The sequence below is a fragment of the Phacochoerus africanus genome, chromosome 9, assembly GCF_016906955.1.
Source record: "Phacochoerus africanus isolate WHEZ1 chromosome 9, ROS_Pafr_v1, whole genome shotgun sequence".
Classification (NCBI taxonomy): domain Eukaryota; kingdom Metazoa; phylum Chordata; class Mammalia; order Artiodactyla; family Suidae; genus Phacochoerus; species Phacochoerus africanus.
The window spans coordinates 77,470,748-77,536,390 of NC_062552.1; the positions used below are offsets into that span (position 1 = coordinate 77,470,748).

Consider the following 65,643-nt stretch of genomic DNA (forward strand, 5'->3'; position numbering starts at 1 on the left):
GAATTATGTATACTGTCAATAATACATCATTTAATGTACAGCCTCTTTAAATGTAATGCACTGTCTCAAAAATCTTTTATAACTGTGCTTTGACTTCCATTGGGTGGAATAGTTCTCAGAGCTTTCTGAGATGCTCTTCCCAAGTTATAATCCTCAAATTTGGTTCTAATAAAATTTTATATTTCTTAGATTGACTGATTAATTTTTTTGACACAGGCAATCCTCTAAAGAGACTGCAAAGATGGAAGAAATCTCACCCTTTTATAAGACCTTATACAATGAGTGGCATACATTTTGTCAAGATAAATAACTAATCCTTGAATAAGAGGACTTGACTATATATACCATTTGTCATGTGTAGTTCATCCTAACTTCACTTGGTATTGGAGGTCACCATCTGTTAGCTAACTGGCTTTATCTCATATCTTTGGGACAGAAGGTAGTTTGGGAGGGAGGCATGCATCAAATTGGGTTTCTGCCCTCATGAAGAAGTTGAGAGAGAGGGGTGTTCTCTTCCTTGATTCCACTTCAAAGAGATGGTTCCCAGGTCCTTAAGAAGGACAAACCGGGAGGGTCACAAAGCTGGCCAGAGGCCGATTTAGATTTTTTTTTTCTTTTTTGGCCGTACCCTCAGCACTTGGAAATTCCTGGGCCAAGGACTGAACCCGTGCCACAGCACTCACCTGAGCTGCTGCAGTGGCAAAGCTGGATCCTTCACGTGCTGAGCCACTAAATCTGTGGCTCAGTTTTAAATTTGAACTCTTGATTTAGATTTTTAAATCTAATGGTTATATACATTTAAGATTTATATACATTTATATACATATCATGAGCCTTAAGATTTATATACTTTTCAAGGAGCAGACACAGAACTTCCAAGTTTTCTAAAGTAAATGTCTAAGAAAAAGGAGAAGGGAGGGGATTCTCCCTTATTTTCCACAGTGAGAGTTAAGCTCTTGCTTTATTTGCATTTGTCCTGATACAGTCCTCTGGGAACCCACTCCTGCAATGCCTTTTGCTTCCACAAGTTTGTCGACTACAGGTAAATGTTTGCACTGGACCATGTATGAAGCAAGGTGAGCACACCTTGACTCCTGTCTGAGGGAGCTCACCCTGATACTGACAGAAACTACCAGCCAATTCTACTCTGCAGCAGCAAACACTGTTTGTATTTTTTTTTTAAGGGTCACACCCTCGGCATATGGAAATTCCTGGGCCAGGGAATGTATCCCAGCCGCAGCTGTGACCTATACCACAGCTGTGGCAACACCAGATCCTTTAACTTTCTGTGCTGGGCCAGGGGTCGAACCTGAGCCTCAGCAGTCAGATTCTTAACCCACTGCACCATAGCAGGAACTCCAAACATTGTTAATTAAACAGTTTATACTTATAGAACATACACATTTTTATTCATCTACATGTAACTTTCGTTTTACAAAAATGGGATGGATGGACTTATGTGAATAGTCTGCAACTTAATATTTTAAAATATCTTTCTATTTAATACCTATAAAAAAAATTTTTTTTAGGACCACACCCATGGCATATGAAGGTTTCCAGGCTAGGGGTCGAATCTGAGCTACATTTGCTGGCCTATACCACAGCCACAGCAACATAGGATCTGAGCCACGTCTGCAACCTACACCACAGCTCACGGCGATGCAGGATCCTTAACCCACTGATTGAGGCCAGGGATTGAACCTGTGTCCTCATGGATGCTAGTCAGATTGGTTAACCACTGAGCCACGACAGGAACGTCTATAAAACTTTTTAGATGTCGCTTTTATAACCAGTGGACACTGAGATTTCTAGCATTTTGTTAATGCTACTAAAACTTATTGGCATATATTCAAATTAATACCCATGGCTTATAGTGTTTGTCCATTTTAGATTTCAGCAGATTATTTTGGTAGATTCTGTTAAATTGTCTATAAAAAAGTAGTAACCGGTGTTGCCACAACCTGCAGCATAGGTCACAGATATGGCTTGGATTCAGTGTTGCTGTGGCTCTGGCGTAGGCTGGCAGCTGCAGCTCCAATTCATCCTCTAGGCTGGTAACTTCCATGTGCCACAGGTGAGGCTGTAAAAAAGAAAACAAACAAATAAAAAAGAATATTAATATACATTCAGTCCTCCAAGGGTTCTGCATCCACGATTGAGTATTTGGGAAAAAAATTACAGAAATTTCCAAAAAGCAAAACTTGAATTTGCTGTGTGTAGGCAACTATTTATATAGGATTTGCATTGTACTAGGTCTTACAAGTAATCTAGAGAGGATTTATTATTTTTTTATTTTTTATTTTTTTTGTCTTTTGTCTTTTATTATTGTTGTTGTTGTTGTTGTTGTTGCTATTTCTTGGGCCGCTCCCGAGGCATATGGAGGTTCCCCGGCTAAGGGTCGAATCGGAGCTGTAGCCACCGGCCTACGCCAGAGCCACAGCAGCGTGGGATCCGAGCCACATCTGCAACCTACACCACAGCTCACGGCGACACCGGATCGTTAACCCACTGAGCAAGGGCAGGGACCGAACCCGCAACCTCATGGTTCCTAGTCGGATTCGTTAACCACTGCACCACGACGGGAACTCCAAGAGAGGATTTAAAGTATAAAGGAGGGTGTGTAGGCTATACAAATATGACACCATTTCATACAAGGAACTTGAGCATCCTCAGATCTGGGTATCTGTGGGGGGTCCAGTATCCCCCACAGATACTGAGGGATGATTGTATTTTTTAGATTCTATATTTATTGATATAGACAGAATACACATATACATACACATATATTCAAAATATTTAACATGGTTATTTCTGGGTAGTGTAGTTTTGGATGATTTTTAAAAGTCCCTTTTCTTCTTATTTTTCTACAACAAAAACATTTGTTCACGAAAAATTAAGGAAAATATGCTCAGAATTGAACTTCTGCTCAGATCAGCATTCAGTGGAACCACTATGTTTACCTAGGAATGCAAGGAATGGGACCTAACACTGTGTTCGTTTTATTTTGGCAGCTTCATCCTTTGCTGCTCAAATAGCTTCCTGTCTTCTAAAACCTTTATATTGGTTTAACACTGTCACATGAACTGCCCTTGCTTTACTTGTTTGGTTCTTTTTTTTTTTTTTTGTCTTTTTAGGGCCGTACCCACAACATGTGGAGGTTCCCAGGCTAGGGGTCCAATCAGAGCTACAGCTGCTGGCCTACACCGCAGCCACAGCAATGTGGGATCCGAGTGGCGTTTGGGACCTACGCCACAGCTCACCGCATTGCCAGATCTTTAAGCCACTGAGCAAGGCCAGGGATCCACTCCACATCCTCATGCATACTAGTCGGATTCATAACCTGCTGAGCCATAACTTGAACTTCCTGTTTCATTTTTTTAATATAAGAGATTTGACATTTGTCCCTGTCCCTAGTTTGATTGTATCAGAAGACAACTAGTGCAGCTATTTTCTGATTGGTAAAGGAGCTTTTCTTCCTCAGCATTTTGGAGGAAAAAAAAAAACAACAAAAAACTGTTGGATCTTCACATTGGAGAACTCGTTGTCCCTTTTGAGCCCCTTAGGTAAATTTTCTTTGGAACATTTTGAAATCTGCCTTCCTGAAATCTGTAAAAGTCTATCTGACCATCTTTCTTCAACATCCAGAAAGAGGAGTTCCCGCCGTGGCGCAGTGGTTAACGAATCCGACTAGGAACCATGAGGTTGCGGGTTCGGTCCCTGCCCTCGCTCAGTGGGTTAACGATCCGGCGTTGCTGTGAGCTGTGGTGTAGGTTGCAGACGCGGCTCGGATCCCGAGTTGCTGTGGCTCTGGCGTAGGCCAGTGGCTACAGCTCCGATTCAACCCCTAGCCTGAGAATCTCCACATGCCGTGGGAGCGGCCCAAGAAATAGCAACAACATCATCAACAACAACAACAAAAAAGACAAAAGACAAAAAAATAAAAATAAACTTAAAAAAAAAAAATCCAGAAAGAGACAATAAAACAGAAACAGACTCGTAGAGAACTGTTTCCAGAAGGGACAGAGGTGGAGGAACGGGCAAAATGAGTGAAGGGAATTAAGAGGTACAAATTTCCAGTTATAAAATAAATAAGTCGTGGAGTTCCTGTTGTGGTGCAACATAAACAAATCTGACTAGTATCCATGAGGATTCGGGTTTGATCCCTGGCATCCCTCAGTGGGTTAAAGACCTGGCATTGTTGTGAACTGTGGTGTAGGTTGCAAACAAGGCTTCATTCCCCAGTTGCTGTGGCTGTGGTGTGGGCCAGGGGCTATGGCTTTGATTTGACCCCTAGCCTGGGAACTTCCATATGCCGCGGGTGTGGCCCTAAAAAATTTTTTTAAATAAAAATTAAATTAAATTAAATTAAAATGTCCTGAGGATGGAACATACAGCAAAGGGACTATAGTCAATAACACTGGAATAAGTGTGTATGGTGACAGATGATTACTAGGCTTGTCATGGTGGTCATTACATAATGTATAAAAATATGTCATTACTTTGTACACCTGAAAGTGATAAAGATTGTGTGTCAATTATAATTCAGTTTTTTTAAAAAAAACTTTCTAGTAAGTGAAACTGTCAGTAGGGCAAGAATTTCCTAGATGCTCTGCTTCCAGCAGAGGGAGACCTGGACTTGATGCCTGGATGCTGGGACCTCTGGCACGACCGTCTCCTGCCTTGGGACAGTTTCACAATCTGAACTTACAAAGCATCACCTGTGTCCTCCTTTTATCTTAACACCTATTCTGTAACTCCTACCAGAGCTTTCTTTTTTCTTCTTTTTGCTTTTTTGCTTTTTAGAGCCACACCCTCGGCATATGGAGGTTCCCAGGCTAAGGGTTGAATCAGAGCTGCAGCTGCCAGCCTATGTCACAGCCACAGCAAGACAGGATCGGAGCTGCATCTGCGACCTACACCACAGACCAGGGTAACGCCGGATCCTTAACCCACTGAGCGAGGCCAGGGATGGAAGTCTCATGGTTCCTGGTTGGATTCATTTCCGCTGTGCCATGACGGGAACTGCCAGATTTTAGGATTTTATTAAAATTAACTACAGAGAAAAATCCCTGAAATTGATGTGTTTGGCAGAGAGGAAATGACATTCCCTCCTACCCCAAACAGTCTTAGAATGTCAACATCTCCTTGTAAAAGAACACAGTTTAACCTTGATAGGGTTAACAAAGGACAATTTCAGAATTAAAAAACATTTGAAAAATGCTATTTCATTGCAGACGAGAAATCCTTTGGGATGGATCAGCTCCAGCCTAGAGATCTGTGTAGGAAACCACCGCTGTGATACATGGTTTAGCATGTATCACATATATTACATTAATCGGACACTTTTCCTTTTCCGGGAAGTATATGACGCCTATTTTTTTACTTAGTTACTTTATAATTTATCAGAGGTCCATAACTTTTTGAGCTAAGTCACTCCGATACTACATCCATTGTCAGGTATCAGCCTCGTGCCCTTTCTTTTCCAAAGTCAGACTCTTCGCTCTGAGGAGATGAAAATATCACCCATCACCCCATGTCCTCCAGAGTCTTCTTTATCCCATGTTTCTTCTGGTTATGTAACTTGTTCCCACGTGTATCAACTGAAATATGGGACTCCCTAATCATAACAGATTCTCCATTAGGCTTCAGAACACACTGGAGGAAGGAGCCCCATTAGCAAGGCCAGGTCTGCAGTGGCTCCTCCCACCCCTTTACAGAGTCAGCAACCAAGAGAATGGGGTCTTGTCTTCCTGGGTTGGGGGAGGGCTCTGTGCATCTGTTGACATCAGTGACTCCTCCTTAGTATTCTGAATAGGAATTCATTATTCTTACAAGTGTCAAGCTGAGATTGTCTTTCTTCCTCAACCCTAGGGAAGAGTGATGTTTGGTAGGATAAAGGCAAAGTCTTTTCTAGTGTAATGATGCTGAACTTATGCTATGAAAAATGGTCAACATGAACAAGTGAAGAAATGGTTTGTTTTGAGCTATTTCACCTGGATGGGGTTGGAATTGAACCTCAAAATCTCAAGTGTTGGAGTTCCCACTGTGGCTCAGTGGTAAAGAACCCGACTAGTATCCATGAGAACACGGGTTCAATCCTGGGCCCTGCTCAGTAGGTTAACGATCCGGCATTGCTGTGAGCTGTGGTATAGGTCACAGACATGGCTCAGATGCTTCGTTGCTGTGGCTGTGGTGTAGGCCGACAGCTACAGCTGTGATTCAACCCCTAGCCTGGGAACTTCCACGTGCAGCAGGTGCGGCCCTAAAAAGAAAAAAAAATTCTCAAGTGTCTCACTTGCTTCTGCCAGAGAGCCCAGGACGCTGGGGGAGGGGAGAAGAGGGCAAGCAAAGAAAAAGGACACTCCAGAGCCCATCTAAGGAGGACTCAGTGTGAACTGACAGGTCACATGAGAAAAGCAATGTCTTGTACCACTGTACCGTTCACTGGACTCTGTCATCAGCCAATAGAGTTATTTTCTATCTGGTCACAACCTGTACCTGCAGCTGTGGGCTCACAGTGTGACATGCCAGAATGGAGAGAGGTATGAAGATTTCATCACCCTTTGGCAATGACATCAGAGTGCATTTTTAGCACACATCTTTTGGTGTCTATCCCCAAGGAGGAAGTTATATTTAGCACATTTCCTGCTAGCCGCTGAACCGTGTAAGACCTTCTGGGTCTTGAGTTAGTCACAGCCCTTTATGTCTATCTGTGGAATCTCTCCTTGAAAACTGCTAGGTCTTTGAGGAGCCTGAGTTTACAGCGTGAACTGTTACCATAAATCTTTAGAACTCAGCAGGAAAGATGCTGATTGGGTGGTATGTTCACAGTGATTTCTTAGTCCCAGCCCTGGGATTGTTAGGAATACCCGAGTCAGATGGTGTGTGTGTGTGTGTGTGTGTGTGTGTGTGTGTGTGTGTGTGTGTGTGCGTGTGCGCGCGCGCGCGCACGCGCAAATACCATGGTTAGACTTCACCCAGATATACTGAATGGACTGGGTCTAAGGTTAGATGCTGCACTAAACGGGAGGGGGAGTGGCCTGCGAGCGGGTACCTCTCAGGGTCCCCTCCTGTGAGTTGGGTGTCATGGGAGCTGTTGTGAATTCAGCACCATCTTCAGCACTCTTGTCTGAGCAATATTAAATGTCACCACCACTGGCACTTTTGACTCATTTCTTTATTAATATAGAAAAGGAGCCCAAGGCAGCTGGACCAGTAGTACAAAGCACCAGGAGTTAATACTATTCTGGTGAAAGGGTTGGCTTTACAAAAGGGAAGGAGAAGGCAGGAGCTGCCCTGGTTCTGAGGCCAGGCCCAGCCTACTGCCCAGAACCTCAGAGCAGCACCTGGATCCAGCCCCTGGGAAAGAGTGACAGGTAGGTCGAGGGTGGGATGAGCTGGAGACCAGGGGGACAGGTGGCAGGGATGGAGGGCCAGGCAGTGAGGACGATCCTGTGGCTGAGGAGGACAGGGAACTGCTGGCTGGAGGCTCCCCACTGGACCCTGGGCAGAGGCTCTCGTGGGCCTCAGTTCCAGGGGCAGGTAGAAAAACCCAGCGAATATTAGAGAGGATGGGATCCAGATATGCCCAGACGTGAAGGGCCTTTCCCTTCTCTCCACCAGGGGCCACCTTTCTCAGTACTAGGGGTGGGGCTTCAGGGCCCAAGGCACAGAGGGTGGCCCAGAGGCCTCCCAGTGGGAGGAAGAGGGGGCAGGGAAGGAAGCACTTGAGTGTCCCCAGCTTAGGCAGCCAGGCCTGAGGCACAGGGCAGGAATACAGCATCCCTGTACAATGAGGCTGGAATGTGGGGCAGGGTTGGGCTTAGCCTTGGCCAGGACTGGGACCAGCCCCTTGGCAATGGTGCCTGTCTCAAACCTTAGCTAACAGGCTCTCCTGGAACAGAGCTGTCTCACCATGGACCAGCCATGCCCTGCCCTGCCCTGCTCTGTGCCTCTGTGGTTACCGAGGGCTTTGGATATGATCTCTTAGGTCATGGGAGGGAAGTCTGCAGGTCAAGTCTCTGGATGGAGCTGGCATGGGATGGGGGTCACGGGGTGATGGAGGTGGAAGATGTTCCAGCATGAAGCTTCTCCTCCTGCACACCGTAGAACTGGGGAAGGCCGCTGAGATGCAGGAGCAGCGTCCCCCTCCCTTTGGCAGGGGAGGAAGGGGGGGCAGTGGCTTGGGACGATCCCTTCATGACCACCACCTGGGTAACACTTGGCTTGGAGAGAATGGGGTGGCGCTCTGCAACCCTTTATGTTCTTCCCAGGGTGGGGAGCTCAAGGCCTCTTGTGGCTTTTGCCTCCAGCCCTGTCCCTGGGGTCAGGAGTGCTTTTCTTCTGTGGCCCTGCCCTGGGGACAGCCCAAGACTCTGCCTGGCTGGCACGTGTTAGTGGGTGAGGAAAGGACAGAGGGGTGAGTAAGGAGACAGGGAGGGGAGAGCGACTCGCTGACTTTCTCCTCGGCCTGTAGGGAGAGCAGCTCAATCAACCGAGTCGCAGATCTCCTCTACCACCGCGTTGAAGATGTGAGGCTGGTCCGCGTACACATGGTGCGAGGCACCCTCGATCTCCTGCGGGGAGAGGACCCCGCGGGGGCGGGATGGTCCTTTACTCCAGGCACTGGAAAGCTGTCACACCATTTCCTTCCCCCTTAAACTTGCTTCCTGTCGCCCTCCAGCACCTTTTTTTTAAAAACCGTTTTCTTTTTTCAGCCACACATGCAGCATATGGAAGTTCCCAGGCTAGGGGTTGAATCTGTGCTGCCGCTGGCATATGCCACAGCTACACAGGATCCAAGTGGCATCTGCGACCCATGCTGTAGCTTGTGTCAATGCTGGATCCATAACCCACTGAGTGAAGCCAGGGATTGCACCTGCATGCTCACAGAGACAACATTGGGTCCTTAACCAGCTGAGCCACAGTGGGAACTCCTGAGCACTTATTTTATTTGAGACACAGACCACCTTTCTCCCTGATCTTGGCACTTCCCTGTGGAGCCAGTGAATCCTGCTATTTCATCCTACTTCCCCTCCGGCCCCTGACTGTATCTTTCCTTCCACACCAGTCCTGCCGCAGACCTGCTCAGGTCATCCACAAGCCTGGAAGACCAGGGTCCATGGGCACCAGCCTAATTAAGCACATTGATGAGCAAAGGAGGGTACAAGGGGTAAGAAAAAGGGAGGGGCAGGAGTGTGGCAGGAAGGCCTTATGCAGCCTTTAGTGCTCCCACCTCTGGTTTTAGGTGGCACTTGTAGGGGGTAGAGGGACAGCCAGATGTCTGTGCCTGACAGACAAGATTTACCTGTCTTTTAGCTGAACTGGGCTATAAAGAAATAAGGACCCCTCCTGCAGTTATGATATTACAGAGAGCCAGCCCTTTCAAACCCACTGCTGTATCTCAACCTTCCCCCCGCCCGACTCCCCCATCACCTTTCACTACCCCAACTCTCAGTCATGCTGAGTCAGTCAACACATGCTGACCCAGTGCAGAGTGTTGCCACCTCAGACTTGATCCTCGGACGGCCAACTTACCAGGTCTCGGACATAGGAATCTGGCCGCTGCAGCTTCACCTTTTTTCCCGTGCTAGTGTCTATCCAGGTGTTGGCCCCATAGATCATGGTGATGGGCACATCTTTTCGAATCAAGTGAATTCGCTCTAACATGGGGCGCCGGGCCCAGCCGAAGGACTCCATCATGGCTTTGAATGCTGTCTCCCCACTGAAGAAACAAAAAAGGGTGAAGCAATGAACAGAGTAAATGTTGAAGCATAAAATGTCACCTTATCGGGGGAAGAGTTCCCGTTGTGGTGCAGCGGAAGCGAGTCTGACTAGTATCCATGAAGACTTGGGTGTGAACCCTGACCCCGCTCAGTGGGTTAAGGATCTGGTGTTGTGGTGAGCTGTGGTGTAGGTCACAGATGTAGCCTCAGATCCAGCGTTGCTGTGGCTGTGGTGTAGGCTGGCAGCTGCAGCTCTGATTCCACACCTAGTCTGGGAACCTCCAGACTTCTAGTCTGGTGTGGCCCCAAAAAGAAAAAAAAAAAATGTTGCCCTGTCCATCTCTTTCAGAGGCCGGGGCAGTATCTCCATCATCTTTGTGTTCCTCTCAGAGCGCAACACTGGGCTCATTAAATACTGGAAAGATTAGGAGACAGGACTGAATCTCCAGAGGCTCCTGTCACAGAAGATTTAGGAGTCACACACTTGTAAAAACCCCATGGCACCAAGAACTGTCCAAGAGTGTAACAGGCTACTATATACTCAACAAGTATTTCTGTGTCATCCCTGACTTGTGGTGACATATGAACAAGACAGTGCCTGCCCTCCTGGAGCTCACATTTTCCACATTAAATAATGAACTATATGATTAGCTATTTAACTTCAAATTTCCCACAAAGTTCTAGGAGAACACAGGCGAGGCACTTGGCCTGCTGGGGCTGGAGGAGGCGGTCGAGGGGCTCACTTGAGGTGGACTCTGAAGAGCAAACAATGCAGGCGCACAAAGGGCTCGATGAGGAGACTGGAGTGAAATGTTTTTTCTTTTTCTTTTTGTCTTTTAGGGCCACACCTGTGGCATATGGAGCTTCCCAGGCCAGGGGTTGAATCAGAGCTGTAGCTGCTGGCCTATGCCACAGCCACAGCAATTCTGGATTTGAGTGGCATCTGTGATCTAGACCATAGCTCATGGCAACACTGGATCCTTAACCCACTGTGCGAGGCCAGGGATCAAATCTGCGTCCTCATGGGTGATAATCAGATTCATTTCTGCTGAGCCACTAAGGGAACTCTGAAAGGTCAGTCTTGTAGGATCCTCAGGGAGGGGAGGGGAGCAGCAGTTTGTGAGTTTGTGAGAAGCAATAATGGCTGATCTAATCTATTTTGTTCCCTGGCCATTTCCTTAGGGAAAGCTAACTGAGGCCATACCCTGAGGGGTCTGCAAGACTGAGGTGGAAGCTGTTGTCCAGGCTGCTCTGCAGTTTTTGCAGGGAGCAGGAGAGGCTGGGGAGATTGCCGCCTAGCAGGCTCAGTCTGTTCAAGCCATTATATCCCTAGTGTCCTCTGCACCCCTGAGATGAAGAGGAGCCCAAGTTTGCACAGGTCACCAGAAAGACAATTCTTCCTTTTTTTTTCTTTTTGGCCATGCCCATGGCATGTGGAAGTTCTTGGGCTGGGGATCAAACCTGCACTACAGCAGTGACCCAAGCCATAGCAGTGACAATGCCAGATCCCTAACCTGCTGAGCCACCAGGGAACTCCAGAATTCTTCCTTAAGACATTGTAGCACAGTAGAAAAATCATGGACTCTGGTGTCAGAGAGACATGAATTCAAATCCTGGTTACACTTTCCTAGCAAGTCGGGAAACCAGAACACACCTTAATTTTCTCATCTACAGACTGGAGAATTATACCCACATTATTATGAAAAATGAAAATATGTACAAAGCCCCTAAGTTTAGGTACCCCACCCCCCAAATATTTTTCTTTGGCTGAATTATACATTTTCCAAGGGAATAATAAGAGTTACTGTGAGCTCTCATCAGGGTGAACACCTTGGATACACCCAGGGGCATATCAACTTGAGTGGTGGTGTTTGGAGGGATGGGACCGGTTATCACTGATGTCATTTCTGCTTCCTCCAGGACCCAGAGGAGTAGCGTGAAGTTATATTCTTTTTTGCTTGTCTTTTTAGGGCCATACCCACGGCATATGGAAGTTCCCAGGCTAGGGGTCGAATTGGAGCTGTAGCTACTGGCCTAAGCCAGAGTCACAGCACGTGGGATCCAAGCCGCATCTGTGACCTACACCATAGCTCAAAGCAACACCAGATCCTTAACCATTGAGCGAGGCCAGGGATGGAACACATCCTCATGGATACTAGTTGGGCTCATTATCTGCTCAGCCACTAAGGGAATTCCTCATGACTGTATATTCTGTGGCTTAGACTGGGAGGTCATTCATTATACAGAACTAGGTCTGGGACCAGGGAACGCTTAGAGGAAAGGGCTAGGGTTGGGCCTGCGGGGCCTCAGAGGGTGTGCGACTGGCACTGAGCCCAGTGGGGGCTGAGAGGGGTTGAGAGCAGGAAGCAGGGGCTACCTGATTTGACTGTTGAGCTGAGTTTCATACTGCTGCTAAAGCAGAGCCCTTCAATCAGCTGAGCTCCTGAGGAATGTTGGATGGACAGTTCCCACACTGCCTGAAAGCTGTCTGGCTTTTTTCTCCCCCATCCCTCATTTTTTTGGCCACAGCATGAGGAGTTCCTGGGCCAGAAATATGCTGCAGCTGTGGCAATGCCAGATCCTTAACCCATAGTGCCAGGCCGGGGATCAAACCAGTGTCCCAGTGCTCCAGAGACACTGCCAATCCCATTGGGCCACAATGGGAATTCCAGCTGTCTGGCCTTGAGGCTAATGCTCAGACAGCACTGCTAGAATGCAAAACCCCAGCTGCTGTACAGCTTTGGGCTGAACAGGTCTGAAATGAGGCAGGGCAGTGCTCTGCTCCTGATGATGCCTCCCAGAAGCTTGGGTGAGGCCCCCACAGAGGTGGTGCCTCATGGTATCAGCCACTTACATGGCACTGCCCAAGGGAACCATTACCTCCCTGACTGTGCCCTGGATGCCAGTTATCAAGACTTGTGGGGCAGATCAGCAGGCTTGTGGGGCCTACTGCCTGAGTTGTCATAGATAAAAACTTCTTGACATTTTAGTGACACCCTCCCAAATCTCCAAAAGACAGGGGAGGCATTCCTGTCCAATGGTATTTCAAGATCCACAAAATTAAATTTTAAAGTGCGTACTCTTCCCATAAGCAATTCTATGTTTAAGAATGTAATCTTGGGAGTTCCCGTCGTGGCGCAGTGGTTAACGAATCCGACTAGGAACCATGAGGTTGCGGGTTCGGTCCCTGCCCTTGCTCAGTGGGGTAACGATCCGGTGTTGCTGTGAGCTGTGGTGTAGGTCGCAGATGTGGCTCGGATCCCGCGTTGCTGTGGCTCTGGCGTAGGCCGGTGGCTGCAACTCCGATTCAACCCCTAGCCTGGGAACCTCCATATGCCGCGGGAGCGGCCCAAGAAATAGCAACAACAACAACAACAAAAAAGACAGAAAAAAAAAAAAGAAAAAAAGAATGTAATCTTGGAGTTCCTGTTGTGGCTCAGTGGTTAACGAATCCAACTAGGAACCATGAGGTTATGGGTTCCATCCCTGGCCTCGCTTAGTGGGTTAAGGATCCGGCATTGCCTTGAGCTGCGGTGTAGGTGGCAGATGTGGCTCAGATCCCGTGTTGCTGTGGCTGTGGTGGAGGCCAGCAGCTACAGCGCCGATTAGACCCCTAGCCTGAGAACCTCCATATGCCACAAGCCCTAAAAAGACAAAAAACAAAAACAAAAAAAGAATGTAGTCCAGAGGGAGTTTTTGTTGTGGCACAGCAGAAATGAATCCGACTAGTATCCATGAGGATGTGGGTTTGATCCCTGGCCTTGCTCAGTGGGTTAAGGATCCAGCGATGCCATGAGCTGTGGTGCAGGTCGAAGACGCAGCTTGGATCCCACATTGCTGTGGCTGTAGTGAAGGCCAGCAGCTATAGCTCTGATTTGATCCCTAGCCTTGGAACATTTCCATATGTTGAAGGTGCAGTCCTAAAAAGCAAAAGCAAAAAAAAAAAAAAAAAAAAGCAGTCTAGTCTAGGAGTTCCCGTCGTGGCGCAGTGGTTAACGAATCCGACTAGGAACCATGAGGTTGCGGGTTCAACCCCTGCCCTTGCTCAGTGGGTTAACAATCCAGCATTGCCGTGAGCTGTGGTGTAGGTTGCAGATGTGGCTCGGATCCCGCGTTGCTGTGGCTCTGGTGTAGGCCAGCGGCTACAGCTCCAATTCGACCCCTAGCCTGGGAACCTCCATATGCCTCGGGAGCGGCCCAATGAAATAGCAAAAAGACAAAAAAAAAAAAAAGAATGCAGTCTAGAGATACAGTCACATGTGTGCCAAGGAAGATATTCAAGAAGGGTCACATGATAGCTCATACAGAAACAAGAACATTTGGGAATAAGTGGTCTGAGACAGGAGAAGACTTTCTTCCTTCCTCCCTCCCTCTCTTCCTTCCTTCCTACCTTTCCTCCTTCCCTCCCTCTTTCTTTCTCCCCTTTTCTCTCCCTCTCTCTCTCTTCCTAAAAATACCATGTTCAGGAGTTCCCATTGTGGTTCATCAGAAATGAACCTGACCAGTATCCATGAAGATGCAGGTTTGATCCCTGGCTTCGCTCAGTGGGTTAAAGATCCGGCATTGCCATGAGCTGTGGTGTAGGTCACAGATGTGGCTCAGATCTGGTGTTGTTGCTGTGGCTGTGGCATCCGGGAACTTCCATGTGCTGCAGGTGCTGCCCTTTAAAAAACAAAAAACAAAACAGCAACAAAAAACCATGTTCATATCACTTTTTCAGTTGAAAAAAAAAATCTTTGCATATGTTTCCAGACACTTGCCTGTCAGGCTAACTGCCTATCCCCAGGAAAGAGCAAGGGTCTTTGTCTAGAAATGGGCGGCATGTTTAATTCATCTATTATCTTCTTCATCCCTTTGTGCCTATTCCTGGGGAAGTCTCTTGAAATAATCAAGCCTCCTAATGCCTATGTGGCCCCAACTGGATGAGAGAGAGGAAATACATACAGCACAGAATGATGGTGGGACAGTTCTGGAGTCTGCCAGCAACTAGAGTTTTAGCTCCAAACCCATGGACCCCGAGCTGGCTCCAGGAGCTGCCTCACCTGGGATTCTGTGCATTGCAGTGGTAGATATACTCCGATATAGTATCATCTTCAAAGAAGTCTGCAAACTTGCGCTTGAAGTCCGGTCGGAATCGCTGGACCAGGCCGGGCCCTGGGAGGGGACAGAACCGGGAGGGGCCGGGCTGGTGGGGAGGAAAGACTCCCACCTGTGCACGTGTGAACAACTTTAACCAAACATTATTTCTCCTGAGGTTTGTTTGCTTTGTATACTTAACATCATAGTGGCAGAAAGAGTCTGGGGAAGTTCCAGGTGGCTACAAATGAGAGTCAGTTGGTTACCAAAGAATTGAGACCGTCTAATGTCACTGAGGGACCAGATTATTTTCAGGTCAGTGAAGTCCCAAGTTCTCTTTCTCCAAGGATCACGAGCCTCATAAGAGTCCATGGTTGAGATGCTTTGCTTTTATGTCTGGGCTATGTTCTCTTTCTCCCTGAGACCCTTCGTGGCCTTTTCTTCTTCTGAGACCACCTCCCCCAAACCCTCTCATTCAGGCCTGTAATGGAATATGAGTGAAGGGGTAAACCTAACACTGGCATCTCAGACTCTGGGCACAGTTTTAGAGCAATCTGTTCCCTTCATTGTTCTTTCTACAGTATACGTACAAGCGGTAGGGCACTTGAAACAGACTATAAAAATTGGGCCTACTGGTCAACTCTTGACCTGTTCCTCTCTCTGGACTGGTGTGCTCTCTCTTTGTGAGAAGCAAGGGGTAAGAGGGAGGCACAGCCAGGATGCCCTGGGCCCTGGCCCTCCTCCATGGCTGCCAGCCAACAGTCCCCGCCATACTAGCTCTGATGTTCACTCATTTCTGGACTTTCTAGAGTGGTAACGGCAGGGCCTCTCCTTTGAAAAGGATTACAGAAGGCCTGCTGGAGTCCACAGTGCTGGGAACCCTAAGAAGGTCAGCCCTCTGTCCTTTGGTCTCTTGTCTTCGGGTCTCTTGCTTTCCTTCCTTTCTTCCCAAACTCCTACCTTCTGCTCAAATGCTCCTTTTTCTCTTTTATCCAGAGCCATTCTGTTTCTCTTGAAGGCCTAGAGACAACTCTTATTCATCCATTGGCAATTAATTCATAAAATTGGCTATCACTACACATACATAAGCCATCAGTACACGACAGAGGGTCACAGATCTTTTCCGTAGCAGAAATATGCTTTTCACTTTCTCAGACTAAAAAGCTCCCCCGAAAGGAAGGGTGCTGGCAGTGTGAGGTCAGAAGGCTGGGGCTCTGTTGGAGGCTCTGGCTCTGACTCTGACCTTTCCTGGCTGCAGGTGTTGGGTGAGCTGCAGAGATGGGATCCAGTGGTGGTTACCAGGCTGAAACCAATAGGCTGCCATAAACTCACACATGGAGCATAAAAACCCAGCAAAGGGAGAGCCACCTCACGGTCCCTTTCTCCCTCTCTCTCTCTCCCCGGGTCTAGCCAAGGCACAGAGCAGAAGTTCTGCTACATCTATCCCTTGCACAGGAAAGCTTTTTCCATGCAGATAAAGGAAAAAAATGAACCTTCTGAAACTGCAAAGACATCTGGTCCAGAGTAACAGTTTTAAGTAACAGTGCTAGGCCTATTCCCATTTTGCATGAATAAGTAGGGATGGTAAGAGTCCATATGAGTGGGGCTTCTAGAACAGGACAGTTTAGAGGAGATAGTTTTGTTAGGGGACCATTGACCCAAACTGCTCCACCTTGGCCAAGGGCAATAGCCACTTGCAAGAGCTGTTTCACAGCACGAGGCCCTGATAAGGAACATGGTGCTGCCCTGATGACTAATGGGGAGAATTTGGGAGGGGCCGATAGGAGGGAGGATACAGCCAACCTCCCAGGATCCTTGGCGCTGGACTCCATCTTGGCTGAGAGGTGCAGGTGCCACCAAGAAGGACCCTGAGCCAGACCAAGCACAGGCTGAGTAGGACGATTGGCTGGAGACAACCAGGAAACTGAGCCCATTCCCATAAAACCTGAGACAGTGAGCCACACAGAAGAGCAGTTCTCCTGGGTCCCCTTACCCTGCTGCTCTCTGCCCAGGTGCCCCTTCCCAATAAAGTCTCTTGCTTTGTCAGCACGTGTGTCTCCTTGGACAATTCCTTTCCAAGTGTTAGAGAAGAGCCCATTCTCGAGCCCTGGAAGGGGGTCCCTTCTTCCTGCAACAGTTTCTCCATCTGCAGGGTACTCACCCCAGGGCCCAGCTACTCGAAGAACAGCCAGTGGATTGGAACGCCCTAGGACAGAGGCCACAGCCTTGACCCAAGTTGGGGGTGCACGGATCTCGCTGGGGTCAGTTGGTCGGAGGGGAAAGCCCCACGGGTCCACCAGGATGAGGTGTTTAACTCTGAAGGAGGAAAAAGGAGCAGACAAGTTGTCTTTGCTGTAAGGTTCCATAGCCCTCAAATCGCCCAGGAAGAGGAGAACTATTAGAAACAAAACCTGGAAGTTCCCAGTAAGGCACAAGTTTGGGTTGTGAAGGAGGTGGGTGGCTCCTTACCTGTCAGGGTACTTGATTGAGTAGGAGGTGGCCAGGAATCCTCCCAGGCTGTGCCCCAGGAGGATCATACTGGGGATCCCCATGGTCTCCCGCCATGTCTCTATTGAAGTCACAAACTCGTCCTCGGCTCCCTCTGGGTCCCTCGGGAACGTTGGCCTCGAGCTTCGCCCGAAGCCCAGCAGATCGAAGGTGTGCAGCGTGCGGCGGGCACTCAGTGAATCCATGTTGAGGATCCAGAGGCCCACACCGCCCCCGAAGCCGTGCACCATCACCAGCGGGGTGCGGTCCCTGAGCTCGGGGCTCACTGTCACCGTCCAGATCTTGTTCTGGTTTGGGAGGGACACATATCGGGCCAGGAACTGTTCTGCAGGCCTGGAGAGAGGGGGTCCAGGGCAGAGTGATAAGACTGAGTACTGACAGTATCATTCTTCTGCCTGGACTCTCTTCTCTTTGGCTCTCCCTCAGCCCCAAGCCCTTCCTGACCTCCCTTTTCTTGCCTCTTACAACTCAGACCATATAGCCTAAGAGTTCAACTCCAAGTACAATTTGTAGACAGTCTCGTCTGTAGGTGTTGAGAAGGGCCATCTTGGAGTTCCCGTCGTGGCTCAGCAGAAATGAATCTGACTAGCATCCAAGAGGACGCAGATTCCATCCCTGGCCTCACTAAGTGGGTTAAGGCTGAGGCATTGCTGTGGCTGTGGTGTAGGCCAGTAGCTACAGCTCTGATCTGACCCCTAGCCTGTGAATCTCCATATGCCACAGGTCTAGCCCTAAAAAGACAGAAAAAAGAGGGGCCAGAGCTCCTGTTGTGGCTCAACGGAAATGAATCTGACTAGGAATCATGAGGTTGCGGGTTTGATCCCTGGCCTCGCTCAGATCTGGTGTAGCTATGAGCTGTGGTGTAGCTTGCAGATGTGGCTTGGATCTGGCAGCTGTAGCTGTAGCTCTGATTTGACCCCTAGCCTGGGAACCTCCATATGCCGCAAATGTGGCCCTAAAAAGCAAAAAAGAAAAGAAAAGAAAAGAAAAACAAAAACAAAAAAAACGACAAAAAAAAAAAGAGTGGCCATCTTATTCCCTGAGGCTGTTTGCCTGGCTCCCTTTGTGCCCAGGGTGGCAGGGACCCCACTTTCCTCACAGAGCTCCAGAATCCATCACTCTTGTACTTGTAGGTATTTGGAGCTGACTGATGGGCAGAAGTGTCCTCATGGGGGTGAGGTGGGGGGATTGAGACAGGTGGAAGGGTTAATGGACTGAACCACAGGCTTATGCCTCTTAGGGACAGACTGAGGTGGGCAGGGCTTGCTCTGCTGGGGTCAAGGCAGTCACATGAGTGTGGGACAGGGAAGACTGTCTGAGAAATACTGGGAGATGGGGCTCAAGGGTCTTGTGTGAGTCAGTGGCTGCTGATACTCCTGGGATGCCCAGCCCCAGAGCTGGTCTATCAGAATCCCCAACTCCTCTGTTAACTGGCTAAGTGAGGGGGCTAATGGGGTCGAACACAAGGAATATTAAGAGAATAGAAGACTGTTGGTCCCTCGTAGGAAGGTGGTAAGTCTAAGAAGTGCTTGCCTTCTTGATGAGAGAGGGAGAAACAGAAAAGGAGAATAGGAGAAGGAAGATGCAAAAGAGAGGACGTGCATGTGTGTATGTGTTGTGTGATAATAGTTGGTACAGGGTTTGCGGTGAAGTTGTGGGATGTGGCAGAAACGAACATGGGGGATGTCAAAGAGCCAAGACCATGGAATATGTGCCCTCTGGGCAAATCTCTTCCCTCCAATCATTGACATCCTTTCCTCCCACCCCGGGCACGATTCATCAAGAATGAGTGTGCCAGGTTCTGGGAAGATCCTGTATCCTGGGCCTCCAGAGGGAGGTGGGAGAAGCTGTTGCTTCTACTTACACTGGAGGATCCTGGCTTCCACATTCTTCAGCTGAGACATGGAAGTGGGGCGCCAAGTGGGCAGCCAGCTGCTCAGCCAGCCTTGAGGCCTGGGGCAAGGAGACACAGAGACACTCACTGTTTGCAGTGGAAACACTGATGCTCTCAGCCTTGCTGGCTGTTACAAAAGAGTTATCAGGATGCAGGGTGTTCCCCAGGCTCAGAAGACCTGCCACTAAGGCAGTCAGCAATCCCCTGGCTGCCTGATAGGCTGTTACTCTTCTCTGGTAAATGATTATTAACAATAACATGTGCTTTGTTTCTATAGCTACTCAGAACACCGTGTGCACAACACTTTACAGTTTACAAAGCCCTTTCACATTTTTAAAATCTCATTTGAACTTTATAACTCCCCTTTGTTACTAGTTATTATAATGTTCAAGGAGGCGGGCGGGGGGGCAAGGGAGCCAACTTTTAACTAATGTTTCTGTTATCCTTTGCTACCCCTAGGACTGTATGTTCCTCTAGAGCAGGACAAATTCCCAAGCCACCTGTCCTTCTGGCAGGGCACCAGGGCTTGTGTATGCCCTCTTTCAAGCCCCTGGTATACAGAGCACTGTGTCAGTGCCCAGTTGGGGTCTCAAGCAATCAATCAGTACAGAATTGAACAATGTGATGGGACTTGACAGGGAGCAGGAGGAGGGAAACCTGGGTTCAAGTTCAGCTGTGATTCCCTAACAGGATACAGGTTGCCTTTGGCCTTGTTTCCAGATTATAAGTAGAAAGCTCACCCATGTCCTCACCTCCAATGGCATGCACTAAAACAGATAAGATAACCTATGTTGCTTTCTACTTTACTCCCAAGGGACTTTAAGTCATTGTAGGGTAAAGGTTGGGAGTGTCAGTTTTAGAATAATTTTTTTTTTTAAAAAAGTGGATCTGGAGAGTTCCCTTCGTGGCTCCAAGGAAACGAATCTGACTAGTAACCATGAGGACGCAGGTTCGATACCTGGCCTCTCTCAGTGGGTTAAGGATCTGGCATTGCCGAGTGAGCTGTGGTGTAGGTTGCAGATAAGGCTTGGAACCCACTTTGCTGTGGTTGTGGTGTAGGCCGGCAGCTGTGGCTCTGATTCAACCCCTAGCCTGGGAACCTCCATATGCTGCAAGTGCAGCCCTAAAAAGACAAAAAAAAAAAAAAGTGGATCTTTCGTCACACTAATATCATTTATAAGCAGAATGGCTTTGGCCTGTTAAATAACCTTTGAGCATCTAGAAAGGTAAGGGGACCTCATAAGCTGCCGAGGACAAAACAGACGCTCAGTGAACGAACTTTTATTTTTCTTTTTCCTCTTTTTTTTTTTTTTTTTTCTTTTTTAGGGCTGAACCCTCATCATATGGAAGTTCCCTGGCTATGGGTGGAATTGGAGCTATAGCTGCTGGCCTACACCACAGCAATGTGGGATCCAAGCCACATCTTCGACCTACACCACAGCTCACAGCAATGCCAAATCCCTACTGAGCAAGGCCAGGGATCGAACCCACATTCTCATGGTTATTAGTTGGGTTTATTACTGCTGAGCTACAACAGGAACTCCAGTTTCCTCATCTTTAAAAAGGAGGTAATAATAGTATCTATCTCATAGGGTTTTATAAAGCTCAAATGAATTAATGCACAGAATAACGCCTAGCACAAGATAAACTCCCAACAAATGTTCTTTTCCTCCAGCTAAATCAGAAGCTGTCTATATTTCCAGTGTTTTTGTAAGTAGCAAATATCAATGACTGAGGTATGAAATATTGAGGTTGCAGCTGAAACTGGTCCATCAATGGTTGTACCCAGATGAGCGCTGTCAGTCTCAATCATTCAGATCCTGCAGAGACACAGAACTCTTTGAATAACCCACTGGAATTCCTTGTAGGCTTGAAGCATAGGCACCGAGGCCACAGAATGTTGCCAGTCTTAAGAGACAAACTCTCCATCCCACAGAGACTGTGGCAGGTCAGAGCATGTCATCTGGACCCCACATTGCCTTGTAACTGCTCAAAGCAGTACTCAGGAGATGCTGTCCCAAGGAATACACTTCAGGGAGAGGTCTACCTCTCTTCTTCAAAAATGCTACAGGTAAAGCACTAGAAATAGTGCCTAGCACACCATCTGCTCAATATCACTGGGGAGATGAGGGCTGCGGTGGGGAATTGAGGCAAGGATCAGAGCAGCCACTTAGCCATGAACTTGGTCTGGCTGGGGTGGTCTCTTCCCTCTAGAGTGCTTTTACCCTGAACATGGGTGAGGCAGAAGAGCTTCTACGCTGAGTGAGAAGTCTGTTCTGGACCTCTATGAACTTGAGGCCTCCTAACTTCTTTGGGCTGGATTCTTCATTTGTAAAATGGAGCTGAACTACCTGCATTTCCCTAAGTCACCGCAGCTGCTGCAAATTTCCTCTTGGAAGCATCATTTTAGAAAGGACCACTCTTCTGGGCAGTTCCTTCAAGCCCAGGAAGCTATTATTGTCATAAAGTTAGTTTTGCAAGCAGCTCTGAAAAGGGGGAACAGTAGGATCCAGGAAAGGCCCAGTTTCAACCACGGCTTGGCTGGAAGCTGAGTCATTCTCCAAACAACTTTTCCTTGCTCCCATCAGATTGAATTACTAGTCACACCACCTACAGGTGGCATCCCAAACTTGATGTCCTTGAGACAGTGGTAACACATTCCAAAAGCTCTAATTCTGAAACCGCAGCATGAAGGATATTGTTATGAGGATTTAAAACTATCTACTAAGGATTATCAGTGGCTAAGTGTCTCGTTGGGCGAGGGCTGAAACTTGACTTGAAAGCCCACTACCCAGACCAGTCACAGCGCGGTGGAGCGCTCTCTCTCTGCTTCCCACGCCTTCTCCGTGCCGGGCTAAGCGAGGCTCTTCCCACACTCCCAACTCCCGACCGGGAGCAAATCCAGACGAGCAGACCTGGCTGCTACCCCCCGCACCCGCGTCCAACACGCTTGTTTCGGAGGAGTGGAGACATCACCACTAAATCTAATCTCAGGGTGCAGCGACTAGTGGGGAGCGAGGAATAATCGCGAAGACCAAAGTGGAAAGTCAAAACCGCTGGGCTGCAGGCAAGCTTATTTTCCATTGCTCCCCTGGCTCTGCCGCCGCCTCTTCTGGGCAAAAGCAAAGCAAGCAAACGCAACGCCCGGCCCTCCCCTGAAGCCGACCTGAAAACGGAAAGGCGGGAAGGTGTCTAAAACTGTTCCTCAGCCACAAACAGTCCCAGGATCATGGCCCAGAGAGAGAGAGAAATAAAGAAAGAGACAGGTTTAACTCACTGCTGCTCCAGATCATCAGCCATAGTAAACAAGCCCTGCCGGGTCGAGCCGAGCCAGCCCATCCCTCCACCTGACGCCAGCACCAGCTGACCCAGAAAAGGGTCGGATAACAAAGTGGGGCGTGGCCAGCGCCCTGAGCGGGGAGGCGGGGCCCCAGGACTGGCTGGACTGCCGGGCACAAGACACGTGAGGTGTCTCTGAGACCCTCACAAAATGAGACAGTTATCCTGGTCGCATATTTGGGGGCAGTGAGAGTAGTACCGAAACTACCGAGTCCTTCACAGGAAAGCCATCCTCTGATAATTAAAGTGACAGAACTACCCCTGTAAGCTTCCGCATACTTTTTGGGCTTCCCTAGTTTAGTCGTCCCAGCCCCTCTAGTATTCCCCTTATTTTTTTTTCTTTTTTCCTTTTTAGGGGCCTCACCTGTGGCATATGAAGTTCCCAGCCTAGAGGTTGAATTGGAGCTGCAGCTGCCCTCCTGTTACAGCAAGTCTGGATCCCTGACCCACTCACCGAGGCAGGGAATCAAACCTGCATCCTCATGATTACTAGTTGGATTCATTTCCTCTGAGCCACAATGGGAACTCTCTATTTTGTTTTGTTTTAGCCTTCCTGCTGGACTCAGGAGATTCTGAGATTTCTTCTTTCCTTACAGTGTGAAACTGATTTGATTATAAGGGCTTGAGGTTTAAGAGAATGGGCATTTAAAGAGTTTAAGGGTCTAGAAATTTGCAAGGTGAGGGGTAAAGTAGTACAAATAACAGACGACCTGTCTCTTATTCATTCTTACAACAATGAATGGTCCTAGGGGTTTCCTGGTGGCCTAGTGGGTTAAGGATCTGGCAGTGTCACTACTGTGGCTCAGGTTGCTGCTGTGACACAGGTTCAATCTCCGGCCCGGAAACTTCTGCATGCCGTGGACCCAGTCAAAAAAAAAGCAGAGTGGTCCTAAACTTCAGGGTGCATAGCAATCATCTAGAGAGCTTCTTAAAAATTCAGCTTTCCAAATCTCGGCCTCTGAGATTTTAAATCATTTGGTTTGGCTTGATGCTAAAAGCTGCATTTTTAGGAAGCACTTCAGATGGTAGAGTTCAATGAGACTCCTTGGAAATTAAAAACATAATTTCTGGGTTCAGAAATCTGGGTGAAGTTCAATTTATCTTTGCCACTTATCCACTGCATGCTCGTGGGTAAGTTATTAGTGTCTCTTAATTTTATTCCTCTGTCTTGTGTCTTATAGTAAGGATTGACAAAGATAATTCAGTTATACATTTAGTACATTTGTTTATGCTAAAAATTATTACTGGAGTTCCCACTGTGGCACAGTGGGTTAATGGTCCAGCTTGTCTCTCTAGAGGTATCAGTTTGATTGCCAGCCTGGCACAGAGGGTTTAGGATCCGGTGTTGCTGCAGCTGTGGTGTTGGTTGAGGCTTCAGCTTAGATTTGATCCCTAGTCCAGGAACTTCCATATGTCTAAGGGGCAGTTGGAAAAAAAAAAGAGTTACTATTGTATACCTATTCAAGCCAAGCATTATGTTAGGCACTAAGAATGCCATTATCAAAAAAAGGAAAGAAACAGGCTGATCTAGTGGTAACACAGGCTTTCTATCTGCTGCCACCCTAGTCTGTTTGTCCCTTTGCAGAGCTGGCAACTTTGTGTTCAGAGCTCAGCTCATCCTCCTCTCTTGTGAGGCCTTTCCTGACCACAGGCTCTAAAAGGGACCCCCACCCATCCAGCCACTCTATCACATTTATTTTCTTCTTAATATGTATCACCATCTTAAATTATTGTGCATATCTATGGACTCATTTATTACGTTTTCTGCCACTAGAGCTGAAATTTCCCAGAGGACCTTGTTTGTTTTGTTCTCAACTTTTGCTGCCAGCCTCTAGGACAGAGTGTGGCAGCGTACACAATCAGACTTACTGGATAAAGAAATGAATGAAATGTCTAGTGAGGAAGTATATGTGTGAACAGTTACTCATAAAACAATGTGCTAAGTGTTATGGAAAGGGAATGTTGCCTGCCATTCCAGTGAACAAAGAATAGGAACTGCCATCAAGCCGCCACTGCAGCCACTGGTTCCCCCACTCCCCTACCCCACCATGGTGTGTGCCCTGAGGGGAATTCAGGATGGAGAAAAACAGGAAACATTCTGTGCTCTGGATACTGGTCCTAGAAAGTTAAGATGCATATCTAAGGAATAATTTCAATGAGCCCCAGACTTTTGCATCTTCACATACATAGAAAAACACTGAGGTCATTAGAGATGTCTGTTTTTTGTAATTAGTAGTGATTTAAAAAAATTTTTTTTGATTGTGCTGCAGCATGTGGACGTTGCCAGGCCAGGAATAAAATCTGAGACACAGGAGTTCCCGTCGTGGCACAGTGGTTAACGAATCCGACTAGGAACCATGAGGTTGCGGGTTCGGTCCCTGCCCTTGCTCAGTGGGTTAACGATCCGGCGTTGCCGTGAGCTGTGGTGTAGGTTGCAGACGCGGCTCGGATCCCGAGTTGCTGTGGCTCTGGTGTAGGCCAGTGGCTACAGCTCCGATTCGACCCCTAGCCTGGGAACCTCCATATGCCGCGGAAGCGGCCCAAAAGAAATAGCAAAAAAAGACACACACACACACAAAATCTGAGACACAGCTCTAACCAGAGCCACAAGCAGTGATAACACTGGATCCTTAACCTGCTGAGCCACTAGGAAACTTCAGCAGTAATCTTTTGATGTTTGACTACATGTTTTCTTGATTCTTTTTTTTTAGGCAAAAACTCCTATATATCCTGGCTCCTCCCTTACTCTAAGGAGCAGTTCGTCAGACCTTTCTAAGAGGCTATAGTCCTCAGTGAGTCCCCAAATAAAACTTAACTCTCGACTTTCAGGTTGTGCATTTTCCCCTGACCTACAGTGTCAGGGGTTTTGGAAGCTGTACCATACAGGAAATCCCAGGCTGTGTTACTGTAAGATAAAGCAACAAAATCTCCCACTTTTCTGAAAACCTGTAAGATGCAGAACTTTTTGAGACAAGGATGACCTGCTGGAATGGGTATTAGATCTTGCTAGACCTCATCTCCTGAGGCAGTGCAGAGAAGCACTGTATTTTTTTTTTTTTTTTTCCTAAACCAGCTCTATAGGACATGGTGGTTAGAAGAAGGAAAGCTGAACATATGGAAAATGCCTTTTATAACCAAAGTTAATAGATCCCTAAGGTGTCCCTGCTGATGATGTAGACTTGCCTGCTGCATAGCAAAACTAATTTACTGACACTAGGCTGTGGCGAAGGAAGTTATAGTGGTTATTGCAGGGCCCAGACAGGAATACAGGTGGCTTGTGCTTGAAAGACCCAAACTCCCTGATGGCATTCAGGAAGGGCTTTTATTTTTTACTTTTATTTGCTTTTTAGGGCCGCACTCATGGCATATGGAAGCTCCCAGGCTAGGGGTTGGTTGAATTGGGGCTACAGCTGCCGGCCTACACCACAGCCACAGCAACACAGGATCCAAGTGGTGATTTCGACCTACACCACAGCTCATGGCAATGTCGGATCCTTAAGCCTCTGAGTGAGGCCAGGGATCAAACACGCATCCTCATGGATCCTGGTTGGATTTGTTTCTGTGGCGCCACAATAGGAACTCTCAGGGAAGGGCTTTTAAAGGCTACATTTGAGGTGACAGTGGCCAGGGGCATGCCTTTCTTCTGATTGGTTGGTGGTGAGGTAACAGGGTGATGTTTCAGGGATCTTAATCATCAACCTTCTAGGGTCTTTGTGCTTCTGCTCAGCAGGTAGCCACCATCTTCCACCTGAGTGGCAGGTGTTAATTTCTGTAGAGCCACTCAAAGATATGCATCAGATCATCATGTATATCCCTTGAGGGGGAACCAGGGCTGTTTTATCACTGAAGTATTGTTTCTTGCTGGCTTCTCCTTTGTTTCTGTGTTCCCTCATCTCCCTAATTAGTAACTGATTGAGTCTGCTCTATGGAAGTCAGGGAAGGCCTTGAAGACCAAAGCCTTTTTCTACCAACAAGAAAGTGCAGACACACAGGGGCTTTTGTACCAGGGAGGTTTCTTGCAGGGTCCTGCTTGGTTTCATCCCCAGAGCTGGGCTAACTCAGAATTAGGCTGAATCTGTTAGAATTACAGCGTGGAGAAGACTCTCAGAGTCTGCTCGAGGCAGGTCTCTGGGGAGAAATGTTAGGTACTTGTTTCTCCTTATCTTCAAGATAAGGTACACTATGTGCAACTATGAAAGAATACATCTTTCTTCTACCTCCAACATCTTGATTGTATGTTTGATTAAAGTATTAATATGGTCTTTTTTTTCTTTGTCTTTTTAGGGACAGACCCATGGCATATGGAGGTTCCCAGGCTAGGGGTCTAATTGGAGCTACAGCTGCTGGCCTACACCACAGCCACAGCAACGCCAGATCTGAGCCGTGTCTGCAAACTATGCCACAGGTCATGGCAACGCCAGATCCTTAACCCACTGAGTGAGGCCAGGGATTGAACCTGCAACCTCATGGTTCCTAGTCAGATTCGTTTCCGCTGCACCACGATGGAAACTCCTTAATATGGTCTTTGTGGATGGAAGCTAATTTTAACAAACTTCTGTGCCTATAAATCACATGAAATATGCCACAAGTAGGTGGAACTGATAACCTGATAGCTCAGGCCTGACAGGGATAGATCATTCTATCTAGTGGGTTGTCGTCTTTCGAATGATCTTTGAATAAAGTCCTTTGATTAAACAAAGGAACTGAGTGCAATTGCTCTAAAGTTGCTCTCTCCAATATGACAGCCACTAGCCACATGTGGCTACTTAGACTTGAATTAAAAATTCTATTGGACAATGTTGCTCAAGCGGTGAAGATTTCCGCCCCAGGTTACACAGAGTGACCTTGGAAAAACAATATGGTAAACTCTCTCTTGGGTGCCAGGGAGGGAGCAAGACTGAGGGATTCTTTTTATGGGATTCCCAAAGTCCAGGAGGGAGGGAAATCAGACAAAGCAGCCTGCAAAGTTGTTCTATTCCATCAGGGGCTGCAAAGACAGTTAGGTTAGGCTAAAGTAATATGGGCTTGTGGAAGCTATTTGCTGCTGTACTAGGGCTTAGATCAAAAACTTGACGCTTTAGAAATTTGACTTTGTGCTGTTTGCAATTACATTCCTCTCAACATTTTCTTTTCTGAAAACAGTAACATATTTAATCTGTATATCAGCAAGCAAAGTAAAAGAAAAAACAAATATTTCTTTTTCTGTATTCACATCAACAACACTGCTGACACCAAATGTGGATTTTTCCATACCAGGCATTTTCCCAATTCTTTTTTCTTCCTTTTTTGGCTGCACCTGTGGCATATGGAAGTTCCCAGGCCAGGGACTGAATCTAAGCTAAAGCTTCGACCTATGCCACAGCTGTGGCAATGACAGATCGTTAACCCACTGTGCAGGGCTGGGGCACTGGCAACACCACAGAGACAAGCAGGATCATTAATCCACTGTGCCATGGCTGGAGCTCCATTTTCCCAGTTCTTGGTGTACACCAACGGGTGTCCTATAATTTAACTCAATTCTGACATGAACTGCCCTGAGTTAGTGCAGATCCCACAGGTTAAGGCTCAGTCCCATAAGACCTTCCCCTCCCCCTACCTTACATGCCAATCTCAAGTTCAGGTTGTCACTTGTGCTTCTGATGACCAGCTACAAAGTGGAGGTTTACGAGATCCCCTCCTCAGGTTTAAAATTTGCTGGAATTGTTCATAGAAGCCAGGAAAACAGTTTACTTACTAGTGTTAAAAAAGAAATAATAGGCCCCAAATGAAGTCACTTATGCTAAGACTAAGACTCAATTCCTAATTGGTCAGTGTGGAGTTTTCTGGCCAGCAACCACAAGGTGCCTTCTGTCCCCTAAAGGAAGATGTGGTAATGTGTTACGAAGACCCTTTCTTTTCTTTTCTTTTTTTTTAGTGGTTTTTATTTTTGCATTATAGTTGGTTTATAGTGTTCTGTCACAAAGACCCTTTTTATCTCCCATAGGTAGGTTACTTAAAGCTGAAATAATCTTTTTTATGATTTTCTTGTCTTGCCTTTAAAAACACTTCCCTTTCTGTAGCCCTTTGGGGCTCCTCTCTGCTTGATAATTGGGATGTTGCCTGATTCACAAATTGTTTAATAAAGCCAATTAGATCTTTAAAATTTACTCTGTTGAACTGTTGTTCTTTAACACTAGATTACTGGTTTATTATAAAAGGATAAAATTTAGAACAGTCCTAGAGAAGAGATGCATAGGTGAGATACAGGGGAAGGGACAGAGAGCTTCCATGCCCTCTTCAGGTGCATCATTTTCCCAGCATCTGGATGTGATTAACAACTCCTAAGTTCTGTGAGCCCCTTCGGTTAGTTTTTTCTTTCTTTTTTTTTTTTAAACATTGTGGCCTTATTATACAGGCATAACTGATCATATAATTGGCCACTGGTGACTGAATTCAATCTCCAGCCCCTCTCCCCTCCCTAGATATGGGAGTGGAGGGACTGAAGGTCCCCACCTTGAAATCAAATGATTAGTTCACTTGGCATACAGTTCCTATCCTTAGGAGCTTTCCAAAAGTCACTTCATTAACATTAACTCCAGCGTGGCTGAAAGGGGCTTGTTACCAATGACAAAAGATGCCTGGAGATATTTTATTTATTGCTCTGGAGATATTTCAGGAAATGGGAACAAAAACAAACATTATAACAAAAGATGATCCTATTGCTCTTACCACTTAGGAAATAACCAGGGTTTAAGGAGCTCTGTGCCAAGAACAGGAGATGAAGAACAAATATATCTTTCTTTCTTTCTTTTTTTTTTTTTGTCTTTTCTAGGGCCACACCTGGGGCACATGGAGGTTCCAAGGCTAGGGGTCTAATCAGAGCTGTAGCCCCCGGACTACGCCAGAGTCACAGCAACACGGGATCTGAGCTGCATCTGCGACCCACACCACAGTCACGGCAACATCAGATCCTTAACCCACTGAGCAAGGCCAGGGATCGAACCCTCAACCTAATGGTTCCTAGTCTGATTCATTAACCACTGAGCCATGATAGGAACTCCAAGAACAAATATATATTTCTTATTATATCACACTATCATACAAGGAAAGGGGATTATGGCCATGCCAGGGCCAAAGTTTTAAAGGTGGAGCTGTCTTATGCACTAAAAGAGAAGATAGATCTGAAGGAAGAGGCGAAAAATATAAGGGAAAAGAAACTCTTCTTTCCTATGCAGGAATCTTTTTTCTTTTCCTTTTCTTTTCCTTCTTTTTTTACAGCTGCACCTGTGGCATACAGAAGTTCCTGGGCTAGGGGTTGAATCAGAGCTTCAGCTGCCGGCCTGTGCCACAGCCACAGCGATGCTTATGGCAATGCTGGATCTTTAACCCACTGAGCAAGGCCAGGGATCAAACCAGCATCTTCACAGAGACTACCTCAGGTCCTTAACTTGTTCAGCCACAACGCAAATTTCTTTAGAACAGTCGTTCTCTTTGGAGGTTTTGTGTTTCTTTTGATGAAGAATATCATTTCTAACTGTAAGGAGATAATACTGTAAAATCATGGGTTTTGCTTATAAAGGCACTTTCTTGCCCTTCCACTTTCCCATTGTTTTATAATGTTGAGGGCTGAAGGGTAGCAGAATACGCCACCCTGAAATATGCCACTTTAGCATAAGGATTCTTTTGAGCTGAAGGCAACTGAGAAGAAGATACAAGAAAAGCTCTCTGTCCTCCCCCTCTTTGCCTCAGCACGACAGAAAGGTCCTCTTTACCCAGGAAGGAGAGAAGAACTCTAGATCCACATCAGCCCAGAGGGGACACCAGACGAATCTACCAACAGACTTTACTAACTGGCTCTTATTTTTTCATTAATTTTTCATATGTTTATCTTCTCACAACATACTGCCTTGGAAACTCAAAGTTCTCTTCCTCTGTATTATTACTATTAAAATGTCTTGCTTTGATAAGATGTATTGTTAAAAACAACAGACCCAAAATGGAGTCGCTTATGTTAACTTAATTACAGTTTTGACTTTCCTAGAAATGCAATCTTAAACCAGTCAGTCAGGGATTGCCGGATCAGTATTTGTTAGGTAATCTGCCTGCTAGGCCCCTGCCATCCCAAGGGAAAATGACCTTGCCTTAACCAATCTGCTTTTTTGTCTAGTGTAATTTCCTTGTTCCTTTTCCCTTCTGCCTATAAAAGTCTATTTTGTATAGCTCCTCAGAGCACATTTCAATCTGTTGGTTGGATGTTGCCCAACTCATGAATTGTTGAATAAAGCCAATAAGGTCTTTACATTTTACTCGAAATTCGCTTTTTAACATCATACAAGCCCAAGTTCTAACTAGCCTTTTGAGTTACTCATAACTGAGTGCGCCCCTGTGCCTCTGGGAATGCACATGTTAAGAAACTTCTGTTTGTTTTTCTCTTGTTAACCTAATTAACAGGGCCTATGTTAGTCTAATTTAAGGGCCAATGAACTTAGGAGTAGAGAAGGACAGTTTTTCTCTTCCAACAGCGTTTTATTAATAAGGCCTACTCTGACTTCAGCTTCAGCTGATAAACCGGATTTACCCTCTGAGAGCCATCTGAATTGCAGTCCCTCCAGCACATGCCCAAAATATTGAGGCTCTGTGGTTTGCCCAATTTCTAATTAATTATTCAGAGAAATGGGGGAAGCAGACATAGTTAATTGCCAGGATTAACATAGTTAATAGGAGCAAATATTTACTGAATATTTATTTACTGTTTATTGAGAACTATGTTAAGCACGATTTTTTTTTTTTTGCCTTTTTAGGGTTGCACTCATGCATATGGAGGCTCCCAGGCTACAGGTTGAATCAGAGCTACGGCCACTGGCCTACACAACAGCAATGAGGGATCCTAGCCATGTCTGCAACCTACACCACAGCTCATGGCAACGACAGATCCTTAACCCACTGAGCAAGGCCAGGGATCGAACGTGAGTCCTCATGGATACTAGTTGGGTTTGTTACCACTGAGCCAGGATGGGAACTCCTTAAGTGCTAAATGTTAACATCATCTCATTTAACTCTCCAAAACCTGTCAATGAAGAATGTCACTCAAGCCATCAGCTCTAAAAGGATCTAGTCGTTAGCCACTGCCGCTTCTGACCTTCGACACACCCTGAAAGGAGTTCAGGCTATAGATCAGGAGTGAGGCACTCTGTGCACTGGGAAAACTGGCAGAATAGGCCTGCAGATACATATTTTCAGGAGAAAATTTTATGAACCCAATTTCTTGCATCTTCCCATACTTAGGAAAGCATTAAAATTATTAAAATAAGCACTAAGATAGCTGTGCATCGTGACTGACAGTAACTTTCTACCAAGATGTATGCTTGATTATAGGTGCCCCTTCTCCAAAATCACATACATGCTGAACTCCTCCCTGAGCAGTTCCTCACAGCTACCTGAGAGGCTATCTCGTGGGCTATAGCTCTCAGTAAGTCCCCAAATAAAACTGAAACTCACAGCTATCACGTTGTGCATTTTTACCACAGTTAACAACCCAGGACAAAGAAAAGGAAAATGAGGCTGTCAGACTAACTTGTCCTGTATTGGATAAATTATAAACAGCAGACAGAAGGTTCAAACTCAGGACTGACTCCAGAGCCTGCACACTTATCCACTATTCTGGACATGACTTTTTACATATATTAATATTCTGATTTTAAATGTTGAAATCAACACTAGTATTAGCAACTTTTCCATTGACAGATCAGTCAAAAATGTGTCAATGATTATAGAATCATAAACTGAACACAGAAGACCTCTTCTTGCACTTTTAAGCAGTCCAGAAAGCTTTAGTTCATTATATTGCTGTTTGACTTTGCAGGTCTCAGAAAAGGATGCATTCAGTAAGTGAATTTGGTGTTTTTCAATTCTTTTTCTTTCCCCCTTTGGGAGTTCCTGTGAAGATGCTAATGATGCTAGTTGACATGGATCAAAGGCAGACAAAACAGAAGGAAGAGACTACTGGAAGAAGCCTAGCTAACAGAATAGAACCCCCCTGAGGAATGCACTCCTAAATAATTAAAAAGCATCAGCCTAGCCTTTAAAGTGTGAAGTTGAATACCAGTGAGGAAGCTACCCTCCTATTCACTGATGAGGTAGGGAGAAAAGTTCAACTTGTCAGAGAAACTGACACTTGCTTTATGATATAGAAATAGGAACCAGCCTGGTTATCCATTCCTCTTTTTTTCCCCCTCAGCAACATAAGAGGGTTTAGACTGAACTTAAGTTCAGATAACAGTACAAATCTCAATGAGTGTGACTAGGAATATATCTTTTCAGATGGATTGTAAATCTTTCTGAGGACATGGATTATATCTCTTTTTTCTAGAATTAAGCAAGGTTTTTGCTCATGACTAAGAGCCAGCACACGATTTGGTTCCAGTTTACCTTTTTTTTTTTTTTTTTTTTTTTAAGGGCCACACCCACGATATATGGAGATTCCTAGGCCAGGGGTTGAATTGGAGCTACAGCTGCTGGCCTACACCACAGCCATAGCAACGCCAGATCCGAGCCACATCTGCAACCTACACCACAGCTCACGGCAACGCCGGATCGTTAACCCACTGAACAAGGCCAGGGATTGAACCTACGTCCTCATGGATGCTAGTCAGATTCGTTAACCACTGAGCCACCACGGGAACTCCTGGTTCCAGTGTGAACACAAATAACAAATGAAAACTAAGGAAGATTTACTTGCTGTTTTAGGAATTTTGCTTGAGTAGCTAGGATAGTTTAAAGTTACTAATAAGCTGAAAAAGTACCTGGTTATATGCTACTTGCAGCTGAAAGTGCGATGAGCTAGGTCTGTTAGATCAGATTCACCTGAAATAAAAGGGCAGCAGGCGTTCTCTTGTGGCACAGTGGGTTAAGGATCTGGCATTGTCACTGCAGTGGCTTGGGTTGCTGCTGTGACCTGGTTTGATCCCTGGCCAGGGTAATTTCCACATGCCTCTGGCATGGGAAAAAAAACAAAACAAAAAACGCGGCAAAAGCCAGAAACTAAGGTGGACCTTATTTTTCAAAAAGGTTAAAACACTAAATACAAATAACTAATTCCACTTGTTAAAATGCAAAACCTTAAACCTTCATTTTCTTCTGCAAAATAAATCGGAAGGGGGAGAGTTTGAACCAGGCACCAGGCAATGCTCTTTCAGGCCTTTCAGCACTGACATTCTGGGATAGTTCAACAACAGGTTCAAGATGCCAGGTTGGGAGCAGGACGCTGCTAAACCTGATCGTATACTCTATGCAATTTAATCGACTTTCTCACCCCACGGCCCACCCCCAGCTCTTTTAAGACTATCAGATTCACCGAAGAATACCTACAATTGACTAACTACAATTCAAAAAATGTGGAGGAGCCCAATAAATGTCTGCTGAATGAAAACCTGAAGTTTGATTCTATCGCTCTTATTAATAAGCGTCCCCAAGGCTAAATCCTAAAGCCAGTTCAGGACCGGGTAAAGTCGAGCTCCCCCACTCCGCCCCACACCTCCCACCCCCAATAACCACGTCTAAACTTGTGCCCGCTCAGACACTGGTCGGGTGGTTCCAACTTTGGGGCAACCTGACTTGCTCTAATGATCTGGGACGGATCGCAGTTAGCGCCCTTAACAGAATTAGGACCGAAAAAGTACTGAACCCGGAGAGCGCCAGACATTGCCCTATAGCAGATCCAAATAGTAAATGTTTGAGGACGTGAGTGAACCAAAGAGACTCCAAACCTCGGAGTAGCTTCGCTATTGGCTGTAAAGCCTCTCCCAGTCTTCCTCCCGCACTATCCTGTTGCTAGAGCAACTGTGGGCGTCACCAACCTGACGGCGGAAATGGAACAAAAAGAGTACACGTCTCCAGCGCAGGGAAAGATCCGTTGCGCAGGCGCGTTAGCTTTCTCTGGCTGTAGTTCTCATTTTGAGGATGTATTCTGCGTCTGCGCATTGGTTGTTTCGCGCCTTGGTCGGTCTATACGCCTGCTCAAATCGAGGAGGACGGAGCTGGGCTGTACCGCTGCGCATGCGCTAAGACTACATCCGGTGTGGTCGTCTGGTACTCTAGGAGCTTGGGGTACGCTGGCCGAAGTACCAAGTTTGTAGTCATGTCGGCGTCGGTGTTGTCGGTAATCTCCCGGTTCTTAGAAGAGTACTTGAGTTCCACTCCTCAGCGTCTGAAATTGTTGGATGCATACCTCTTGTATATACTGCTGACCGGGGCGCTGCAATTCGGTTACTGTCTCCTCGTGGGGACCTTCCCCTTCAACTCTTTCCTCTCCGGCTTTATCTCTTGCGTGGGGAGCTTCATTCTAGCGGGTAATGATTCATTAATAATCTCCATAATAATGTGTTTATTTGGTGCGCTGCTTTTATTCCCACAGTACTCGTCTCTTTGTATCAGAACACTGCCTTGTCAAGTTATGAGAGGAGCCTGCATTGCTCTCTCTTTGTGAATGGGGAAATGGAGGGTCAGACAGGTTGCATGCCTGTTGCTGAAGAATCACCAAGGAGCTGGAATTAAATATAGAAACTACTTTCATGCTGCTGTGCAACCTGGTGATCCTCTTCACTTTGTATATATAGTCCAGGGAAAACTCCTTCTCAATTTCCACCTAGCTTTAACACAACTTTGAAGTTGGTAGACTTTTATTTTTTATTTTTAAACTTATTATAGTTGATTTACAATGTTTTATTAATTTCTGCTGTACAGTAGAGTGACCCAGTTACATATATATATATATGTATATATATATATATATTCTTTTTTACGTTATTCTCCATCGTGTTCCATCACTGGTGATTAGATATAGTTCCCTTTGCTATACAGCAGAATCTCATTGCTTATCCACTGTAGGGTTAGGTGCTATAGTTTGTATCTACTAACCCCATACTCCCAGCCCATCTCACTCCCTCCCCTTCCCCCTGTTCTCCATGTCCATGTAGATAGATTCATTTGTGCCATTATTCCAGATATAAGCGATATATGGTATTTGTCTTTCTTTCCTTTTTTTTTTTTTTTTTGCTTTTTAGGGCCACACCCACAGCATATGAAATTTCCTAGGCTGGGGGTCGAATTGGAGTTACAGCTGCTGGCCTACACCACAGCAACGCTAGATCCGAGCTGTGTCTGTGACCTACACCACAGCTTGTGGCAACACTGGGTCCTTAACCCACTGAGCAAGGCCAGGGATCAAAGGTGAGTCCTCATGGATGCTAGTTGGATTTGTTACCTGTGAGCCATAATGGACACTCCATTTTTTTGTTTGTTTGTTTTCTCTTTCTGACTTACTTCACTTAGTATGAGAGTCTTTGGTTCCATCCATGTTGCTGTGAATGACATTTATTTTGTTCTTTTTTTTTGGCTGAGTAGTATTCCATTGTATATATACACCATGTCTTTTTTTTTTTTAAGGCCACCCTCAAAGCATATGGAGATTCCCAGGCTAGGTAGGGGTCCAGTTGGGGCTACAGCTGCTGGCTTACACCACAGCCACAGCAACGTGGGATCTGAGCCGAAACTGTGACCTACACCACAGCTCACGGCAACGCGAGATCCTTAGCCCACTGAGTGAGGCCAGGGATTGAACTCACAACCTCATGGTTCCTAGTGGGATTCATTTCTGCTGTGCCATAATGGGAACTCCACCGTCTTCTTAATCCATTCATCTGTTGATGGACATTTAGGTTGTTTCCATGTCTTAGCTATTGTGAGTTAGTGCTGCAGTGAACATAAGGGTGCATATATCTTTTTCTCTTTTTTTTTTGGTTTTTAGGGCCACCCCTGTGGCACATGGAGGTTCCCAGGCTAGGGATCAAATTGGAGCTACAGCTGCAGGCCTATGCCACAGTCACAGCAACATCAGATGTGAGCCACGTCTTTGACCTACACCACAGCTCATGGCAATACCAGATCCTTACCCCAGTGAGCGAGGCCAGGGATCAAACCCGAAACCTCATGGTTCCTAGTCAGATTCATTTCTGTTGCACCACAATGGGAACTCTGCATGTGTCTTTTTCAATGAAAGTTTTGTCTGGATAGATGCCCAGGAGTGGGATTGCTGATCATATGGTAGTTCTATATTTTGTTTTCTGAGGTACCTCCATTTTGTTTTTCGTAGTGGTTGCACCAGTTTACATTCCTACCAACAGTGTAGGAGAGCGTTCTCTTTTCTCCACACTCTCTCCAGCCTTTGTTATTTGTAGACTTGTTCATGATAGCCATTTTGACCTGTGTGAGGTGGTACTTCATTGTAGCTTTGATTTGCATTTCTCTAATAATTAGTGATGTTGAGCATGTTTTCTTGGCTGTTGGTCATCCGTATGTCTTTGGAGAAATGTCTGTTCAGGTCTTCTGCCCATTTTTCAGTTGGATTCTTTGTTTTTTTGCTGTTGAGTTGTATGAGTTGTTTGTATATTTTGGAGATTTAAGCCCTTATTGGTTGCATCATTTGAAACTATTTTCTCCCATTCCCTAGGTTGTATTTTTTTTTTTAATGGTTCCTTTGCTGTGCAAAAGTTGGTAAGTTTGATTAGGTCCCACTGGTTTATTTTTATTTCTATTGCTTTGGAAGACTGACCTAAGAAAATATTTGTAGTGTTGATGTCAGAGAATGTTTTGTCTGTGTTCTCTTCTAGAAATTTTATGGTGTCTTTAAACCATTTCGAGACTATTTTTTTGCATGGTGTGAGGGTGTGTTCTCTTTTCATTGATTGACGTGCAGCTGTCCAGTTTTGCCAGCATCACTTGCTGAAGAGACTGTCTTTTTCCCATTTTGTATTCTTGCCTCCTTTGTCAAAGATTAATTGACTGTAGATTTTGGGGTTTATTTCTGGGCTGTCTGTTCTGTTTTATTGGTCTGTATGCTTTTGTACCAGTACCACACTGTCTTGATTACTGTAGCTTTGTAATACTGTCTGAAGTCTGGGAGAGTTATGCCTCCTGCTTGTTTTTTTTCCCTCAGGATTGCTTTGGCAATTCTGGGTCTTTTCTGGTTCCACATAAATTTTTGGATTATTTGTTCTAGTTCTGTGAAAAATGTCATGGTTAATTTGATAGGGATTGCATTGAATCTGTAACTTGCTTTGGGTATTATGGGCATTTTAATATTAATTCTTCCATCCCAGGAGTGTGGAATATCTTTCCATATCTTTGCGTCCTCTTTAATTTCCTTGATTAATGTTTTATAGCTCTCAGCATATGTCACCTCCTTGGTCAGGTTTATTCCTAGGTATTTAATTTTTTTGGATGTGATTTAAAGTCAGTAGACTTTTTTTTTTTTGTCTTTTTGCTATTTCTTTGGGCCGCTCCCTCGGCATATGGAGGTTCCCAGGCTAGGAGTCGAATCGGAGCTGTAGCCGCCGGCCTACGCCAGAGTCACAGCAACGCAGGATCCGAGCCGCGTCTGCAGCCTACACCACAGCTCACTGAGCAAGGGCAGGGACCGAACCCGCAACCTCATGGTTCCTAGTCGGATTCGTTAACCACTGCACCATGACGGGAACTCCTCAGTAGACTTTTAAAATGGAAAACCCACCTCTGAAGCATCTCTCTCACCTTGGCCTAATCACTCCTAACTTCCTGTAAAACTTTTCAGTGAATAGTGTAAGGAATATAAATATACATGCCTTGCTTGTTGAATCATTCTTAGTTGACTTTGGATTAAGCTGCCCTGCCTATTTCTTGTGGATGATGCTTTTTTTGTTGTTGTTGTTTTTTGTTTTGTCTTTTTGTATTTTCTAGGGCCACACCCACAGCATATGGAAGTTCCCAGGCTAGAGGTCGAATTGGAGCTGTAGCTGCTGGCCACAGCCATAGCAACTCAGGATTCGAGCCATGTCTGCAACCTGCACCACAGCTCACAGCAACACCGGATCCTTAATCCACTGAGCAAGGCCAGGGATCGAAACCACAACCTCATGGTAGTCCAGGTAGCGTTAGCCAGTAGAGTTTATAGGTGGCTACCACATGAGCCTTTGTAATCACTGTATTGCCTGCTCCATGACTTGGAGAACATGCCAAAATTCGTGTGTGTGTATTTTTTTTTTTTTCCTTCCCAGCATGATCATCATCAGTCAAGTTGTATATTGTATTTTGAATGTAATACAAGGTATTATATGGTAAAAGTTTTGAGGATATATCTGGTGTATTTCTTTTGTCTTTAGTGAGTCTATATAGTGTGATTGGGGCACAAAGTACAGCATTAGAATTGTTTGGAGACTTCATTTACAGTGGAGATTTTTTTGGGGGGTGGGGGGGGCTGTACCCATGGCATGCAAAAATTCCTGGTCCAGGGTTTGAACCCTTGCCATAGCAGTGACTTGAGCCACAGCAGTGGCAACACTCCAGATTCTTAACCATTAGGCCCCCAGGGAACTCCTAAGTGGAGATTTAAGTACAGCTTAAAGTCGCAAATCTATAGAATGCTTTTTACACATTCAGATAGCTAGTTCAGGCTCATGCCTGCCTTCTCTGTTTCTTAGATCTTAAAGTAAGCTTAAGGAATGGTGCACTAGCCTGGTCTGGAGTTGCAGAGTTAGTCTGTATTGTCTTTCGATTTTGTTTTAGGTGACTAAGACCTAGTTCTTTTTTTTTTTTTTTTTGTCTTTTTGCCTTTTCCAGGGCCGCTTCCCGAGGCATATGGAGGTTCCCAGGCTAGGGGTCGAATCAGAGCTGTAGTCTCCAGCCTACACCAGAGCCACAGCAACGTGGGATCTGAGCCTCATCTGCAACCTACACCACAGCTTACGGCAATGCCAGATCCTTAACCCACTGAGCAAGGCCTGGGATCGAACCCTCAACCTCATGGTTCCTAGTCGGATTTGTTAACCATTGTGCCACGACAGGAACTCCAAGACCTAGTTCTTTATAGCAGTGTTCTGACTTTGAGGAGTTTATAGGTTCCCATCATCAGATACACTACTCTGTTTGCATCATATTCCCCATAAATACTGTGCAAGTGTAAGGATTTTATTGGTCAGATAGGAGAAGGAATCTTGAAAATTTTGTCTTCTAGGTCGGAAAAGTAGGAATAGGTCAGGGCCTAAAAGCTAATTAAAAAAAAAAAAAAAAAAGCCTCCTTTATGCTTAAATCACCCTGGCTTCATAAGTTTCTAGGGTTAAGAATGACTTCTCAGCTCTTCCTTGGTGCTGCCTACAAAGGTGGCAGCCATTTCCTGCCTGGCATAGTGGCTGCTCTCAGACCCCTCGTAAAGCCCAAGATTGTCAGAGGACCAAGAAGTTCATCTGACACCAGTCAGACCTATGTGTCAAAATTAAGTGGAACTGGCGGAAACCCACAGGCATTGACAACAGGGTATGTAGAAAGTTCAAGGTCCACATCTTGATGCCCAACATTGGTTATGGGAGCAAAAAGAAAACAAAGCACATGCTGCTCAGTGGCTTCTGGAAGTTTCTTGTACACAGGAGCTTGACGTGTGCTGAGATTGCTCACAACGTCTCTTCCAAGAACCGCAAAGCCGTTGTGGAGAGAGCGGCCCAGCTGGCCATCAGGGTCACCAATCCCAATGCCAGGCTGTGCAGTGAAGAAAATAAATAGACAGGAGTTCTCATTGTGGCTCAGCAGGTTAAGAACCCAACTAGCATCCATTAGGATGCTGGTTTGATCCCTGGCCTAAGTGAGTTAAAGATCCAGTGTTGCCACAACCTGTGGCAGATGTGGCTTAGACCTCAAGTTGAAATGAATAGTGGGCTCGTATGCACATTGCATCTGTGTTAATAAAACCATGAAACTTGTTCAGTTAAAAAAAAAAGAATGGGAGTTCCCGTCGTGGTGCAGTGGTTAACGAATCTGACTAGGAACCATGAGGTTGCGGGTTCGGTCCCTGCCCTTGCTCAGTGGGTTAACGATCCGGCGTTGCCATGAGCTGTGGTGTAGGTTGCAGACGGGGCTCGGATCCTGCGTTGCTGTGGCTCTGGCGTAGGCTGGCGGCCACAGCTCTGATTCAACCCCTAGCCTGGGAACCTCCATATGCCGTAGGAGCGGCCCAAAGAAATAGCAAAAAGACAAAAAAATAAAAGATAAAAAAATAAAAAAAAAGAATGACTTCTCTGGGCAACATGGAAGAGGGTGGTTTGCAGAAGAGTGAGTGTGGTCTTGAGTGGAAGATTTTGGCGTGGTAAAAGCCAGAAGATTATTTTGAGCAGATAATTTTTCTTTATGCCCAGTCATACTTTTTTCCTTTTATTGTTTTGCCTTTTAGGGCTGGACCTTTGGCATATGGAAGTCCCCAGACTAGGGGTCGAATCAGAGCTGCAGCTGGCAGCCTATTATTCCAAAGCCACAGCCACGTGGGATCTGAGCTGCTGCTTCGACCTACAGCACAGCTCACTGCAATGCTGGATCCTTAACCCAATGAGGGAGGCCAGGGATTGAACCCACATCCTCATGGATCCTAGTCAGGTTCGTTAACTGCTGAGCCACGAAGGGATCTCCCACTCAGTTGTATTTTTGAAGCTCTTGTGGCTAAAATTGAATTGGCAGACTCCCTTCTCTCCTCTCAATGAGAAGTTCATGCCTTGTCATTGAAGAGAATGCCTAGTGAAGGGACTTTTGATAGTGGAGTCCTGGATTTCCCTTATGACCCAGTGGGTTAAGGATCCAGTGTTGTCGCTGCTGTAGCTCTGGTTACAGCTGTGGCATGTGTTTGATCCCTGGCCCAGGAACTTCCACATGCCATGGGTATGGCAAAAAAAAAAAAAGTAATAATAATAACAGTGGAGTCCTTATGGGGGATTGTAATTTTCATTCCTATTAGATAACAGGTAGTTGGGTCAGAGAAGTGAAAGCTGCTTCAAGAAAAGAAGGGATTCATGACAATTCATAGTTGCTGTAGAAGGGTATTACTTACATTTCTTTTGACAGCTTTGATCTTAAAAATCCCACTGCTGTCATTTGTTAGCCCAGATCCTCACCTGGATACTGGTTTTAATGGGAAATTTGAAATTGGGAGTTTATCCTTTGTTCTTATTTTTGAGAAGAGAATGCTTGTCCCTATTTATTTATTTATTTTTGTCTTTTGTCTTTGTTGTTGTTGTTGCTATTTCTTGGGCCGCTCCAGCGGCATATGGAGGCTCCCAGGCTAGGGGTTGAATCAGAGCTGTAGCCACCGGCCTATGCCAGAGCCACAGCAATGCGGGATCCGAGCCGCGTCTGCAACCTACACCACAGCTCATGGCAACGCCGGATCGTTAACCCACTGAGCAAGGGCAGGGACTGAACCCTCAACCTCATGGTTCCTAGTCGGATTCGTTAACCACTGCGCCTCGACGGGAACTCCTTGTCCCTATTTATGATGCTAAAGTTTCTAACTTCTCCATGTTGTGTTTCCTATTGGAAGAAAAGGGAGGAGACCAGTTTGGCTGAGGAAAGGAGTTGTAGGAGATTATGTTGAAGCATTAGGAGGTGTTGGAGGCTAGAGCTTTGAGTGCCAGGCTAAGGAATTTTATCCTGTAGGTAATAGGAATATATCTAGTGATTTTTATTTTTTTATTTTTTAAGATTAATTTACTTCATCTTTTTAGGACCACACCCACAGCACATGGAGGTTCCCAGGCTAGGGGTCTAATCAGAGCTGTAGCTGCTGGCCTTCGCCACAGCCACAGCAATGCCAGATCTGAGCCGCTTCTGCGACCTACACCACAGCTCACGGCAACACCAGATCCTTAACCAGCTGAACAAGGCCAGAGATAGAACCTGCAACCTCATGGTTCCTAGTCAGATTCTTTTCCCCTGCGCCACAACGGGAACTCCATGTTTTTTAAGATTTGAGTACCAGAGAGAATGGCATTAAAAATGGTGTTAGTTTGTAGGATGAATTGGAGGGAAAAGTTCTCTAGTCTGATTCCCTTAATTTCTTTTTGGCAGTTCTCTTCCATTTCTTCTGCATGTGTTATTATAGCATTTGCTCTTTGGAAATTGATCAGCACGTTTTAAACCAATATAGAATACTACATTTTTTAAAAAGCCTGGTGTTATTTGGGCCTGATGAAAATGGTCTATTTTCTTCTGTTGTCTCATGACTGAGAGACTTACCCATGGTTTCAAGAAGGAGCCAGAGGTTGAAAATTGCCATTGGGAAATCTTTGGTGGGGGGGCATCAACAGTTTACAGTATAGTAGGCTGTTAAAGGACTTCAGAGGTAGAATATTTTTCTCCTTCTAGACAGATTTAAAATACTCTCAGGAGTTCCTGTCATGGTGCAGTGGAAACAAATCCGACTAGGAAACATGAGGTTGTGGGTTCGATCCCTGGCCTCGCTCAGTGGGTTAAGGATCCAGTGTTGCCGTGAGCTGTGATGTAGGTTGCAGAAGCGGCTCAGATCTGGCATTGCTGTGGCTGTGGAGTAGGCTGGCGGCTACAGCTCTGATTCGACCCCTAGCCTGGGAACCTCTATATGCCTTGGGTGTGGCCCTTAAATGACAAAAGACCAAAAAAAAAAAATCCTCAGCAGTTGGCTGTTGATCTTGTGGTTAGATAACTAGAAGAGGACATCTGTCCCTTTTCCAGAGTAGCATCCCAGTGTTGGCAGCCCTTCTGGTTTCCTTTTTTACCTAACTGAAATCCCTTTTTGCTCGTTTAAAGTGCTGTTTAGGAGGGAAAAGTGGAAAACATTAAGACTGTCCTTAAAATAAGTCTTTGATCTTGAAGTCAGTTTTTAAGTCATTTCATGACTTTGCTTTATTCTATTTTCTAGTCTATATGAAATAATTTTTTAAAAAAAGTTTTTGGAGTTCTTGCTGTGGTGCAGTAGGTTAATGATCTGTCTTGTCTCTTGTTGCCAGTTCTATCCCCGGCTGGTGCCTGGATCACAGATGTGGCCTGGATTTGATCCCTGGCCTGGGAACTTCCATATTCTGGGGATGTGGCTGAAAAAAGGGGGAAAAAAAAGTTGTTCAAGTTCCCTGGTGGCTCAGCAGTTTAAGGGTCTGGTATTGTCACTGGTGTGTCTCGGGTTGCTGCTTTGGCGTGGGTTTGATCCCAGGCCTCAGGAACTTATGCATGCTGAGGGCATGGCCAGAAAAAAAAAAAAAAATTCCCCTTAGTTTACAAATCCAAAAAGTTTGAATTTGAAAGGTAAGGAGGACTGATTCTGAGTATTTTCTAGTGCCTTGGAGCTTCTGGGCTGTGTATGGACTCGGGACCAGCATTTCTTTAGGAATTATCTGTTAGATTCTGGGACTGTAACTGTTAGCCAAGAGATTGGAAGTTTACCAGCCTTATGTCTGAGGATCTTGTTTCTAAATCTTTTTCATATTCATTGCTACCTCTTCATCCTCTGTCACTCAGACTCTCAATATCTCTTATCTAGACAACTGTAATTTTTCCTTTTTGATCTCCCACCTCTGATCTCCCTCCCTCCAGTCCATCTTCCACTGTGTTTGCAAGCTTGATTTGATTTGCAGATCTGATTGTGCCACTCCCCACATGAAATTTGTCTCTGGTTCCCAAAGAACAATTTAAAAAAATTTTCATCATGTAGAGGCTTTGATCTGATCCTGGCCACATGTCTAGCTTCATCTCTTGCCTCTGCCTCCTCTGTACTTTATGTTCCAGCATTTTGAGCTACCTGTTATTCCCTGAACACATGTGAGAGGCAGACAAGTAAATTGGGATATGGTGCTGTGATGGAGTATTGGCGAGAACAGAAACTCAAATAGGCACTCAGCCCTGCCCAGTGGTCCTATATTACTTCCCTAATATGTTTTCTTTTCCAAAGCATACTTCATAATTTCTCTCTTCACTCTTTTCTGTGTTTCTTTTTTTCTTTTTTTTTCCTTTTTTTGTCTTTTCTAGGGCCACACCTGTGGCATATGCAGGTTCCCAGGCTAGGGGTCTAATCGGAGCGGTAGCTGCTGGCCTATGCCAGAGCCATAGCAACTTGGGATCTGAGCCACATCTGCGACCTACACCACAGCTCACGGCAACGCTGGATCCTTAACCTGCTAAGCGAGGCCAGGGATCAAACCCACAACCCCGTGGTTCCTAGACAGATTCGTTAACCAATGAGCCACTACGGGAACTCCTTTTCTGTGTTTCTTATTCTTTTTTTTTTTTTTTGTCTTTTTGCCTTTTCTAGGGCTGCTCCTGTGGCACATGGAGATTCCCAGGCTAGGGGTCTAACCAGAGCTATAGCCCACCGGCCACAGCCACAGCATCTCGAGATCCAAGCCGCATCTGGGACCTAAACCACAGCTCATGGCAATGCCAGATCTTAACCCACTGAGCAAGGCCAGGGATGGAACCTGCAACCTCCTGGTTCCTGGTCGGATTCGTTAACCACTGAGCCATGACAGGAACTCCTGTGTTTCTTATTCTTTATTCTCAGTTGATGATCCTGCTTTATGATTTTTATTATTATTATTTTTTGACCATGCCTGCAGCATGTGAAAAATTCCCAGGCCAGGGATTGAACCCATGTCAGAGTAGTGACCTGAGGCACAGTAGTGACAGTGCTGGATCCTTAACCTGCTGAGCCACCCTTGCTTTATTTTTTTTTCTCTAAAATCCTTTCATCATCCCACCAAGGATCGTAGCAGCCCACCTATACTTGTACCCCTACTCTTTGCCCTAGTTCCCTGTGATGGTGGAGAGTGTGTTCCTCTCCTGTGAAAGGCAGCTCCTTGGTTTGTGCAGAGGCTCTAGTCTTCCTTGCTCAGGGACTCAGCTTCTGCAGTCAACCCTCCATCCTGCATCATTAATTTCTCTTTATTGGATCATTCCCATCATACATGCACGCTCTAATACCATCCAGTTAAAAAGAAATCATTTGGAGTTCCCTGGTGGCTCAATGGGTTAAGTATCTGGTGTTGTCACTGCTATGATGCAGCCAAAAAAAAAAAAATTATTTGACCCCAGATACCTTTCCAGCTGCCATTCCCTTTCTTTCTTCTCCATCGTCACAGAATTCCTTGAAAGGATAGTTAAGTTGCTGTTTCTGCTTTCTCACTATCCATTCATTCTTTTTTTTTTGTCTTTTTGTCTTTTTTTTTTTGTTGTTGTTGTTGTTGTTGATGTTGTTGCTATTTCTTGGGCCGCTCCCGCGGCATATGGAGGTTCCCAGTCTAGGGGTTGAATCAGAGCTGTAGCCACCGGCCTATGCCAGAGCCACAGCAACGTGGGATCCCAGCCGCGTCTGCAACCTACACCACAGCTCACGGCAACGCCAGATCGTTAACCCACTGAGCAAGGGCAGGGACCGAACCTGCAACCTCATGGTTCCTAGTCGGATTCGTTAACCACTGCACCACGACGGGAACTCCCCATTCATTCTTTAACTCACCCTTAGTGGTGGTCTGTCCCCCCCACTACAGTGAAACTACTTTTGTCATCTTGCCAGATCTAATGGCCATGCCCCTCTCCTTACCTGAATGCTCAGCAGCTTTTAGCACTTCATGTAGTTGGCTGCTCCTGTGTGAGTGGAGTACTTCTCGAAGCTTTAACAACACTACATTCTCTTGCTTGCTCCTTCTCACCTCACTGGTTTTTCCTTCTTGCTGTTTGTGGTAGGTACTTCTTTGTCTAAGGGCATTTGTCTAGCCCTCTTCTCTTTGTATTTCTTTCCCATTGGTGAATTAAAATAATGCCTATATAACTACAACTGCCACCTTTATATTTTCAGTTTTGATCTGTTCCTTGAATTGCAGATTAGTAAATCCAGTTGCCCACTTGACATCGTCAGTTGATGTCTGACACACAACTCCAAATTGAACCTTCCTGCCCAGCCATCTGTCTGTTCACCAGTCAGTACATGGTGTTAACACTGGTTAAGTTGTTGAAGCCAAAAAACTTAGGCTTTCTTGATCCCTTGATTTCTCTTACATCCATTATATCAGTAAGCCCTGTCTTCTCCAAAATAGAGCCTGTATCTCTTCCCTTCCGTCCATTTTTACTGTCGTTACCCAAACTCTTAGGCTCTTACATGTAAGATGCTTCTGCTTCTTTAACTCTGCAAACTATTCTCCACTTCTATAGTCCTTAAAAAATGTAAATCATATTTTACTCATCTGCTCAAAACTTTGAAATAGGAGTTCTTGCTGTGGCACAATGGGATTGGTGGGGTCTCTGCAGTGCTAGGATGCAGGTTTAATCCCTGGCCAGGCGCAGTGGGTTAAAGGATATGGTGCTCCCGCAGCTGTGGTGTAGGTTGCAGTTGGGCTCAAATCTGATCCTTGGCCTTGGGAACTTCGTATGCTGAGAGGTGGAAAAAAAAACAAGAAAACTAACAAAAAACTTTGAAATATTGTTCCATTGCACTTAGAACTGCATTCAGACTCTTTACTGAAGCTTTCAAAGCCCCACGGGATTTGGTGCTGGTCATTCTCTTCCCTGTGATCACTACCGTCTGGTTGGTCTGACCTGTTACGTGTAGAACATGTCAAGATTTTTCTTGCTGCCTAGAATGCTCCACCCATAGATCTTTGGTTGGCTCCTATCTTTCAAATTTTGGTCTTAGATGTGGATTGGAATAATATTTTTGGCTTTTTTCACTTAATATGCCTTGGATACTAACCTATAGAGAATTGATCCCATCCTTTCGAATAATTGCTTTGGATTTATTGTGTGTCTGTAGTGTAATTTTATTTAAATAATCCCCTTGATGTCATTTGGACTGTTTTCACTTTTTTTTCAAACATGCTGTTAGAATGTCTTTGTTCTGTAAGATAAATTAGAAAGGTAAGAATACTTTAAATATTAATAGATGCTGCCAGAATTGCTCTCTCAGATGAATGAAACAAGGGGTACTGGCCACAGCAGGATTTTAATTGGCTGCCCTTGCTTCAGTCAGGTGTCCTTCATAGTTTGAAGGGTCCAGGTGCTTGAAAAGATTAGTGGTTTTTCCACAGTTTTTGCATGTTTGGGCATAATGAAAACTCTTTTGCTATGGTGATAGGTTCTAGAGAAGTAGTCTGGTAGTTTTCTGACCTTTGGGTTAGATTTCAGTTGTCTTTTCTTGGTTAGTGATGGAATGGATGCTAGCCTGAAGCAGATTTAGTTAAGTCGTGTAATCGTTTGTCACAGGTGTAAAGATGTTTTGGAAAAGTGTATTTCTAGAGCTTTCTTTTCACGTCAAATGGTGACTGAGGCTACTGTATCAGGTTTCAATCTTGAAGGGCATAGAATGTGACAATGGGGAGTTCTCTGTCAAAGTTATAACATATCTCTTGCCTTTCCTGAGACAAGCAGCTGCTAGAGCTTTGAGATCAGTGATTATCTACAACTGGAGTCCCTGCCATGGCTCAGTGGGTTAAGAATCCAACTGTAGTGGCCGCTCAGTCACTTCGGAGATGTGGGTTTGATTCCTGGCTCGTGCAGCGGGTTGAAGTGTTGCCACAGCTGCGGCAAAGGATGATCAGATTCAGTCCCTGGCTGCGGAACTTCCACATGCTGTAGGTGCAGCCAAAAAGTGAAAGTGAAAAAAAAAAAAGATTATCTACAACCATGAGGTCCTTATGGATAAGCATCTCTGCTATCCAATGTTGTGCTCATTCTGTTGCAAATAATTCACAATTTTATAACGTTTGGTCATTCAGCCTAGCTCCTTTGTTGCTCTCTCAGATACATCTTGATCTAGGTATAATTATAAACTTAAATCAGGAGATAAGAGAGTTCTAAAGATTTTTTTGGTTTTATATATATCTAAAACTAATACATGTGTGTGTATATATGGGTGTGTGTATTTTAGGGCTGCACCCACAGCATATGAAAGTTCCTAGGCTAGGGGTTGAATTGGAGCTACAGCTGCTGGCCTATGCCACATCCACAGCAATACGGGATCTGAGCTGCATCTTCGATCTACACCACAGCTAATGACAGTGCTGGATTCCTAACCCACTGAGTGAGATCAGGGATGGAACCTGAGTCCTCATGGATACTAATTAGGTTTGCAACCCACAGAACCACGATGGAAACTCCATATATATATATATGTATTCCATATATATTTATATATATTTTTTTTCTAAATAGGCCTTTGGTTTTTAGCCTGAGAAGTCATAGTGTTCCCTTTAACAAACAGCAACATAAAATTTAAGTGTACAACTTAATGAGTTTTAAATTCACCCTTTTAGCCATCACTAGATCAAGATATATAGAGCATTAGCAGGAATTAGGGGCCTCTCCTCTCACCTCCCCAGTCATCTGTCCTTCTGTCGAAGATGATGCTATCCTGACTTGTATTTCCATAGATTGGTTTTGGCCAATTTTAAGCCTTATGTAAATGGAATCATATAGCATGTGTTTTTTGGCTTCTGGATTGTGAGGCTCAACATTGTATTTGTGGAATTTGTCCATGTTTTGAAGTTCCTTTTGACTGCTATATAGGTTTATCTTGTGTGCATGTGCCATAAAAATTTACCCATTTTACTCTTGGTAGATATTAGATTGTTTCTACTTGAGGGCCATGATGGGTATCATTTGCGCACATGCCTTTTTTTTTTTTTTTTTGTCTTTTTGCTATTTCTTTGGGCCGCTCCCGAGGCATATGGAGGTTCCCAGGCTAGGGGTTTGAATCGGAGCTGTAGCCACCGGCCTACGCCAGAGCCACAGCAACGTGGGATCCGAGCCGCGTCTGCAACCTACACCACAGCTCATGGCAACGCCGGATCGTTAACCCACTGAGCAAGGGCAGGGACCGAACCTGCAACCTCATGGTTCCTAGTCGGATTCGTTAACCACTCACTGTGCCACGACGGGAACTCCCGCACATGCCTTTTGATGGACTTAGGTGTCATTTCATTAGTCATACTTGTTTCATACTTCTTGATAATCATTTTTATGTTTTTCTTCATGTGCAGTGTGTCTGAGAATACAGATCAACCCGCAGAACAAAGCAGATTTCCAAGGCATTTCCCCAGAGCGAGCCTTTGCTGATTTTCTCTTTGCCAGCACCATCCTGCACCTTGTTGTCATGAACTTTGTTGGCTGAATCATTCCCATTTACTTAATTGAGGAGAAGGAGACTAGAAGAAGGTAAGTGATGATCTTAGTGCTTGCCCATAATGTTGATTTTAGGAATAGAAGTTGGAAGGGGCTGGTTTTGATCTGGTTGGCAGGGTTCCCTTATTGCTGATAAGACATTTGCAGAATTTTCCATATTGGCCTGCAAAGTATGCATTAATATCGTGGTTCATGAGTGCTGCTGCTCTTGGTCATTGCCTTCTCGTCTCACTGTTCTACAGATCATTAAGATAACAGAAAATGAGAGTTTGCTTGTAGCTGATACATTAATTTCCATACCAATAACTCCATGAAAATAACTCTGAGATCTTGGAAGAGATGTAAATTGTGGTTTTGCTTTTAGATTTGCTTTATAATTTTTTTTTCTGATTGTGGTCTCAGATGACTTCAAATGCTGGGCCATTGTCCCCACAGTACCCAGTATAGTGCTTACACCTGATAAACGTCCAGTGTATGCAGAATGAATGACCATAGCTGTTTGCTAATATATGTGCTAAATTAAAAATTAATGGAAAAATTGGATTAGCTTGGGGGAACACTTCAAAATATAGGATGAGATGCTTTTTGGTTCATTTTGCCTGTTTGTCTTTCTTAGCATTGGAGCTCTTTTTTCCTAAGTAAATGTATATAGAATCTCAGTATATAAAAGAGCAGTGGCGCCAGAGTTGTTTTGACTGACAGAAGTTGAAAAACCCTCTTTGCTTGGGCTCTTCTTCACGTGTGGTAGCCCTCCCCTCCATTCCTTCCTCCTAATAAGCAGAATCCTCAAGTTCTGAGAAGTACTTGACTATATTGATGCTTATTTTGTATGTGAAAAAAATGGAGGACCAGGACAGTCCACTGGCGAAAGTGGTTGCCGGGTAGTGCCTCAGTCTAGTGCTGCTCTTGGCTTAGTGCTCTTCCAGTATCCTGTGTCACTTACTGATGAATGAATGTGCTTTGTCCTTTGCCTGTCCACTACAAAATTAAATGTTGCTATTACTAAGGTAGAGACATGAGAACCTTAGGAAATGTTAATTCTTTTAGGGGGAAGAATACCCCAGGACCAACCTTTTTCTGTCATTACTTAGAAAGGTATCATTTTCGTACATATCAGAAATCTAACACAAGAGTTAAAGCAACAGTGGGCAAAGTGAATGCAATAGCATTGACTCTACTGTTTCTGGCCTGAATCAATCAGTTACTTAATATATTACGTAAGTCTCTTTTATTATTGATATTGCTCCCCAAACAATTCTGTTATGTTCAGGTAAGGTTTCTTTTTCTTTCTTTCTTTCTTTTTCTTTTTTTGGCAGTGTAGGTTGACAGAGATGGTGTATATCAGTAAAAAAGTTGGAGAACCACTTCTTACTATCCTAATAGAGTTGAACTTTTTGGAGACCGGATCAGGACTTGAGTTGTTCCGCCATGTGCCAGTCAGTGCCTTGATACTGGGAACACAAGAAGAAGTAAAATATGGCTCCTACCTTTAAAAAGTGAACAGTCTAGAAGGGGATAAGCCATGTAAACATAGCAGTTAGAGCTACACTAAAGACCTGAACAAGGCTCTGTGAGAGTCCAGAGCAGGGGGCTGCCGTGTCATCTGGGAGCAGAGGCAGCAGACAGGGTGTCTGGCCATTGACAGCTCCTTGAGTACAGCTAGGAAACTCACCTAGCAACAGTGACCTTCATTGACCTGCGAACATCATAAGTAACCCTTGGGCTCTGATAGTAACCTTGTTGGGAAGGTCCTAAGTCTTCTGATTGCCTTACTCTGAATTTCTGAAGTTAATTTTTTTTTTTTTTGGATGAGTCGTGGTGTGTGCTTTAAGTAGGCAACAGAGCAAACAGTTCAAGGATATTCTCTAAGATCAGGGAGTTACCAGATCATGAAAAATTACTTCCTAGGGCTGGTGTGATTGGAGGAGAGCTCTGCTGCAAAGAGCTTAGTATTTCAAAATTATGACAAAAACAGAGAGAAAGTAGGCTCAGCAGAAACTGCATGCTGCAGGCCATATTAACAACCTAGGGCTACCTGTTCAGCAGGGAATTATGGGCCCAAGGTACAGCACAGTCCTCCAGTCCCAGATGACGTGTTAAATCATTCTACAGACAGTGTATTTGTAGAGAAATTCTGTGGGGGACTCCTCAGGGGGTTTTTCGTAGAGATCCTTCATTTGACATATATTGTACTGTCCTGCTCTCAGTTTTCAAATATATAACTATTTGCCTTTTTTTCCTGTGCTTCTAACTCAGTTCTGTGTGCAATGCGCTAAAACACTTTTAAACTGATTTTCAAGTGGGCTTTCAATATTTATATCAACTCAGAAGACAGAACAAAACAATTTGGATATTCTCCGTATTTGCCAAGTATGTTGAGAATACATCTATAGTGTACTGCTCTTGTGTGAATTTGGGGGTGACATTTAAAACCCAGTAGCTACTCTGAAAAAGGCAAGTACAAAGAAAATGGCATTGAGTTAAAGAAATTTACTCAAGGAGAAGTAAGGAGGTTAGCGGATAGTGAGTGTTCACGTGGACCAGGCTGTAAGTGCTCCTCATTCTGTTTTTATTTTCAAAACAGTCTCATGAGGATAGGCTTGCTAATTCCATTTATAGGTTAGTTTCAAAGAAGCTTGCTGGAAATCTTTTAAGTCTGATAATCCAGTCTGATGTCAAAAAAATTTTAATGTCTGTTTTTGCTTAAAGTTTCTTATTTTAAAGTATTTGATGATTGCAGTTAAATGTGTTTAAAAAGTTTCCACAGGAGTTGTTGTTGTGGCTCAGTGGTAACAAACCTGACTAGTATCCATGAGGACGTGGGTTCACTACCTGGCATTGTTCAGTGGGTTAAGGATCCAGCATTGCCGTGAACTGTGGTGTAGGTTGCAGATGTGGCTCGGATCTGGCATTACTATGGCTGTAGTGTAGGCTGGTGGCTACAGCTCTGATTCTATGCCTAGCTTGGGAACCTTTGTATGCTACAAGTGTAGCCCTAACCCCCCCACCCCCAAAAGTTACCACAATTATTTTATCACTGTCCTTTCCTTTATTATTTCCTTTCTTTGCTTGTATTATGGCAATTTAAAAAATATAGAAGATATGGGGAATAATATAACAAACACCACCATATATCTGTCACCTCGAATGAACAGATTTTTAAAAACAATTTATTGGACTATAGTTGACTTACAAAGTTGTGTTGATTTTAGGAGTACAGCAAAGTAAATCAGTTATACATATACACATATTCATTCCTTTTCAGATTCTTTTCCCATATAGGTTATTACCCAGTATTGAGTAAATTTCTCTGTGGTATACAGTAGGTCCTTGTTACCCATCTATTTCAAATATAGAGGTGTGTGTATATCAGTCCCAATCCCCTAATTTATCCCCCCTGCCATTTCCCCTTTGGTAAACATAGGTTTGACTTCAAGATCTTTGAGTCTGTTTTGTAAGTTCTAGTGTATCATTTCTTTTAGATTCCACATATTAGAGATACATGATATTTATTTTTCTCTGACTTATTTAGTTCACTTAGTATGATAATCTCTAGGTCCATCCCCGTTGCTGCAAATGGTATTATTTAATGATTTTTAACGGCTGAGTAATATTCCTCTCTCTGTGTGTGTGTGTGTGTGTGTGTGTGTGTGTGTGTGTGTGTGTGTGTACACACCACATCTTCTTTATCCAGTCCTCTGTTGATGGACATTTAGGTTGTTTCCATGTCTTGGCTATTGTAAACAGTGCTGCAGTGAACATTGGGGTGCATGTATCTTTTTGAATTTTGGTTTTCTCCAGATACATGCCCAGGAGTGGGATTGCTGGATCATATAATAGTTCTAAATTTCGTTTTTTAAGGTACCTGCATACTGTTCTCTATAATGGCAGCACCAGCTTACATTCCCATCAACAGTATAGGATGGTTCCCTTTTCTCCACACCCTCTCCAGCATTTATTGTTCGTAGACTTTATGATGATGACGATTCTGACCTGTGTCAGGTGATACCTCATTGTAGTTTTGATTTGCATTTCTCTAATAATTAGTGATGTTGAGCTTTTCATGTGCTTTTTGGCCATCTGTCTGCCTTCTGTGAAGAAATGTCTGTTTAGATCTGACCACTTTTTAATTGGGTGCTTTTTTTTTTATATAAAGCTGTATGAGATGTATATTTTGGAGATTAACCCCTTGTCAGGGTTTGTAAAGATTTTTTTCCCATTCTGTGGGTTGTCTTTTTGTTCTGCTGTTTCTTTTGCTGTGCAAAAGTTTTTAAGTTTAATTTGGTCCCATTTGTTTATTTTTGTTTTTATTTTTAATACTCTAGGAGGTGGATCCAAAAAGATATTGCTGCAATTTATGTCAAAGGGTGTTCTGCCAATGTTTTCCTCTAGGAGTTTTACAGTATCTGGTCTAATAACATTTAGACCTCTAATCCATTTTGAGTTTATTTTTGTGCATGGTGTTAGTGTTCTAATTTCATTCTTTTATATGCAGCTGTCCAGTTATCCCAGCACCACTTATTGAAGAAACTGTCTTTTCTCTGTTGTATATTCTTGTTCCCTTTGTGGAATGAATAGATTTTGAACAGGTAAAACATTGTAGATTGAGCTGATGATCCTTTGAATCCCTCCAGTCCCCATTCCTTCCCTTTGCTGTAAGACTTGAATGAACTTCTTCATGGCAGTTTTGTTCAGCTAGGACTAGTGCAAAACCTAGATCTGTTAACACAACCTTTTCCAAACTTCAGACTTCTGTGGCCTCCTGAAAACTTGTCCAAAGATGGCAGTGGACAACTTGTGGTTAAAGTTAGCTGTTCAGTTGGCAGCAGTGGTATGGGTGGCTATCCTAGTGGTCAGGAATAGACTCATGGGAGTTCCCACTCTTGTGGGGCAGTGGGTTAATGATCCAGTGTTACCATAGCTGTGGTTTAGGTCGCAGCTGCAGCTCAGAGTCAGTCTGGCCAGGGAACTTCCATGTTCCATTAGTGAGGCCAGGAAAAAAAAAAAAAAAAAAAAAAAGAGAATTAGACTCACTTTTTAGATTATCTTAAAAATGAAAATGCAGAAGTGCAAAATGCTTCTAATGGGCTTCTGAGTTGAGAGAATTCATGTACACCTCAAATGATGATCAGTGTTTGGCATTTAGGTGTCAGTAAATCTTTTTTTTTTTTTAATTTTAAAAAAATTTTTAAATTTTTTGTCTTTTTGCAATTTTTGGGGCCGCTTCCGCAGCATGTGGAGGTTCCCAGGCTAGGGATTGAATCGGAGCTATAGCCACCGGCCTATGCCAGAGCCACAGCAACGAGGGATCCGAGCCTCATCTGCGACCTACACCACAGCTCATGGCAACACCGGATCCTTAGCCCACTGAGCAAGGCCAGGGATCGAACCCGCAACCTCATGGTTCCTAGTTGGATTTATTAACCACTGCGCCACGGCGGGCACTCCCAGTAAATCTATTTTGAATGAATGTGTGATATAGAAGTTCAGTAGATTTGAATATTTAAGTATTTATTTACACACTATCTGTAAATGTTTCCTGGTTTGTTTTTCCATGTTTCCTTGTGAAATTCTTTTCGGAAAATCCACCTATCTCATGTTCTGAAGGGAAATGAAGGAAAGGGGGACATTGGGTCACAGTTTGGGAAGGAAAGTTCCTGTGACTTGGCCCTGCATCAGAGGGAAAAGTGAATGGGGCTTTGATGAAGGGACAGACCTGAGCTTGGAAGTGTGCTCAGCCTGGGGGAGAGTGCTGAAACCTTGTTAGTGCTGCTTTGTTTTTATGATGGACACTGTTCTCCCACAGGTCTTTTAAAAATTCAGTGTTTAACCCTGGCTGGAGCAAGGGGGCTATAGGGCTTGGCCGAACATCATTCTAACAAACAGTACTATTTACAAACAAGCAATTGCTCTTGGCTTTTCGAATTCATCAGTAAAGTACTACAGTAATCTAGAAAATTACCGCTGGAAAAGAATCTAAATGTTATTTCCTAGACTTTACTGCCACCTAGTGCCTTGTACATTTCATTGATGAGAGAATGTACTACAAAGCCTAAGAGAAGCTGAATTTGGAGGAAAAAACCACCCCATACCTTTGTGATAAAACTTGTTTCTTTCCTGTCACAGGAGGGCAGCAGAGATCCAAGAGGGCCTATGTATTGGGTGGGAGGGGGTGACTTTACATTCTGGCCAAAAGGGGGCGATGTCGAGTTAGGCACAAAAAGATGTGTAACCTTAAAGCAGCCCAGGGCTTTGTTATATAGGGAAGACCAAGTGCATAGAGACCCACATGTTTACCTTTTAATATTTCCTTTTCTTACCTTGTCAGTTCAAGGGCTTCCTTTTTGGTTTATTCTAGACCTGTTTTTGTTCTCAGCTTGATCTCAAACTGGCAATAATCTTTAATTTTTCATTGGTGCGGGTGTGTGTGTGTATGTGTGTGGTTTAGTTTTTATTTCATTTTCTCTGTGACATTTTACCTTCTATTGAATTAGGTCTAGTCACTAAATAAGTTATCAAAAAAAGGAACTATTCTAAATTTGTAGAAAAATATTTTGAGTTGGCAGAGTATAATCTTTTTTTCAGTTCATTTTTACCTGATTAGAGGGTGAGATTCTTTTCCTCTTATTTTGAAACCTTGAACCTGGAGTTCCTGTCGTGGCTCAGTGGTAATAAACCCGACTAGTATCCACAAGGACTCTGGTTTGATCCCTGGTCTTACTCAGTGGGTTAAGGATCCTGTGTTGCTGTGAGTTGTAGTGTAGGTTGCACATGCGGCTCAGATCCCACATTGCTGTGGCTGTGATGTAGGCTGGCAGCTAGAGCTCTGATTGGACTCCTAGCCTGGGAACTTTCATATGCTGAGGGTACGGTTCTAAAAAAACAAAACAAAACAAAAAAACACCTTGAACCTGTTTATTTTATTTATTACAAATAAAAAAGCTAATTGATAATTCTCTAATTGGTGACTGAACTCTATTTTGTATTTGGTCCATTTATTAAAAGCTACATAAAAAAGAATATTAAGTAGATTTGTGTTTATAAAGCTCATCCCCTGCCTTATTTTCTCTGTCCTTGCAGCCCAGATGGTTCCTCCTGGAAGTCATCCTGCCCCTGAATTGCATAGGAGCCTCCTCTTGGGGCTCTTAGGGTCCCCTGGTGTATGCCTCTAACTCTGCACTTACCATATTGTTATGAAACCATTTGTTTTCCTGTCTCTCCCACTGGACTTCTAATTTCTCTGAGGATAGGGACTTTATTAGCATAGTGTTAAGGGTCACAGTGCATGTTTGCTGAAGGAATGTGTAAATGAATAAATTATTTTCAGCTTCAAGAAAGTGTAGAATAGAATAGCTTGTATTATTAGTTACATGGATGCTAAGACACATGGCAAGTGTTGTGGAAGAAAGGAGCCAAGGAAACAATTGTTATGAGGGGCTGTGGGGTGGGGAACAAGCAGGAGGCTAGAAGTCGGGAGACCTGTGTTGTTAACTAGTTTCATGGACAAATAAGCTTATCTCTGGGCCCCAGTTTCCCTGTCTGCACAAGGAGGGGATTGGCCTGGATGGTCCTCAGAGGCTCTCACATGCTGTTAAAGCCTCTGATGAATAGTATTCATGATAATCCCATTGTGTTTGAGGAGGACCGTGCTGTTTGTGTGGATCCTCATTTGAGCTTTGCTTTTTTCCCCTCTTCTTGCTTTTTTCTTCAGTTGTTTTTTATCCATATTACCAGGTTTTCATCATCCATCACAGGAGATGGAGAGTTAAAGTGTGACCGTGTGTAACAAAATGTACAATATTTGTATAAGGCCTTTTATAAAATGAGACATCATTTGTCAAATGTTTTACAGTTCTCCCATTACCAGGCTTGCAGGACACACATACACACAGCAGCCCATGTAATCCTCACGGCCTCCCCTGTGATGAAGGGAGACAAATAGTAGTATTCCTGGTTTACGCCTGAGGTAATTAAACCTTGGTGAAATGTAAGTTGACTTCTCCAGAGCCTGAAACTAATGTGACCAAGTGGAAACTTAATAACAGACATTTGACTCCAAACTATTATGTCTAGAGACTTTGGGATGATGAATATATACATCTCGTTGGAAGGTTTCCATTAATAGTAGTAAAGTTGCTTCTCTTTTTTAAATGAGAAAAACTTAGGAGAGGTTGATAAGAAAGGCTGAAGACAGGTTATCCGAGATGTTTCTGCAAAAGTTGGTCATCTTTAATGTGGTCCGGAAGAAATGGAGGAGAGTGCAGATCGGGAGTCCTGGCTTATCCAGCGAGGGTGACCCTGGACCAGTGCTGTTCAGTAGAACTTGGTGTTGGGGAGATGGAATTCTGTGCCAGCCAGTGCAGTATTGCTACATGCCACTGCAGTGCTAGCTACATGTAGTTATTGAACATTTGAAATATGGCTAAGTGACGGAGGCACTGAATTTTAAATTTTATTCATTTAGCTAAGTTTAAATGGTTACCTGTGGCTAGTGGCTGTGGTGTTGAACAGCGCAGCTCTGGACAGATCAGGTGAGTTTCTTCATCTATAAATGAGAGGGTTAGACTAGCTGATCTCTAAAGCTCCTTTTATTTTTAGAAGTAGATGATCTGTGCCTCCTGAAATTATAGTGATTCACATTGAGCTCTGAACCTAGCGTTTCTGCAGAATAGTTTTCGATTTACATTTTCTCCAATTTCAGTATTAATTGGGTGACTAGGATCAGGAATGAGATGGATCTGAAGGAGAATCAGTATTTTAGTGTAATCTGCTCAGTGCTGGTGTCTGAATAGAGATGGTGCTGGGGAAGCATACAGATTCCAGATAGAAATGACCCTGTCTGGCATCATCTTTTGTGTCTCTACAGAGAGTAATTATTTTTAATGGCTCTTTGTGTTGTGCCTTGCTTTCTCTTAAGATGATGAGAACAGGCTAGTCAAACGGTGCTGTCTTTCCCCCTTGGGTGAGTGGACTGAAGAAGTCATGCTAACTCTTCTCAGTAGTTGTCTTCCACCTTCATGCTGCGATATCAGGGGAGGGAATTTTATTAGTCAGTTTCCTGAAACCTTCTCCCCTATTTAACAGTTGAAATCATTCTTCTGAGCTGATGAATAGTCTACTTTTGTTGAGCTAATATTTCAAAAAGAAAAAAAAAAACCAACTAAATGAAAAAAGGAGTTCCTGTCATGGCTCAGTGGTTAACGAATCCGACTAGGAACCATGAGGTTTGGGGTTCAATCCCTGGCCTTGCTCAGTGGGTTAAGGATCTGGTGTTGCTGTGAGCTGTGGAGTAGGTCTCAGACACGGCTCGGATCTGGCATTGCTGTGGCTCTGGTGTAGGCCGGTGGCTACAGCTCCAATTAAACCCCTAGCCTGGGAACCTCCATATGCTGCGGGTGTGGCCCCAAAAAGACAAGGGGAAAAAAAAAAGAGGGAATAGAAGTATATAAATAGGAATTTTGGGAAAGGCATTGTCAGAAGGATTTACTTTCGTGAGTCATTTTTTGCCTTTTAGACAGGCCAGGCCCAGTGAGTTAGATTTAAATGTTTTAATACCATAGGATCTCAAAGCTTGACTTTTGTACTAAATGAGGATTTCTTTGATAATTTGAAACATCAAGGCTCTTCACTGAAATGGCCCTGTGCTCTAATTCTCTTGTACTTTGGCTGTTAGAACTCATGTGTATTAGTTCACAGCCTGTTGTCAGAGTTTGCTTTAAGAAATTTGATGATGGAGTTCCTGCTGTGGCACAGTGCGTTAAGGATCTGGCATTGCCACAGCTGGCAATGAAGGTCGAAGCTGTGACTTGGAACTTCCATATGCTGTGAGTGCGGACCCCCCCAAAAAAAACTGATGGAGTGAATAGGTGAGTTTGAATAGGTCTCTTTGTTCTTATTTGACACTGTCATCGATCACTTTTGCTCCTTATTTTTGCTGTTTGTTTTACATATTTCTCATAATTCCACTGAGGTAGGAGTGTCCTGCAGTTATGTAGCATTTTTCAAAATATCGTTGTAGATGAAATAAAAGCAATTTGGCGAGAAGTGTAAGATCTTTCCTTTAAGCTCTGATGCTGCAATATCCAGGTCACCTGAATCAAAACACAGAATAAGGCTGTGGCTTTTGCGAGTCATGACACGTATAGAAGACTACGGTGTTTTTATGGCACACAGCAGGAAAATGGGCTGCTTTTGGCAGGAGACACTTGGGCCCCTAGGGAGCACACCAGGCAGGCAGCCCTCCCATAGGGAGTGGGAAAGGAAGCTTGTGTCCTCAGGGCAGGGCTAGGGCCCCACTTCACAACTCACAGACCAGTCCCATCTGACTCTGGCAGCAGCATGGCCACTTCTCTTAGAGTTGTTCTCTACCTCTTTCTTGCCTAAAATAATCTTACCTTTAAGTGAAAACAAAATTACTTTTTTTGGTCTTTTTTAAATCTGAGGTTAGGAATTTTTCTTTCTTTTGAATTCTTCCTTCCATCCCCCCCCAAAAAAAATACACCCCCAAAAAACAAAAACGAAAAAATTTCTGGAAGTTAGTGCTTTATAAGCTTTCTAAATCCAGAAAAACTCTTTAGGCTAAGTTGCAGCCCTCTAACCTCAAAAAAGGTTTTGGACCAGAGAGGTCAGAGTGGCTTAAGTGAAGTTGTACAGCTAATTAATTGTACAGCTGGTGTGAGAACCTGCATCTGTAGTGCCGAGTCAGTTATGCCTTGGTGTGCTTGGAATTCAGATTTGAACTCTGAATTTTTATGGATAGTTCTGTAAAATGTTCAGTGAAAAATGTTTGTTTTATTCAGGTTGTTCTAGCCTGGCTTAAGTATGGTCCAGAATTTGGGAACCCCATAATTACCTTTGTCTTTGTGGGGCTAGAATTAAATGGAAGGATTTGAGGCACTGTCTGTAGTATCACATGATATTTTTAGAAACCTCGAACAGCTCTTCTTACCTTTTTGCTTCTTTCTTTCAGGTTCACTCTGATTTCCCCTGGACAAGAGCTCTTAAGATGGCAGTTTGCTGGACATATGGATTTTCTTCAGATTTATGCTTACTACCACTCTGATTGTACAGAGCCCAGAAAAGTCCCACGGCTTCTGACTCAGAATAACTTTGTAACTTCATACCGGTCATTTATTAATACAGTCTTTGCCTGCCATTAAATGTAACCTTTTTGCCTTCCAAATTAAAGAATTCCATGCCACTCCTACCCCTGCCTCTGGCTCTGTTTTTTGTTTTTATTCTTTTTTGGTGTTAAAACCCTTTTTTTCCTTCAATCCTCTGGGCAGAGCTCTTTAGGAGTTGATAACTTGCAACTTTGAATCTACCTCCACGTTTTCAATAAGTGTATTTGAGGTTAATGACAAAAGGCAGTGCTGACATCCCTGGGAAACGACAGCCCTTTGTCTTTTCCCTGGAGCTGGTAATCCTTTACTAATCCTTCAATCGTTGCAGGTGGTTCCGCTCTTGTGACACAATGCATTCCTGGAACTGCATCATTAAGCACTTTGTTAGAAATTGAACTCAGTGTGTGCTTCCCCTTTTATATCTGTTTCAACATGATTTAGTGGTGAAAGTGAAATATGTATCTCTTAGACTGCGTAGGAAGAGTGCAGAAAGTGGGGCTTGTGTGCATGCTTTCTTACAGGATACACTGCTGTCCAAACCAGCTTCACAAGTGTTCTCTTTGCTTTTACTGTTACCTTGGGGGCTCCGCTCCTCATTAGATAGGTGAGGAAGAGGAAGCTCCTCTTTGTAACTTGTTTAAGATCAGAGTCCATGATGTGCTTGGGTGGAACAATAGGTCTGCTGGCTGAAGTCTAGGCCTGTTGATATGTGTCATGGTAGCACCCCTCCTTCTATCTTGGGTGCTATATATCGAAAATACGCTGTGTTGAGAAGTCCACTCTTTGAACTGAGCTGACTGCTGAGATGGTGAGTTGTGCTCTAGAGCTTTCCCAACTTGGCTGCACATTAGAATTGCTTGGGGGACTTAAGAATGAAACCTCAGTGCCCAGGGCACACCGCAGATCAGTTGGGGGTAGCGTCTGTACCTTATAAAGGAGATTCTCATGTGCAGCCCAATCAGAGAAGCACTGCTCTGGATTCTTGCTCCTTAAATTACAGCCCATTGACCAGCAGTATTGACCTCACTGGGAGCTTATTTGAAAAGGAGTCTCTCGAGCCCCACCCTAGGCCCTACTGAAGCAGAATCTTCAACACCGTCTACATGTGATTCCTGTGCATATTATAGTTTTAGAAGCACCCATCCAGAGTGATGGTTCTCAAATTTTGGTGTATGTCACAACTACCTGGGAACTTCGTAAAAATCAGCTTGGCTCTCTGTGTTCATTAGCTCTCTGTGTAACTCTGATACACGCTGAAGTTTGAGACTCACTCTAGATCAGGAGTTGGCAAGCTTTTTCTTTTTTTTCTTTTCTTTTTTCTTTTTTTTTTTGCTTTTGAGGGCCGCACCTGCGGCATATGGAGGTTCCCAGGCTAGGGGTCTAATCTGAGCTGCAGCTGCTGGCCTACACCACAGTTACAACAAGGCCAGATCCGAGCCACGTCTGCGACCTACACCACAGCTCATGGCAATGCCGGATCCTTAACCCACTGAGCGAGTCCAGGGACTGAACCCGCGACCTCATGGTTCCTAGTCGGATTTGTTTCCCCTGTGCCGTGATGGGAACTCCGGCAAGCTTTTTCTTAAATGAATGGCCTGGCAGTGTGGTCCAATAAAATTTTGTTTATAAAAATCACTGTCCTTGGACCATGGCTTGCCATTCCAAGGGATACTAGTTCACTAAAATTATGACTTAATATGCCTTAAAATTTTTATGTACAGATGTACTTCCTGATAAGGAGGCTTCTGAATTATTTTAGTCTGGATTGGTAAATAGGTATTTTAAATAAGAAAAGCATCTGAACTTTATTTTTTATTATTTATTTACTTATTTATTGTCTTTTGTCTTTTTTTTTTTTTTTTTTTTTAGGGCCACACCTGCAGCATATGGAAGTTCCCAGGCTAGGGGTCAAATTGGAGCTGTAGCTGCCAGCCTACACCACAGCCACAGCAATGTGGGATCCTTAACCCACTGAGCAATGATAGGGATCACACACATGTCCTCATGGTTGCTAATCAGGTTCATTAACTACTGAGCCATGGTGGGAACTTAGCACCTGTACTTTAAGATAAATTAGTTGAAAACTGGGAATAATAGTAATTTTATCAAGGAAGACATTACAGTTTTCAGAGGGTTTTTTTTTTTTTTTTTTTTTTTGGCTGTGCTTGGTGCATGTGGAAATTCCTGAGCCAGGAATGGAACCCACACCACAGCAGTAACAACACCAGATCCTGAGCCATAGCAGTGACATCATTGGCTCCTTAACCCACTGAGCTACCACGGAACTCCTTCAGAGCTTTTAGTACACAGATTTTGTTTAATGTCTGCCAATGATCTTGAGATACATGAGGCAGATACTAAGCTCCCACTTATTGGGTTATTAGGTGATTTGTCCAAACCAGTGACCATCATTGGAAAACATTCATCTCTGGTATGTCTTCTCATCATTTGCTATAGGCAGCTTTTGGTGTCTTCAGTTTAGATTTAGTTGAAAACTCATTACAACTCGTTTTTAGGCTTCTGTTCACTTGCTCAGTGGTTCTCTGTATGCAGAAGAGTTAGCTGCAAAACCATTTGAATTTGAAAAAATGCTTTACTCCACACCCTGCTAATTGAGTTTCTGATTCTTAGGTCTTTTTTTTTTAGCTGAAATTAGTTAAACTCATGGTAGATGAGGGGGCACTGAACCAGGATGGGTAATCTTTTCATGTGACGCCTCTGATAGTCTCTGGATCTCTCCTTCTACCAGCTGGGGTGTGATGGTGCCTCCATGGGCCTTACACGTGGGTGCCTAGTGCTGCATGCTGAAAGAGTGGATTATGAGTACCATGGCTCAGAGTAAGCTAAATCCTAGCCTAACTGCTGCCTCTAGCTCAGTGCCTTTATGGGGTGAGTTTATTTTTATTTTCTGTGCTCTTTTGTGGGGCCGGAAGCCATTTGCCACAAGCACTGTACATGGTCTGTTCCCTGCCATTCTTTGCAGTGACGGAAGCTCGGCCCTCAGCACCTCCTGCCCACACATTTCCTGCGCCCTATCGCATGGAAAGCATCTCTTGTGTTTTCTTCTCTTAGCAGCCAATACCTTTGGCCTCTTTGATCATATCCTTTTCATCTTAGGCTTCAAAACATTTTTGTTATGATAGTTGAAAATGCTTGAGGAGGTCAGAGAGGCCTGCTCTCTGGTTTTAGAGGCTCAGCAAACCAGCGCTGGTGGTTGCCAGGGGCTGGGGAGATTGCCTACAAACTCGGTGTGACCCTGTCCTCACATCTGGACTGGCGGCTCTGAACATTTAAAATTTGAGTGCTATGTAACTTTCTGATGATATTTAATTTAAAAAAATTGAATACAAAAAATAGATTTTTCCTGCATGAGACAACACAGAACAGGATCTCAAATGAGGGAGTAAGAAAAAGGACTTTGGAGGAGCTAAAAAAAAAGTATTTTATTTGCTTAGGTTGAATTAATAAGTGGGCTCAAGCTTATGCAAAACTTGTCAGTGGGATGAAAAAAAAGGTGTATTTTCGAAAAAGTACTTTGCCGGACCTGAAGGTGTGTTTATTCAAGGACCTGCTCTGCCACTTAACTGTTGACCTGTGGGCCTCTGGTCTCTAAAAGTTAGCCAATAGTTAGGCACCCAGGCACTGAGCTACGGAGGGCTCGATGTTAAGGAAGAGAAGACACAGGCCTGCAGTCCAGGAGTGAGGAGCTACTGCTGAGTGTCTACCCTGTGTCTGGCTTGGTATCATGGGTCCTGTCATTGGCCCTGTCTTCATGTGTCCTGTCACCCCAGGAGGAGGGAGGTCGTGGTCTCCTTTTCTAGATGAGGAAATGGAAACTCAGACCGCAGGTGTTAGGGTTCGAGTCTTATTTCTGTCTGATTCCAAAGCATTTGGGTTAGGCTTTGAATGAGAAAAATGGTAGAATAAACATGGGGATAATAATACTTCACACTGTTGTCCCAACAAAATGGACGTGAAAGTACCTCGTTAATGGAACTGCTCTACAAATATACTGGTACCCTCAGAGCAGTTGCCAGAAACTCGGAGAACTGTCTACATGTATTGCTTTTCTCCCTCAGCTTCATGGCCAGTTTTCTTGGCTCTCAGCTAAAGGACTGTGGTGAGCACTATCAGGTCTTCCTTTTTCCCCAGAGAGAGAGAGAGATCCTGAGGGATCCTGAGACACCCTGGGGTCTGCTATTCAGACCTGCTCTGCCTTTTTTTTTTAAGTTTTACTGAAGTACAGTTTTTTATTTTATTTATTTATTTATTGTCTTTTTAGGGCCTCACCCATGGCAAGTGGAAGTTCCCAAGGCTAGGGGTCAAATCAGTGCTGTAGCTGTAGGCCTATGCCACAGCCACAGCAATGTGGGATCCGAGCCATGTCTGCAACCTACACCACAGCTCATGGCAATGCCAGATCCTTAACCCACTGAGTGAGGCCAGGGATCAAACTTGCGTCCTCATGATTGCTAGTCAGATTCGTTTTCCACAGAGCCACAACGGCAACTCTCTGTGGTTGATTTATAATGTGTTAATTTCTACTGTATGGCAAAGTGAGTCAGTTATACATATACACACATCCATTCTTTTCCAGATTGCTTTCCCCATATTGATTATCAGAATATTAGGCAGAGTTCCCTGTGCTACTCAGCAATTCTAATCATTCCATGTATCACAGCGTGCATGTGCCAGTCCCAAGCCCCCAGGCCATCCCACCCACCACCTGTCCCCTTTGGTAGCCATAAATCTGTCTTAAAATCTTTGAATCTTTCTGTTCTGCAAATAAGTTCATTGGTGTCTTTTTTTTTTTTTTTTAAGATTTCACATATAAGTGATCTGATGTTTGCCTTTGACTAACTTCACTTAGTATGATAATCTCCAGGTCTATCTGTGTTACTTTGTCTTTAAATTCCAGGAATGAACAACTTTGTTTTTTAATGTTTTATTGTTGAAAATTTCACACACACACATGCATATGTCAGTAGAGAAACGGGCAGATACTCAATATTC

At 44.5% G+C, this 65,643-nt stretch overlaps 3 protein-coding genes across 3 annotated transcripts; 2 read left to right on the forward strand and 1 right to left on the reverse strand.

Moving 5' to 3' along the window:
• Positions 1-7,159: 7,159 nt before the first annotated feature.
• On the reverse strand, positions 7,160-22,577 carry ABHD4 (abhydrolase domain containing 4, N-acyl phospholipase B). Its single transcript, XM_047795881.1, has 7 exons — positions 22,481-22,577; positions 19,170-19,262; positions 17,271-17,642; positions 16,963-17,117; positions 14,768-14,879; positions 9,538-9,724; positions 7,160-8,576 (listed from the first exon to the last, which is right to left on the reverse strand). The coding sequence occupies exons 1-7, from the start codon at positions 22,540-22,542 to the stop codon at positions 8,487-8,489; spliced, it is 1,071 nt and encodes a 356-aa protein (XP_047651837.1). The 5' UTR covers positions 22,543-22,577; the 3' UTR covers positions 7,160-8,486.
• An 11,979-nt stretch (positions 22,578-34,556) lies between these two features.
• On the forward strand, positions 34,557-60,713 carry DAD1 (defender against cell death 1). The gene is made up of 3 exons (XM_047796428.1): positions 34,557-34,868; positions 49,366-49,540; positions 60,477-60,713. Exons 1-2 carry the CDS (start codon positions 34,658-34,660, stop codon positions 49,494-49,496), a joined length of 342 nt encoding a protein of 113 aa, XP_047652384.1. The 5' UTR covers positions 34,557-34,657; the 3' UTR covers positions 49,497-49,540; positions 60,477-60,713.
• On the forward strand, positions 39,675-40,288 carry LOC125135570 (60S ribosomal protein L32-like). The gene is given in 2 exon segments (XM_047795834.1): positions 39,675-39,774; positions 39,777-40,288. Coding segments are annotated over 2 exon segments (432 nt in total). The 3' UTR covers positions 40,109-40,288.
• Positions 60,714-65,643: the final 4,930 nt, after the last annotated feature.

Bases quoted from the DNA above. Each gene is read 5' to 3' on its own strand.
- ABHD4 (XM_047795881.1), bottom strand. From the start codon at position 22,542: ATGGGCTGGCTCGGCTCGACCCGGCAGGGCTTGTTTACTATGGCTGAT. The intron at 17,643-19,169 runs GTAGAAGCAACA...CCCTCTCTCCAG, and splicing joins GCCAGGATCCTCCAGTGTAA to GCCTGCAGAACAGTTCCTGG. The intron at 9,725-14,767 runs GTGAGGCAGCTC...TTGTTTCTTCAG, and splicing joins TGCAATGCACAGAATCCCAG to TGGGGAGACAGCATTCAAAG.
- DAD1 (XM_047796428.1), top strand. From the start codon at position 34,658: ATGTCGGCGTCGGTGTTGTCGGTAATCTCCCGGTTCTTAGAAGAGTAC. The intron at 34,869-49,365 runs GTAATGATTCAT...CTTCATGTGCAG, and splicing joins GGGGAGCTTCATTCTAGCGG to TGTGTCTGAGAATACAGATC.